Raw genomic sequence first — 72,089 nt, 5'->3', positions numbered from 1 at the left:
GCTGAAGACTGAAGCGCACGGAGGCAGCAGGTAGGAATCAGCCAAACAGTCACGATGAAACACAGGCGAGTTGAAGTAGATTGAAGACTGTAGTGCACGGAGGCAGCGGATAGGAATCAGCTAACAGTCACGATGATACACGGCAGAGTTGAAGTGGTTTGAAGACTGTAGTGCACGGAGGCAGCGGATAGGAATCAGCTAACAGTCACGATGATACACAGGAGGGTTGAAGTGGTTTGAAGACTGTAGTGCACGGAGGCAGCGGATAGGAATCAGCTAACAGTCACGATGATACACAGGAGGGTTGAAGTGGTTTGGAAACCACAGGAGTAGAAGTGGTCTGGAAACCACAGGAGTAGAAGTGGTCTGGAAACCACAGGAGTAGAAGTGGTCTGGAAACCACAGGAATCAGCAGCGCTGAATTCACGAGGAAACACAGGAACACCTTCAGAGGCTCATGGGGAATGAGACTCCAAGATCATGCAACGTGGTATTGACCACAGGTGCTTAATATAGGGAGTGTTGCCTGATCTGCCAATTAAGTTAAAGGAACAGGTACTGAAGGGTTTGAAAGGGGTGTGCATGCGCAGACCCTCAGGATGGAGGACGGCCACGGTTCCTAAATATACGGGAAGAAGCACTCACAGTCCGGTGAGTGACATACATTATTTGGTGCGATTCATACAAGTTCAGGGTTTTTAAATTATATTGTGGTGACCACTCCTCTACGCAGTCCAGGTACATTTTTTGGTGCGATTAAGACCAGTTAAGCGTTTTCTTATTATATTGTGGGGACCACTCCACTATGCAGTCCAGAAAGAGACCTCGTTGCAACGTTTTGGACTAAAAACAATATTGTGAGGTGTTCAGAATAGACTGTAAATTAGTGGAAATGATTGTTATTGAATGTTATTGAGGTTAATAGTAGCGTAGGAGTGAAAATAAGCCCAAAAACTTGATTTTTGAACTTTTTATGCTTTTTTCAAAAAAAATCTGAATCCAAAACCTTAAATCCGAACCAAAACCTTTCGGCAGGTGTTTTGCGAAACAAATCCGAACCCAAACCCTCAAGAAAATCCGAATCCAAAACACAAAACACGAGACACCAAAAGTCGCCGGTGCACATCCCTAGTTATGATCAACACAGTAGTATCCAGAATACTGATTTGTGGGTTTCATATAGATATTGTTTTTTGAGCGTTGGCTGTGGTGGATTTTCTGATAAATTGATACTAGTGTCATCATGTAATAAACCAGTGGATTGCCTAACTTTGGCTTGTGCAGAGACAATTGCCCGTCTAAATTCAACAGATTTTGTAGACTACACTTGAATGCTGGTCCCACACTTTAAAATGATAAAGTATTAAATTTTTTTCCAAACAAGAGATACTTACATTCCTCAACAGCCTCCTACTCCCCAGCCACCTCCTCAGACTCCTACTGTCCATACTCCTGGCCCTTGTCCCTGCCAGCACCTTCGTGGTGCTGCATGTGGGTCATACAGGCTGTTGTTAAAAAGGTCACACATTAGTTGTTTGCATAATGTTGCATGGTTTTCATTTACATCCAGTGTCAATATGTAAGTTATAGCCAAGTGTAACACTATGATCACTGAGTCTCTTAAAAATGCTTAGAAATGTGATAATTTTTCAGATGTCATTGTCATTGGCTGCAAATAACATTCACATATTTAATCACAATCGGGTAATGTCTGAATATTTGCAAGCTAAGCCTGACTTTAGATATGTCAGGCCTTCTATTTTGGCACATTCAGCATTAGTGAGATCATAGCAGCAAATAAAACGTTGTTATTTTTTGGGTTTTTGAGTCGAAGTGCTTGTGCAAAATAACTAACCTAAGCTAAAGACAGGTAAAAAATCATTTTGGATTTGGGAAGTAAAACTTGTCTAGACTTACACCTTAGTCTCTAATTTTCTAACATTTATTATGGATTCCCTTTCATTCTTACAATAACACATGTATGATTTGCTATAAGTTTGTGACAAAAGTAAGTTTGATTTTCATTTTGCTTTTGACCTTTAAAAATCATATTGCATTTGTGTATTATAGACTTGACATTAGAAATGGAACACATATGATAATTTGGAGTTACCTTAAAAATATGTGTCAATCACATAATGTCCGAAGTTGGCACCATCATCTGTCTTCCGAGGTCTGGGTTCTGACTCCCTCCTTCATCCCAACAACCTCGTCCTCCACCCCTGGAGCAATATTGCGAAACACCACACACAGAGATATGATGTCACATACTCTACTAGGCCATACATCAGTGCACCACCACACCTGTTGTCACATTACCAGAGAGGCTTTAACTGGATTCTGGTAGTTCAGCCGAGATTGGCGTTACTTCAGCTAGGGACGCGGAGTCTAACAAGTGAAAGGTGTTCACCAGTGATTCCCGCAAGGGAATATGGGCTTTGCGGCTTCCACTTGCAGGTCGCGGTCCCCTACGGAAGTTCCCAGCGAACCACAACAGAAGGAGCGTAGAATTAGGTAGGAATAGTCTTGTCACTCGCTGGTGGCGATTAGCCGGGATGTTCGCCAGCGTTACCACTTGGGAGTGGGAATTAGCAGGGATGTTCTGCAACGTAGTCACTTGGGAGCGGGTTTGCAGAAATACAATAGTGTCGCCACTTGGAAGTGCTTTATCGGAACTTGAGTAGTGTAGCCACTTAGAGGAGGTTTTCCCAGGAAGATGCAGCTTGGAGAATAGCAGAAAACACAAGAGCTGTTTCCAGAACTAAAGTCAGGGACTGACTGAAAGAACCAGCATTGACTTCTGATCAGTGAGGGTAGATATAGTGCAGTTCCAATTAGTCAGCCAATAGAGGATAGAAAAGAGTTAGACAGTTCTGCGCATGCGCAGAACCACTGGGCGCCGAATGGAAGAAGGAGACAGACAGCGCTGGATAGTGCAGCAGCGTGGACCCAGGTAAGTAGGGAAAAGAAAGGTCCTGAGGAGGAGACCTCGGTCAGCGGATACACACGCCGGCTCCCTGGGAGACAGCGGGAGTCCGGCGTATGACACCTGTCCAGGCATCTAAAATGTGCCTTTAAAAGGCCAAAGGCCCATTCAATGACCAATCTGGTGGCTGTATGGGCCGAGTTGTATGCACCATCACGCTCTATCTGTGGGCTCTACATCGGAGTGGGGAGCCAAGGGCATAAGGGATAAGCGTTATATTCTATGTAGGGTGAGAAGAAAGATAAAATAACCAAACATTAATACACCCTTGGACAAAGAAATTAACCTCCTCTAATGGTCACATTGTATGATGTAACTAGTATATGATACAAAAAACAAATTGGCTGTTAAGTCTTGAATATTTTCCACAATGAACAATACATTATTGTAAACAATACACATTTGCAGTGGTAGTCAGTTTCACGATACTGACTATCCCGACACAGAACAGATGGACATGAGGATTCCAAATGAAGACTACAGCGACCTGTGAAAAAACCTACTTACTGGAATGCAGAAAACTGCACATCACGACTCCCTGTCTTGCCGGCTTCAGAAAATGACGTCATTAGGAAATGCGACTTCGCTTAAAGCGGCGATGGACGGACCCGCCTGTTATTTATGTAATGTAAGTACTATTTTAGGGGTTAAGTTTAGGGTTAAGATTAGGGTTAACCCTAACTCCTAACATAGTACTTACTTTACATAAATGACAGGCGGATACATCCATCGCCGCTTAAAGCGAAGTCACGTTTCCTATTGATGTAATTTTCTTAAGCCGGCAAGACAGGGAGTCGTGATGTGAAGTCTTCTGCATTCCAGTAAGCAGGTTTTTTCACAGGTCGCTGTAGTCTTCATTCGGAATCCTCATGTCCATTTGTTCTGTGTCGGGGTATTCAGTACCGATAATAGGTACTACACCCCACGTTTGGCAAAACAAATTCCATAGGTGGCTGAAGGCTTGTTACAATGTGTTTTATACGTGATATTTGAGGGAGGTCATGGACAATATATAATTTACATGCATTGGATAGTTTTAAGCTAACCCCATCAATCAAAATTTAACAATTCAAAATATTAAATTATTAAATATTGTATTAAATTACATTGGGATAATACACACATTTCTGAACACCTTGACTTATGCATGTGGCCTTGGAGAGTTTACTAACTTTAAAGTGTGTATAAAATTAACAACTTTTTTTACATCATGTAACGTTATATGTGATTTATGTGTTTTGTAAAACATGGTACATTAACAGGAGTATTTGTAAACGTGGTCAAACAAACAAAAAAAAACCTTAAAAGCAATAGCTTGGTGACATACACTATATCACCCAATGTGGAAAAAAAACATCCAAAGACAGAGTTCACATCTAGAGTGCAGTGTCTTGGAAGTTAATGATTGTCCAAAAAATGGTTAGGAATAAATAAAGTTTACACGTAAATCTAATTACCAAGAAGCCACTCGTCTCCATGTGGCCTTGTACCCCTTTTCCTCTCTTGCAATCTGCGCCACATCCCTGATTGCCAAAACGCAAAGGAGTCATGGGTACTCTCACCCCATACAACAACCAGGTCTTGAATCTGGAGAGATCGGTCACATATAACATAAAAATCTATTGAGTGGAAATGCTTCCTGTTCAAATACAGAGAAGCATCCCCATTTGACTGGACCAAGGCCACATGTGTCCCATCTACTGCCCCTATGACGTGCGGAAAGTTGGCTATGGTGACAAACTGCCGCATAATGCGCACAAAGGACTCCTCATCAAGTGACAGATGTATAAACTGTGCAAGCCACAACAAGAATGCCCTTAGCACAACCTTCAGAACACAAATGAAGGTGGCCTGGGACATACCTGCCGCGAACCCCACTGTGGTCTGGAAGGACCCAGTGGTGCAGAACTACAGTACCGCCAACAGTTTGGTCAAAGGTGGTACTACTGTTGGGATGTTGCACATTGGCTCAAAGTTACTCTGCATGATGCGCAGGGTGTCCAAGATGACATGAGGAGTAAGCCGATAGCGACGGACAACCTCAGTATCTGACATCTCAAAGAGGCTGACACGTAGCCTGAAGACACGCTCCCTAGAACGGAGATGTTGGACCAGTTGCTGGTTTGGAGGATCAACCTCCTTGATAAACAGTTTCTCATGCAAATCCAGAATACGCTGTATGTGTGAAAAAAAGGAGGATTTAAGCACCAAAAATAAAAATTAGCTAATGCATTAAAAATTTTGAATTTGCAATGTATACTCCAAATATGCAAATCATACTTACAATAAAGTTCTCCATCAAATTGCTTCTTCGTTTTTTTAAGAACAGTCAGGAATAAGAGAAAAAAACAGAAAGCTTTAATAAATACTCAGACCCTAGGCAAAGTGAAAAGACACAACAGCTGCACCATATTCACTATAAAGATACAGAAAGAGAGACACAACAGACACATGAGTAGGTCGGACTGGATACTTACCACACAGGAAAATAAGAGCTTGTGCTGCACTAAACAACTGAAAGATTCCCACTCTGGGTAAAAAATAATATGAACTAAATCCTGGCAAACTGGTCGGGGGACCGTGTAAGAAATGGAGACAAGAAAAGAGAAAACAAAACAAAATATTTTTTTTATAAACACTCAGACCCTTGTCAAAGTGACAATACACACTGTAAGAAGCTTGCTAATCCAAAATTGTTTACAACACTTTACCCCCACCACCCAAAGAAGGACAAATAATTTCCGTTTTAAACTCATTGCATTGCAAACTAGAGATGTGTAGTGGGCCTTAAATATTCTTTATAAATCAATTGGTGGCAGTTTGTTAACGTTAGATAAACAATACCTCTACACAACACAAACAGATTATCCTCCGAATGTCCTCACAATGAAACATATTTGACCAATATAGCTACACTCCCAACAATAAACAAGTGCAGCTAACAGTGTTTTAAACTGATTTTTAATGAGAGAAAAGTTTGCAGTTGTACGTGCTGCCGAGGATCAGATGATGATAGATGCAGGTGCGTTAAGACAGCACTGTTTCCTTGTATGTGTAAAGAGTAAACAAGGCATAGTTTGGATACCGATAACTATGAATGAGGTTATAACAAGTGTCTGTGTTCATTTAAATTATTGCAATTTTCAATATTTAGGTGTTCCATATGTGATAAGTATCACTTCTCTCACTTGCAGACATGCTGTATTTTTTTTCTTGTCGGCCTAGTCTATATAATGTATGTAATTTTCAATCTGCACATTGCCTTAGTGGTTAGGCATTTCAGATGCCAACAGTAGGGTGATTAGTTTGAATCCTGAGTGATGTCTGTATGTCTGGACTTTGTATATCCCCATGTTTCTGTGGCTTTACTCCAATGTGTCAGTTAGAGAAGAGTACGCTAGTATATGTTTTGGTGCTGGTTTTGTTTATAGAGTATTGTATCGTGTATGTATATTTATGATTGGGAATTATTAGCCGTTCAATTCGCATCCACATTTATTTATAATACTAGAGTACAGATAGCACATTCTTCATGTCGGAGAACAAGAGAATGTGTGTGTGTAATTCTTTATTGTTTATCCTTAAACCTTCATGTTGCCAGTAGTGCCTGTGATATGTTGTATGTTTTTTTGGAGCACTATTAGCTAGCACCTATATCACTTTCAGGTATGGTGCTTGTCATTCAAGTCTATATAATGTATGTAATGCTCAATCTGCACATTGCATAAGTGGTTAGACAATCCACTTTTCAACAGTGTGGTCATGAGTTTGATTCCTGACCTATTTTGTGAAATATGCCTAAATTGCATGTTGAAATTTGTGTAGAGCTACAACAGAGACAAGCAGCTGTTCAAAATAAAGTGAATACAAATAAATAGAAAATATCCACACATAAAAGCAAAAAACACCTAGTACCAAAAAAATGTGCAGAAGGCCAAAAATGACAAACAAATTAGAGTCTAACTATTATTAGTATTATTATTATTATTATTATTATTATTATTATTATTATTATATGATACTTCAAAGTTTTACATTACAATTTTTTAAAACTGTGCACCATGAATTTAGGGGTAAAATAGTTAATTGTATAGTTATTAATAAAAATTAAAAAGGAAAAATGTTTGTTATGAAAGAAGTGTATGCAGGTGTTTGCTGTGTATATTTATTTGTGATTATGGATTTTTTAAGCAAACATTGTTTTTACAACAACAGTGTTGTGGCTTATTCGGCACTGCTGGTGTGTGCAATTGTTAATTTTTCTCAGTAACACTTTAGCTTGCCACTAGCACTTGTCTTGCAGGCAATGGTGTATTGTTGAGCTTTTCGTTCTAGTTTATATAATGCACATTTTGTTTTCATCTGCATGTTGCCTTAGTGATTAAACAATCCACCTTCCAGCAGTGGGGTCATGAGTTCAAATCCTGAGACAGTCTTATCTCTGTGGAGTTTAAATATCCTCTCCATGTTTGTGTGGGTTTGCTCCTATGTGTCCCTTATGGAAGAGAATCCATGGTTTATGTATTCATATTTTATTTACATAGTTTAAACAAATTAAACTGTAATGACTTTATTTATACTAGCTTATTATTAGCCTTATAAAAAAGCATAGGTATAGGCTAACTATTAGATATTATACACCAGGCACTTCACATTGCAATTTATTACAACTGTGCATCCACCATGGATGTGTTAAAAAAAATAGTACATTGTTTAATGTTTGACATTAATATAAAATAAAATATAAAAAAAAAATCTGAGTGAAGATGTTAAGATGTATGTTGTGCATATTTAGTTGTGAGTAGGGGTTGTTATGTGCGTATTGTCGCTAACCAATAACGATTGTCGAACCTCGATTTGTGTTTCCAAAGCACAAAGATTTATTCGCAATAAGTAGAATAATATGCTCAAGCTAAGTAATAGTAAATACAGCCGTTCCTTATCGCAGGCGCTCTGGATCCAGTGCAGTCATTCAATCCTGAAGTCTGGGGACAAGATGTCTGCATGCTGGATCACAAGCTGCTGCTTATATACACAATCAAATACAGTAATACAATGAAGATGGTATAGCTTGCATCTATTGGTCCAGGTCTCAGGAATGTCCAAGTGGTTGTCAATCATTGGCTGGTTCATCCTAAGGAATCCAAAGGAGGGGGTCATCTCTGCAGGGGGTAGGCTCTGCTCTTCCCGCCAAGATTCCTTAGTCTTAAGTAGTTCATAATTCCCTATCATTCATAACTTGTGTATGCACTCTGCGATTCCCTCGCAGAGTGAACCAAACAGTAGGATATGTAACAAGGTTCATTATGATACCACTCATGATGTTATTCCTTCAACCCGTTCCGTGTATTTCACTAATATGTATGTAACTCTGATATAACATATAAATACTACTATATTTCGACATAACTGACTATGTGTTGCAACTACCATTAATGTGTACTATTTTATAAGTATGCGTGTTTGTGCGAATGTATGGTAAAAGACCAATTACTGTTGCTGTCACGTGTAGTGGATGCGTACGCCCTTTCACGCCATAGCATGCCCTTGTACGTCGATGCGTACCGTACGCATCTTTTCAGACAAAGACAACCAAGTTTGCTAGACTTTAATTGAAATGACTTTATCCAATTTGCTGACTTCGACAGCTCCACCCTTTGATAGTGTAATAAACTATCACCCAATCACTGTTTTAAGTTCAGGATTATACAATACTTCTTCACAGACCATGATCTCGGTATCTGGTACCACCCTTTTAGTCTCTTTCTCAGTGTTACTCCTATGAGACCGTTTTCCACACTTCAACACAGTAGGAACACATTTGACAACTAAACCAATTGCTAAGATGACACCCAGTATAAGGAGTAGGAGCTTACCTACGCTAGCAACCATTTCCTGTACCCACTCCCCCAGACCGGAGAACCATTTCACAGGGTTCAACCACGAGAACCAACCCGCCACCTTTTCCCCGACCTCATATAACGAAGAATTGTGACTCTTTCGAAATTCCCATTTCAGCTGCAGAATTTCATCTTCCGGTCTATAACCTCTTTAGGGTCATCCGTATTATTAGTAATGTACGTGCAACATTTGACACCAAACTGGGTGGCCAGTGTCACACAGTACCCACCAGTAATAGAGGTGAGATAATTTAGTACCAGTCTATGTTGCACCAACTCCTTCTTGTACGCTTGTAGCTCCCTTCCAGTATACCTGAAAGTGTCATCATATATCTCGGTGATATTATCTATTAATTTGGCTAGGTCTTGGATATATTTAAAGTTTAATGTTCCCCGAGCGGTCCTGGTGAGATCTAGAGCAACCATAACTTGGAAACCAGCAGTTTCACTAATCAATTTTGTAGCTATGGGTTCCTCACCAGGAATCATATTTATCTTGCCACAGTGTTCATACTGTGTGTGTATGTATGGTGGTGATGTAGTCTTGTGAATATCAACCATTTCTTCATGAGTAATAGTCATGATTTCAGGAACCAGTTTAGCTAAGAAACACAAGCCCTTGGAACTCGGAGTCACCCAGGAATAAGCTTTCCTCCCACAAACAAAATACACATCATCAGGGAGAACATAAGGAACAGTATGCCCATGAATTATATCACACAGAGTTTTGATAAAACTACCCATGCCCAGTGTCTCCATTTGTTCTAGACACGTGTCGGCATTAATGACATTTTTACATTTATCTGTAGAGACTTTTCCAATGGATACCTTCTTATGTTTGGATATACGCCCTAATCTGTGACTTCCATCAACATTCCTGCCTAGTAGTGACCTTGTGAGTCTCCCTCTAAAATGAGTGTGGCGAGCCATTGTCTGATCTGATAGGTCAGCCTCCCAATTCTCCAGGCGCTTTGCATGAGATAGGTTTAGGCACAGCAAAGATCTGCCTATGGAGTATTGTCGAAGCGTCAGACTAGGGGACCTAGTATTATTGTACCTCCCGTCTATGGGCCTCCCACCCCTCAATTCGAGTACTTCAGATATGTTTAGAGGGAATGGCACTAGTCCTATATTATGCTGCCCTTGAGGCACGTGAGAGCACACCCAACACTCGGTTTGGTTTAGCACCTTACCCACCAGGGAGTGATAATCCTCCAAAGGATGCCCGCCTATATTCAGAGTACTGGGGGACTGGCATCGTTGGATGCATCTCTCTTCAACTAGGGAGTCGCAGAACTTGCAGATACAATACTCATCAGACAATAGCCCCTCACACTGCCTCCGAGTTCCTGAGCTAGCAGACCTTTTCATAACCCCTGGACCAAGTTTGATAATGGGCTGCTCTGAGTATCCTATTAACTTTTCTTCGGCCTCCATTTCATCCGTATCACTCCCAGAACTCTCCTCCGTCCTCCATCCTCCTTCACAAAAATAGAATGTCCTAGAAAGAGTAAAAACAAGGAAAATCCTGGAACAAAAGAAAAACAAAAACCGCCACTCCATCGCTGGAAAGATAGTTCTGAGGCAACGTCTCTGGTTCAGGTGTCTCGACTGCAGGCTTTAGGTCTCCCGGAACAGGCTCACAAGTGACAGCTCTATGTCGTCGGTCTCAGTTTTATCTTGCACTTTCTCCGGATTATGGACTCTCCTGCAGTGGGTGGAATGGACCCAAGTGTCTCTCTCTGCAACCTTCAGTGATGTCGTACTGGTCAGCAGCACTTGGTACGGGCCTTCCCAACGGTCTGTTAAACAACCTGAACGTAAGAAATTGCGGATCATAACATAGTCTCCAGGTTCAACATCATGACAGTTCGTCTCTGGCATACCAGGTGACAGCATTTTTAGTTTTTGTTGTTGTTGTTTTAGCTGTCTACTCATTCTTATAAGATATTGTACAGTCACTTCATTATTACACTTCAAGTCGTCTTGTGGACTCACGATCAAATGAGGTTGTCGTCCGAACAGTATCTCAAAGGGGGACAGATTAAGAGGAGGTCTAGGAGTGGTTTGAATGCTATGGAGGACCAACGGCAAAGCCTCAGGCCATGCCAACCCAGTTTCAGCCATTATCTTACCCAGCTTGTTCTTTATAGTACCGTTTACTCTCTCCACCTTACCACTGGCTTGTGGTCGGTAAGGGGTGTGAAGTCTGCTACTGATTCCCATGAGTTTACACATATTTTGGAAGATATCACCAGTAAAATGGGTACCCCTATCACTTTCAATGATTCTAGGGATTCCGAACCTACACACAAAGTCTTGTACAATTTTCTTTGCAGTGAACACAGCAGTATTAGTGGCTGCCGGATATGCTTCTACCCAACCGGAAAACACATCAATACACACTAACACATACTTTAAATTCCTGCACGGTGGTAATTGGATATAGTCAATTTGTATTACCTGGAAAGGTTCGTCTGTAGGAGGGATGTGGGATGGCTCAGTTGGAATAGTTTTCCCAACATTTTTCCTCAAACAAGTAAGACATGACATTGCTTTCTTACCAGCCTGAGAGGAAAATCCGGGAGCACACCAGTATGCTCTCACCAGTTTGCACATACCTTCTTTACCCAGGTGAGTCAGGCCGTGTGCTGCTTCAGCCAGGCTTGGATAGTATGTTCGGGGAGCTACAGGCTTACCTTGTCCATCCCTCCAGAGTCCTGAGGACTCTTGACCACATCCCTTCGCCTTCCAGACCGCCTTTTCCTGCAGGGAACACAAATCTTGCATTTCAATTAATTTCTGCATGTCTAATGTCTGAAAAACCATCATAGTCTCGGTCGATACAGTCATAGGTTGCCCTGCTGCCCATTTAGCAGCTTCGTCTGCCCTGTTGTTGCCCAATGACACTGGGTCTTCTTCAAAGGTATAGGCTTTGCACTTTATGACGGCTACTGTTCTGGGTAACTGTATCGCTGTCAGAAGTCCTTTTATGTGTTGTGAGTGTGCCACTGGTGTACCTGCTGCTGTCGTAAAGTTTCTAAGACGCCAAAGGGCCCCAAAATCGTGCACTACCCCGAAGGCGTACCTAGAGTCAGTATATATATTGGCTGATTTACCCTCTGCCAATTCACACGCTCTCATTAGTGCTACTAGTTCCGCCACCTGGGCTGAGTGAGGTGGGCCAAGAGGTTCAGCTTCTACCACATCCTGATCGTCTACAACAGCGTAACCAGTACATAGCTCTCCTGTCTCTGTCTGTCTATGGCAACTTCCGTCTGTATAAAACGTAAAATCTACATTTTCTAAGGGGGTGTCACGTATGTCGGGCCTTGCAGTAAAGGTCTGATTCAGATGTTCCATACAATCATGCGTGTCAGTATTCTTGCCTAACTCATCATCAACCAGGGTCTCCTCACCTCCCGCCCTTTGTGTCTCTAGAGACACATACGGAAGGTATGTAGCTGGATTTAAGGTGCTACATCGTTTGATGGTGATGTTTGAGGGTGCCATCAGGGCTAGTTCCCACTTTGTGAATCTAGCTGAAGAAACATGTCTGGTTTGGGCTGAATTTAACAGAGCTGATACAGCATGGGGTGTATAGATAGTTGAATTATGTCCTAATACTACGTCCTCGCTCTTACTCACCAGAAGAGCCGTTGCTGCTACACTTCTGAGACATGTTGGGAGTGATCTTGCCACATTGTCTAATTGTGCACTGTAGTATGCTACCGGTCTGCTAGCGTCACCATGTTTCTGTGCGAGGACATCTGCTGCACAACCATCAGCTTCTGTACAAAATAGCTCAAAAGGCTTTTCATAATCAGGTATTCCCAATGCAGGTGCTCTAGTCAGACTATCTTTAAGATTAAAGAACGCTTGCTCTGACTCTTCTGTGTGTGCAACACGTTCTGGTTTCGAGGAAGAGACTAGCTCCTCCAATGGTAATGCCAGAATAGAAAAACCTGGGATCCAGAATCTGCAGTATCCACACATCCCCAAGAAAGTACGAATCTGCTTCTGGCTCTGCGGCAGAGTCATGTGTTGTATGGCCTCAATTCTGTCGGTTGTCAGGTGTCTTAGCCCCTTAGTGAGGCAGTGTCCTAAGTATTTGACCTTAGTCTGACATGGCTGTAATTTATCCTTTGCCACCTTGTGCCCTGTTTGTGAAAGATGAAACAACAACAATTTAGTATCATGTAAACATGACATAAAAGAATCAGAGCACAACAACAAATCGTCCACATATTGAATTAGAACAGACCCATTGTGGGGTTGAAAGGATTGCAAACAGTCATGTAAGGCTTGGGAGAAAATACTGGGGCTGTCAATGAACCCCTGGGGTAGTCTGGTCCATGTATATTGCACTCCCCTGTAGGAGAATGCAAAAAGGTATTGGCAGTCAGGGTGAAGAGGGACTGAGAAGAAAGCAGAACATAGATCAATGACAGTAAAATGACTGGCAGACGGTGGAATCTGCATAAGGGTGACAGCTGGATTCGGCACTACGGGGAATTGGCTCTCAACAACTTTATTAATTCCCCTTAAGTCCTGGACTAATCTATAGCCCCTCCCCCCATTCTTCTTCACAGGGAAAATGGGACTATTTGCTCTACTGGCTGTACGAATTAAAATCCCTTGTTGTAACAGGATATACCCCTAGTTCCACCTCCGGTTTTAATGGATACTGTGGGATTTTTGGAGCTATCCTACCACTTTTTAGATTGACCATGACAGGGGCTACGTTTGCCATCAGTCCAGTGTCCTGTCCATCTCTGGTCCATAGGGAACCTGGTATTTCCAGCAACATCCCCTTTACTTGAGATGGACTTTGTTCTATAACAGGAGAGTGTAACATTAACCTTTGAGGGGTGTCCAATATATCCTGTACCTCATGTGCGACCTTCTCCGGTATATCTAAAAACACACCATCAGAAGTACAGTATATGACACATCCCATTTTACATAACAAGTCTCTCCCTAGCAAGTTAGTAGGAGCCGCTGCAGCCAAGAGAAACAAATGCTTAGTATGCAGAGGCCCGATAGTAACTTCAGCGGGTTTAGTTAGAGGATAATGTAACACTTTTCCCGTTACCCCCATAGCTGGAATGGTTTTACTGGTCACCTGTAGATTGAAAGGAGAGGTTATCACAGATCGGGCCGCCCCTGTATCTACGAGAAAAGTTTGTTTCCTACCAGCTATGTCAACTATCATTCTTGGTTCTTCACTCTGACTCTCAGTTAACCTCACTGGCTGTAGACTACAGGTATGACCTGACCCCTAGCGCTGACTATTGATTTCCCGCGCAGCATTTGCTGCTGTAATATGCGCGGGTAGATGTGAGTCTTCTAGTCTATGTGAATCCCTCCTTGGAGGATATCTATGTGACCCACCCTTCTGTGTATTGAGTCTTTACTTTTTACAATCTCTCATGTAATGTCCTTCCTCGTTACAGTTGAAACACCTGATCACTTTAGGTTTCTTGTTATATGGGTTGTATGCTGGTGGTCGTGTATGCACCCTTTCTAGAGCCTGTATACTTACCGTCATTAACCTATCACTTTTCTCCTCCCTTTTTCTAAAAAGGTTTTTGTCATGCTCCACAGCAGACTCCCTAAGAGAGTCTACCGTGACGCCTCTCCAATTAGGTAATGTGGTTTGTACTCTCGTCTTTAAACTTTCTCTAAGGCCATCCATCAGTACCCCTACAGCTACCTCTCTGTGATGTGGGTCCTCACTTATGTTGGATATCCCAGTAAACCGTGTTATCGCTGCTATAGCTCTAGTGAAGTAATCTGCTGCTGTTTCACTATCCTTTTGTTTAATGGTGAAAATCTTACTCCAATTTACTACTACTGGAAAATAGATGGCTAAGTGTTTGACAATTTGTTCTATATTATTTTGGTTAATCTCATCAGTCAAGGTGTCATCTTCCTCCAACAAACAATCTTCAATTAATTTTTGTATGTTAGTATTGGGAGGAAGACACGCCCTCAACACTACACGCAAATCCTTATTGGTTGGTTCGTGGGCATTTCCTAAGTCTTTTAACAAATTTCTGACACTTAGCCAACTCTTTTCTAGGATCTGGGAATTCAGTCATAATGGAACGTAATTCTGATCTAGTCCAGGGACAATGCATTGTAACATTTCTTAAAGGAACTACACCATCCTTATCCGGTTTCCCATTGGGAACTGATATTGTGCGGACCGGGAACGCACCCTCTGGTACACTGACTTCAGGGGACACTACAGGATTTGCTGGTTCTAGATTTAGAACGCTTTCACTCCAAGTGATCACGCTACTCTCACCTATCTCAGCCATTTTCTCGTACTTGCGCTGAGCCTCTAGTACACTAACAGCATGGGCAATGGCCGAAATCACAGTGGGTTCATCTTCACTTTCAGATACACTTGATTTAAACTGGCTTAAAACAGGATACAACTTAGCAATTTTTCTATTTTCAGTTTTAACAACGGCTGTACTTACCCCTCCCGCCACATAAGATGGCGGGGGCGCGCTTGCGCTGAGTTCGCCACGCTTCTCACCGGTTACATCCGCCTTGCGCGCGCTTTTCGCCACGCCTACTTCCGGTTTGCATTCGCTGCTCTGCCACGTGTTACCTTCCATTTGCCACAATTTTAAACAATCATTATGTCTATTTCTCTTTTTCGTTGACTTGATCAACCATACTTTATCTTTTACAGTATTTAGTACCTCTGCATTAAAACTTCCTATTGTTGGGAAAGGCCTATCACAAGCTTTGGTCATCTCGACCCACGTGTCACAATACACAGTTGCGTATGCACCATATTTCTTACACATGAGAAACCTCGCTGAACCAATAGGGCCTTCCTTAGGCAGTACACTGACCATCTCTAGCGTATGCTTAGCACCCATGTTGAACAATATACCAACTCTGTTGCTACAATCACAGCTAGAGATCTCTAATGCTCGGTGAACGTATTTCCTTTAGCCGCGTTCACTCGCTTTTCTCGCACCCGGCGAGGATCCCTAATACAGAAATATCACTGTGGGCCCCAAGGGCTATCAGCTCCTCGATACCCTGGCTCAACCACAAAATCTGCTGAGTTTATTATAACTGGGAGAACAAAGTCAATACAATCAACCAGCCTTTCCAATATAATTCCTCCTAGCAGCTTCACCAATTTGCACTAAAGATGCGGTTAGATCGCACTGCCTACCAATACTAATTATTAGCAAACCTTGCGATCTATTGGTAGCGCTTTGCGAAAACCCGGTTTTCGCATTCGGTATACCTGCCCTGTATACCGTCCTTCAGTTGGGCAATCCGCCTCGTCAGACAGCAACTGAGCACAATGAATAATGAACAGTGTATCTACGTTACAACATCACACACTATACACCTTTTCTGCGCAGAAAATCAAAAGTTCCCAACAACAGTAATAATATCTCAGAGGCTTTCACAAGTAATTATACTATACATGTACAATAACTATCAAAACGATTGTTTAACCACGTGGCAAGTCTACCGGAAGTTCGCGTACGCACAGCAGGAAATACACATACGCTATGCAATGCAATACAGTTAAAACGCACAATGACAGAAAAAAGAAACAGTTTTCTCTTTTGTCCCTAGGTTCTAGTTAGCGTGCCCTAGATAATGCAAAACGGATATTCGGTTTCGCAACACAGAGTCAAATTCAGGTTTTGAACACCATGCGTTCTTACCCGTTTATGACGCGTCTCCACCCTTTGTTGAGGAACCGAAATCCGTTGGTCTTGCGTATCATCGGCAACGAAACTTCCAAAGCTCACGAGCCCCCAAATTGTTATGTGCGTATTGTCGCTAACCAATAACGATTGTCGAACCTCGATTTGTGTTTCCAAAGCACAAAGATTTATTCGCAATAAGTAGAATAATATGCTCAAGCGAAGTAATAGTAAATACAGCCGTTCCTTATCGCAGGCGCTCTGGATCCAGTGCAGTCATTCAATCCTGAAGTCTGGGGACAAGATGTCTGCATGCTGGATCACAAGCTGCTGCTTATATACACAATCAAATACAGTAATACAATGAAGATGGTATAGCTTGCATCTATTGGTCCAGGTCTCAGGAATGTCCAAGGGGTTGTCAATCATTGGCTGGTTCATCCTAAGGAATCTAAAGGAGGGGGTCATCTCTGCAGGGGGTAGGCTCTGCTCTTCCCGCCAAGATTCCTTAGTCTTAAGTAGTTCATAATTCCCTATCATTCATAACTTGTGTATGCACTCTGCGATTCCCTCGCAGAGTGAACCAAACAGTAGGATATGTAACAAGGTTCATTATGATACCACTCATGATGTTATTCCTTCAACCCGTTCCGTGTATTTCACTAATATGTATGTAACTCTGATATAACATATAAATACTACTATATTTCGACAAAACTGACTATGTGTTGCAACTACCATTAATGTGTACTATTTTATAAGTATGCGTGTTTGTGCGAATGTATGGTAAAAGACCAATTACTGTTGCTGTCACGTGTAGTGGATGCGTACGCCCTTTCACGCCGTAGCATGCCCTTGTACGTCGATGCGTACCGTACGCATCTTTTCAGACAAAGACAACCAAGTTTGCTAGACTTTAATTGAAATGACTTTATCCAATTTGCTGACTTCGACAGGGTGTTTTAAACAAACAATGCTTTTTCAACAGTTTAGTGTTGTTATTCAGTGCTACTGCTATAGCTTTTTTGGACTTAACCCCCCCCCCCCCCCCCCCCACTCCCCAAGCTTCCTTAAGTGTTAAGCTTGAATTTAAGAAAAGCGCTAAGTACTTTTTCTATCTATCCGACAGATCTGGAGGTAAAAGCCTTCTCTTTGTAAGTCAATACCATCTCTGCCCGATCTCCGCCTTTCCCTGCCCTTTCCCAACATTTTTCTCTTAAGTGGTCGGAGAACTTCTTATATGAAGTTAAGAAGGATTTTCATCATAACTTAAGAAATTCTTCTTCTCTCCCCTTTTTGGGAATGAGCAGAGTGGACTGCAGAATATCCACAAAAAACGGCAAATAAGATCACTAATGAATCAGGCCCAATATCATTAGCCAAAACATTACATTTTTTTTTTACATAAAATGTATTTATTAGGATGATATAAATGGCTACTGGGGCTGTAAAATGAGTTATGGGCATAGGGTGGTTTCAAAGCTACTGGAACCCCACCCCCCCAAAGTGCATGCCTAACAGTATACCTAATATCTTCATACACGGAAAGCATGAGTTGGGTTTCTGAAGGAAAGAGGTTCCCTATGGGCTTATTTAAACATGCTCAGTGGTCAAAGACTGAATACCACATGTCCTTTTTCAGGGGAATCTGGGGGATCTAAGGGGGTTTCTGTGAGGTACATCAGTACTGGGTCAATGTTAACCCCTCATTTCGCCACAATACACACTCTTTTAAAGTCTGGTTTAATAACAATTGCTGTATTGTACTTCAAAGCTTTGAGGGTTTGTTGTTCTTTTGTAAGGTTGAATTTGAGTTACTGGTTGTTGTAGCCAAGTCAAACTCTACTTCTTTTCAAATAATGTCCTTTAATCAGACTTTGATAGCAATGTATTTGCTTTCTTAGGTCAATAAGTGCGTAGGTGGAATTAGATCTGACAGATGTGAGTTGTTTCCATTTCAAAAATAATTTTTCAAACTCAACTTCCTCACAAATGTATGAAGGCCAATTTGTGTGTCAAAATTATTGAGCATATTTGGGCTTATGTAGCGTTGATTTCAATAAAATCTACATGTTCTTATAAAAAAAAAAAAAAACAACATATGCATCTGTCTGTATGCAGATTATAATACATATTATACTTACGACTCCTTACACCTGGAGAGGGACAGGAAGGTATAGGCGAAGACCTGTAAGAGCTTGTTCATGGAAATGCAACTGAAATAGACTTACGGTTGCCAATCTTAGATACCCGGTATGTCTTCCGGGTACTGGGAGACTGGTGAAACAAAATAACATCAGCTCGTCTCTTCTGATTGCTGGACTGCAGACCACATCAGCTAATTCATTAGCATCACAGCTATATTATATCTATCTGGTCATATTTATTTTGAGGTTTTTATAACCATCACATTTTAGAGGAACCCTATTGCTCTTACACTGTGTTAAGGCACTGTGTTTTAAGGCATTTGTAATTAATTCCAATATTAATGTAAAGTGGGATTGCTGCATTTTGCCATAACTCATATTATACTGACATCATTATGAAATGTGTTTTTAATTTTTTCCCCAACTTTTTTTATCAGAGTGTTTTCTTTTAAGAAATGGACCATGACTTACCTGGATTGTATCAGGGAAGATATTTCTAAAAAAATTATTTCAAAGATGTTCATTATAGCAACATATTCTTAGCTTATATTCAACAGCTTAGATTGATTACTTAATTTAAATGTCTGTATCAGTTTACTTGCAATGGAAAAATAAAGAGTTTCTTCAACAATTACTCAGTTGGTCCAAAATGTGACAAATGTATCATATATACGCTGCAAGGATATCATACATATGCAGTATATTATGTTGTTAAACACTTGTTTAACAACATATTACACAATGATAACTGTTGAGAGAGTCTACAACATAAGTTCCCAGCATGTTTTTACATTTTTTTCTCAGAATAGGGTTAGGTAATTAATGCACATAACACCATTCCCCTTGTTTTTTGTGTTCATGTGTCATATATGCTCATTTACTCACATAGGTCATTTATCATGTTATCGACACATGAGTGGTGCTGTGGTGCCAGAAGTAGCAGCAGCAGCTACAGCCCAGGCACAGGGAGTTATTTACAGATCACTTATGAGCCTTATCCCGAGCACAGAAGCCAGTTTAGGCACACACCCCATGTCATCCTGGAATCTCTGAATATAGTAGAAAGCATCCTTGAGCCTCTATAGGTATCTGACAGCAATTCCACTGCTTAATAAATGGTTGGTTGTTACATTTCTGTGCATCTGAGTCAATTCCAGTCCACAGTAGCTGTTGCGGTAGAGATGTCACAGACTGCTTTTTGCCTTGCTGTGAAACAAATCATACAGGCATGCCTGAACTTCATCAGCAAATGTATTAAATTGCAATTGGATAAAGACTCCCTTTTGTGCTTAACAGAATAATTTTCAGAACGTTGCTCATTTTTTATTGGTCATATGTGCAGTGGCTACTACATACATAGCCCTTGTACCACCAGTACAAAATTTATCCATTTTTCGCAACCAGAAACATTACCATTCCATCAATGTACATGCTACATCACCATCAGCAGCAGCTATTTATACTAATTCATAAGTTCATGTTATCTGTATTATGGTATGTTAATTAAATATATATATTAAATAATTTTTTTTTCCATCTTATGACGATTGTGCTGCATTAGGAGTGGCAAAGAAAACACAAATATATATATATATATATATATATATATATATATATATATATATATATATATATATATATATATATATATATCATCAAATATTAATATCATCAATTCCTTTCTGTCAGTGGTGCTTAATGTCAGTGTTCCATAGACTTATGGTTTGCATACTGCATACATCTACAGTAAACATTTGGGATTTAGAAGGATGTAACCACACATGGTGGTTTGTCTCAAAACATGTTTATTTTAATAGCAGGAGACAGTACTCACCTCCTGTGACCATGGCTCCTCACAGAGCAAGTATTGGTATGCAATTTGGCACATGCCTCCACCATATCGGTCATAGAAAAACTTTTTGCTTGTTCAAAAGCCTTTTTCATTGTCTTAGTCACTCTGGAAGAGCCCTCATGCATGCGCTAAGACTTGTGTTCAAGAAAATTGCTCTGTTTGCTATATTTCGTAACATTGCCATTATGAATATAGAGCCAGTGGATGATGATGATATTTTTTCCTGATGAACCTTTTTAAATTGATCGTAATCCTCTGACTATATAATAATGGGTAGATGTCAGGTCTTTTGGTATCTGACAATACGTTAGTTGCAAGAACAACATAAAATTAGATAGAAAGATGTGTATACAATAAGGGAGTGAATACCTGTTTATATCATCCTTGAGTCCTCCCTCTCCTTCAAACCTCACATTTTGTCCTTCTCAAAATCCTGCTACTTCCACCTTCGGAATATATCCAAGTTACGCCCCTTTCTCACCATGGAAGTGATGAAAACCCTTGTTCACTCACTTGTAACCTCTCGCCTTGACTACTGTTACTTCCTTCTCTCTGGCCTACCTGATTCTCACCTTGACCCTCTTAAGTCTATCCTCAATTCTGCTGCCCGCTTCAATTTTCTCTCCCGCCACTCTATCTCTGCTGTTTCCCTCCAACAGTCACTACATTGGCTTCCCATGACCTACATAACTAAATTTAAATTGCTCACCCTCACCTTTAAAGCTCTTAATCAATCCTCCCCTCCCTACATCTCTAATGTCATCTCTACCTACACTCCTAGCCGCCCCCTCCACTCTTCCTGTGACCGCCGCAACACTACTTCACCGATTACCTCTTCCCACTCCGTCTCCAGGAATTTGCCCGGGCTGTTCCCCAGCTGTGGAACGATCTTCCACGTTCCATCAGGATAGCATGTACTCTCAAAGGCTTCAAGCGTGCCCTTAAGACTCATTTCTTTATTCAAGTCTATCAGTCCTCCTCCTAACTCCCTTGTCCCAGCTCTCTCCCCCAGTTGGTACAACCCTATTTGTGTCTTTCCCTTACCTTTAGGATGAAAGCTCTCAGGAGCAGGTCCCTCTTTCCTTGTGTGCTGCTTCTACTATTCCATAAACCTCTGTACCTCTTGGCCTGCTTTCCTAGCCCTGTTTTCTTAAGCTTCGGCCTCGTTCTCCTACTGATTTCTATCATCACTTTCACTTATTGTCCTAGAAATAATTTGATTTGCATTACCATGTTACCTGTGTGTATATATTTATATATCTTTGTTCTTCATATTTTGTTCTTTTTGTATCATGTTGTGTCATGGGTCACTGTTTTCTGTATATGTATGGCAATGTGGAGCCAATGTGGCACCTTATAAATTAAATATAATAATAATAATAATAATAATAATAATATACGAATATCTTCCTGCTGTGGTTTTAGACAATGGCATACTATATTGTAAGAGTAATTAATTAAAAAAATAATAGGCAATGTCCTTTTTTAGGGTCCTATTGCCCAAATATACTGTCTCACACTGGCACACAAGCCTTCAAGCTATCCACAGACTAGCAAGTCTCACACCAGCAAGCAAAGAGTTAACTGTTCACACCTCCATACTGTTACACAAATGTAAATGCAAGTACACACAGCTTGTTAATCAAATGTATCAACAAATCACACGCTGGCATTGAAAGGGTTAACTTGGTTGAGCTATATTTTTCATAACAGGCTAATGGATTCGTTAGAGTATCAAGGACGCAGCATATTAAATTATAGATTTAATAAACAAAAGTAGAGGGCATTCAGATATAAAGAAAAATAATGAATAAATAATTAATAGATATCACGAATATTAGTGAATTAGATATTACGGAATATTAGTGAGTCCCGTGTATCTGCCAATAACTGATGCTCGATCCAGGGCGCGGAGTCTAATGGTAGGTGGTATTCACCATTGCTCCCTAGGAGAGGACATGCACTTTGCAGCACCTATTACCGCAGGTTGCAGTTCCCAGAAAGAGTGGTGGCCGAACAGTAGGTAGAGCCTGATGTAGAGGGAGAACAATGGTAGGCAGAGATGATAGCTGAGCTGCTCCGGGAGAGATAAGCAATAATCAATGGAAACTCAAAACGTCATTCGTGAATAACAGCAATGTGGTACTTGATGATATGTAGTTGGTAGCTCAGAGCAATAGTAGATGAACAGCGGCAGTTTGATTGAAGATAATGATGAGATGGAACTTTAGCTGATCCGTTAGATGGCAACTCAGAGCAATAGCAGATGAATTACTGGTAAGGCGGCAGTTCAGTTATAAACAGTAATAATGAGGAACTTAGCTGATCCATAGATAGTAACTCAGAGCAATAGCAGGTGAATTACTGGTACAGCGGCAGTTCAGGTATAAACAGTAATGATGAGGAACTTAGCTGATCCATAGATGGTAACTCAGAGCAACAGCAGGTGAATTACTGGTACAGCGGCAGTTCAGTTATAAACAGTAATGATGAGGAACTTAGCTGATCCGTAGATGGTAACTCAGAGCAACAGCAAGTGAATTACTGGTACAGCGGCAGTTCAGTTATAAACAGTAAAGGTGAGGAACTTAGCTGATCCGTAGATGGTAACTCAGAGCAGCAGGTGTGAAGAGTTCCTTATGAGGCTGGAGTTCCAATAATGAAGTACTGAAGCCGAAGCGGCAGACCCGAACAGGAAACACAGACACGGCTGAGGTATACAGGTAGAGCGAATGTTCCAGCAGAGGCAACGGAAAGAAACTACAGCTGAACCCGGAGTAGAGATGCGAAGCAGCAGCAGGTAAGTCAAATGAGGGAAGCCCAATCCTGATGAGAGTGAGTAACTCGAAGAACAGGCATCAGATAGCAGGAACTGGGAGGTTTAAATAACGCTCCAAAGTGCCAGAGCCAATGGGAACAGGTAGGAGATCATAAGAGAGAGTGGTAACTGACACATGCGTAGAACGGAAGACCAGATGGAGACTGTGAAGCAAAACTGAGTTCAAGATACTGTAGTCACCGCTTAAGAGAAAGAGGTAACAAAGCCGGTACCCGTCCACGGGGCCGGTGAGTGACAATAGATTGACATACACAAGTAAAACAGTTTAAAATAAAAGGGGTTACATTCTGAATAGCACTTACTTGAGTTGCATAATCTGTGCCACGGGAAATTGGCTAGGAAGATGGACAACTTATCAATGTGAATTGATTTCCCCAGAAAATCTGACCATTTGCTATACCTGGTCTCAGCCTTTTAAAGACACTTCCACACCTCTTTCTACCCCAAGGGGATTGTGACCTGTGACATTTTTTTCAAGCACTATTTGCATGTTACCTGATTTACTAACCAATTCTACTATATGATCTTGTTTCTCTTGAAGATGGCTGTGGCAATATTCAATTTAAAGAGAAGGGAACTGAAAGAGCCAAAACAGAGGATCTGGCAGTACCCCTTACTATGGTTCAGGATACACACAGAGCAAGCGACCTCCCCCCCATATCTGCGAGGCAAATGGGTCACGTTCACTTCATTTAGCTGGTGGTGCTGCCAGGCAATTTGAAAATAAAGGTTAAGCCCAGTTGGCAAGATCTCTCACCAGTACATGCCAAATTGATTGATTTACTGTATATGTATTCAATATAATGTACCGTAAGTACTATTCTTAAATGTTGCCGTGTGAGCTCACTGGGCCCTGCTGTAATCTGCACCATGATACTGTCACTGGCTACAAACACCACAAAGATTATTAGCATCAGATTTCCCAGGAAGTGTCAGTCAGCTGGAAGCACAATTTCACAAAAAAAAAAAGGATTAAATGAGGAGGTATTTCCATAATCCTTGATATCTAGATGACCATGCATCTTTGTATGGACAAGAGGGACCCTATTGTCTTTCACTAAGTTCTAGCAGACATCCCAGAGCTGAACACCCCAGGGGGGACAAATGCATATATTAGCAATGAGGAGAGGCAGTGCCAGCACTGCCCACTACAAGCTACTGAGTCAGGAACTTGACTGGTCATAAAATGTGCCTCTCCCCGGATATGAGAGATTTAACTGGGACAGTTCTAAATAGGGTTTACAACTCTTCTTGGGCTGGTCAGAAATGGTAGCAAGAATCCAATGGACGTGGCATCTTGAGTCTGCTAACACTACCTCTGTGTGACTGCCAAAAGTGGGGTGACATTACCCACAGGGTTGTGGGTAATGGCATGGTGTGGTGAAACAATTGTGAATTGAAAGTATTATAAGCCTGTCAGTGCTGTGTGTGTTTCACAATAGAAGTGCAGTAACTTTTATCAAGATAATTGCTTATGCTATTTCGTACCCCATGAGAGATATCAGGTGTGACACGCTAGTACATAACGCTGTGGACTAATTAATTAGTCCTGATTGGATACTTGGGACTTAAATAACCCTGATGGTATAAGTGTCTGATGAAATTGTGTGAAGAAATGCGTTAGTCTATATTTGTGATCTGCTTCCACTCAGTGGCGCACGCAGGGGGGGTTTCTGAGTCTCTAGAACGCCCCCCCTGCGCTAAGTGGCCACTGTCCTATACAGCAGCCGCGGCGCTGTCAAAGAAGCGTCCGCGGCGGTGCTGTAGTGTATACAGCACCGCCGCGGACACTTCTTAGACAGTGGCGCGGTTGTTGTATAGGACAGTGCTGACGAAACGGAGCTGCTGCGCATGGTGTAGCTATCAGGGAAACACCTAAAACTGCCTAGCCGCTTACTACTTAGAGGACATGTCATTAGGGACTGAAGTTGATAGTTGGAGAATGTAAAAGCGAAAGGGACGAAGCTGCAGTTTTTAGTGTTGATGATGCACTGCAACCTGTCGTCTGTAGCTGGTTTGGCAGTGGATCCTCACATAGCTATTACAGCGGGACGTATATCTTGTAAAAAATTATTTTATTAGATTACTAAGTTTTTACATTTATTTGCATAGTTTTTTTTAATCAGATATTTAGATTTGTGAATTTAATGTTTTCCTAAGATATAATACATACATATTAAACGTATTATTGTCATAAAATATTACATATTAAAACTTGCTTCTTCATTAGAAAACATAAATACTAATATTATTACCACTACTACTACTAGAATTGTTATTTTTCTAACATGTATTTTTTAGATGGTCTAGGGATAGCTACCACTGCTCCTTTTGAAAATGAATGGGCAAGTATTATAAAGTCCATACTGACAGTACTTTTTCAGTTGCCCACAGTGCCATTTGCCTTTAAAAGTGATACAGCAAGGGGTCTTTTGGGTAGATTGTGATGTTCAATGAGAAAACTATGGACATTAAAACCCATTTGCAGGTGCTAGGCTCTATGATGCCTTAAATGGCATTTAGTAGATGGAATTGCCAGATACCTGGGGCACAGTGTGATGCATGGAGTGTTAATGTATTAGCCACCCCCCCCCACCCCACCCCGGTGATGACAGGTGATGTCACCAGGGGGAATGTCTATGTTAATGAGGCTAGTGCCTCTTCCAAAATGGCACTTGTGATGTGGGTGATCGCATCACCAGTTGAGATGCTCCCACCTTCGATGAGGCCATAGCTAGCGGTGCAAAAGCACCTACGCCAGTGGTTAAGGGGGGTCAGGTGGGAGTCAGAGTCTTTAAAGACTCTGGCTTCCCAACCTAATGAAAGACATTTTTGGCTTGCACCAGGGAAGGAGATGGGATGTCCTGGGACCTCGGCAAGTGAAGCGGAGAGTGTGCACATATATTAAAAACCACCCTACAGCGAAGAGCACCCCGTGTGATTTAATAGCCACAAGGGGGAAAAGAAACAGCCCCAACTGGTAAAAACCCTTGAGAGGGGTCATTATATTGGGCTGTTGACAGTGGAGAGTCAAAAGCCCACATTATGCAAGAGAGTCCCATAGAGAGGAATGCAAGACTGCTGAGGGGGACCCCTACCATTAAGAGTGAGGCAAGGAATGACATACCGTGACCCTGGATAGGGGTGTGTGCATGGCATCTGCGGCAAAGGAATATTTGTGTAACAACAGGGAGGGAAGAGAGCCCCTTATATAGTCTCGAGGAATGTCAGCACCCGGGGAGACAGTTCATGGCCAGATGCTGTGTGAGACTGATTTAGGTGCCCTAAGCAGGAGGGAGAGTGTCGTGTGTAGCAGTACGTTTGGACCCTGCATTCAGGGGAGTACTGCGAGTCAGCAAGTCAGTGTGTTACTACGATAAGGTCATTCAGAACTCCCTGACAACTGGGATGTGTGAGAACTATAAAATAATCTGAAAGTGTTCCCTTAACAGTCATTGCCAGCTACTGTGAGAGAGATGATGGGATGTCCCTAAATAGTGGGGAAGTACCTTGTACAGCAGAAGTAGGAGCCCTTTGGAAAGTACACCCATACCTTGAGGGGGGGTCGCTGTGTGGCGGAAGTGTGGCTAAAAGTTGGAAAAGAGAGTCCCTGAGGTATGGGGATGGTGTGCACTAGTGAGTTGCAAGAATCTCTGGACCATGTCTACTGACTGCAAGTATATATGATTAGCTCTGATGTATGCTGTGAAATACCTGTCCCAACATCATCAGGTGTGTGAATTGCCAGAGTTATTTATTGCTGCAAGTGTGAACTGAAAGAGTTAAAGAGTTGAAGTGGTCATACAACCTTAACCTGCAACTGTTATGCTCTTTTGTGCTGGAGGAGAGGAGGAGATAAATAAAGTTTCTTGTGTTTGAACTGAGATGGCCTTGGCGCCCAATATTCCATTTGCATTGCATCTGCACTAGAGTCTGCCAACATGTGATCTGGAGAATGTCCTTCTGATGAAAGTCTTATAAGACACAAATGTGTTGAGGAGAAAAATAACTTTTACTTCACATAGTCTACTATATCTGAATACAGGAGCTAGTAGCTCGGCAGTGCGACGAACTATTCTACTGCAAGGATGAGATTCTATTGAAGTAAAGGTGGAGAATCAGCTGAACAGATAAGAGATAATTCATTCTGTCATACAGAGGAAATTGCATGAAAGTGGACTCAGATCGAGTGTTCTACAGACTGGAACTTCATGTTGGGAAGCGCATCCTATTAAGAGACTGGTGTCATAGTGGTGAGGATTTCATTAATACCAGCAGTAATGGAAATTGTCAATTGGGTCTGCTCACTAATTATATCACCCATAATCTATACAACTATGCGTTCCATATAAAAGATGGACTTAACTCCTACAATTATCTAATCACAATTAATATCGGTTCTGGCTTATTATATGACTGGCTGAAGTAGCTGGCATTGCCTGTGTTTAAATCTTCCAAGTTATTAAGTTATCAATAAATTAGATGTAACTGTCAACATTTTAAAAATATTTAACAGCTTAGCAACTCTTCCAGCACACCCATGAGGTGGCTGTCAAGTGTCATTTTTGTTTTTATATTAAATTTTAATCAAATCCATCCAGTAGAAGGCCCAGCACAGGCTCCCTGGGTCAAAGCTCTGGCCTGCGGGAGGTCAAAACTGGCTTCAACCCCTTTGTATGTCTTCTGGGATTCAAGGTCAGCAGGCTGTGAAGTTTTCGTCCAAAACATCCATTGGAAGATTCAGAACATACTCCCTGGGTCAAAGCTCAGCCAGGAGTACACCAACGGGTGGTCCAACAGGGACCCTAACCCCACCTAAAAAAATGCCACTATCCAGCTGGTTCACCCCGTGTTGGTTTCATCCCAATCGGTGCAGGGGTGTCGAAGATCCTCAAAAAAAATATATATAGACTAATGTGAAGTGTATTCTAAACATTGCAACATTGAATGTTATTCTGTTAGAACTTACATTTATTTTTATCTTTAATGTCCACGATTACCAACTGGTAGTTTGTGATGCATGTATAATAAATCAATATAATACTATTTCCAAGATGGCAGACATTTTATTACTAAAGTGAGAGTGCAGCCAGTTTTTTTTTTTATTAGATCTGGAAAATGTGCTAAACTTCATTATCTTGGAACAGCTGCTGTTGAAATTAACTCTGGAGGTCCGCGAATGAGAGGTAGATCAGAAGCCTGAAACCCCAGAGCAGGTGGCTTGGCTAGGATATGATTATTTGTCAATAATGCACTCAAGGACCTGAGATGCCATCATATAGATTTACCATTAGAAGCAAATAGCTTTCAACCCCAGCACCCTTTAATGTCCCTCCATGATCTCGGAAGCAAGAGCTGCTCAATCAGTATAGGGACTACAGATGCTCGAGCCCACCAGAACCTTGCCGAGCCGAGGCGTCTCGGTACTTTTGCACGCCCTCGGAAATGAAAACGAGGCAAACTGTCTTTGTTGCATCGTCGGATCTTGCTATTTCTGGATTCTATAAGTGCCGCCCTCCACGGCGATCCAGCGCCATTTCACAGAGAAACAAAGAAGGGGTCGGACGGTTCTTGGCAGTCTCTAGTGTGGTTGGGCAGCGTCATATCTAAAACAGAAAGAGGAGGGGTGGCAGTTTTCTTAAAAGTCTCCAGTGACATTCTTCTGAGATATAGCTCACACAGAAACAGGAGAGGTCCATTGCTCCATTGCTAAATGTCATTGCTGAAATAGAAATAACACAGCTGTTAGTGTTCTTCAAAATCTGCAGTCACATTGTACTGTGCCATAGCTCATCCAGAAATAGGAGAGAAGGTGGCAATGCTTAGTGCTGAAACATAATTTCAAATATTAGGGGTGGCAGTGTTTTTAAAAGTCTCCAGTGACATTTTACTATGTTATAGCTCATACCGAAACAGGAGGGGTGGTGGTGTCCATGTCACTCTCCAGCCACATTGTTCTTGTCACTCTCTATTCTTCAGTAACATTGTTCTTGTCACTCTCCAGTCTTCAGAAGCATTGTTCTAGTCACTCTCCAGTTTCAGAGCCATTGGTCACAAAGAAACAGGAGTAGCAGTGTTCCTGTCACTCTCCAGTCATGTGCTAAAGCCTATGTTCCAGTGCACAGTGGTTTTAGGTCAGGGAAACAAAAATGTAAAAAAAAAAGCTTGTACATTTTTAAAGTGAAAAACACCTCTCTAATGAAGGAGAAAGTTTACTGTAGAAAAACATAAAATTGCCAACATGCCAATTTACCCAAAACGTTAAAAAGATTACCAGCATCAGCTAGCTCCCTTCTCTCAGCTAGATCCCAGCACCTGCAATTTACACTGCCATCATCCTCACACAATACTAATTCATTCCCGCTGGAATTCACCATTACAGAAGTCTCTGTACTTTGATGTAATTGCCAGTAATACACTTCCCCGTGGAATTTGTAGTTCAGTTTACGACAGAGCTGTCACGATTTTTGGGCAATTCTTTAGCCCAGACCAAATGTTGAAATGTTGTGCATCACCACTGGGTGTCTTGGGAAAGCTACGTTTTTGCTAGCAGCAATTGCCAAAGAAACTGAGGGAGGATGAGTCGTCGCGTCATGTGACACTTGACCTGTCAGCTTGCTGACCAGGAGCGCATTGCATCTCTTGAGACCTGGGTCAGCTAGAAAGAAAGAAAAGACATAGCTCTTAAACCTAGGATCATGCACAGTTGCCAAAATGTAGTGATCTGATTTCAAGATGTTGATAACTCTCGTTTGCTGGCAAGTACTTTATCTACATAGTTAGCGGAATTGCTTAGTTTCATCTCCTCTTCAATTTCTCTAGCTGCTTTTCCAAAAGTCTAATTAGCGAATCACTTGAATCAAGCTAACAGTGTCTGAACTCACTTCACAGGTGACTATTGAGAGTATTTACAGCACCTTGTACAAAATACAGAAAGTATTCTCAACTGCGCTGGACCAAAGTATATTTCCCCTCAAATTTGATTCTTCTCGCAGCTGCTGCAAACTCCTACATGCTGTTGTAGAATGCCGAAAATGACACAAATTATTTCGGGACACAGACAGCATCTACTGCATGTAAATGTCAATTTTTAAAAAGCTTGATTGTGTGAGCAAAAACAGGAAATGTGATGGAATTCTCCCCACTGTAATGCTCTCACAATATTGGAGGCGTTATGACAAATGACATATTCTCCGGAGATTCTAACGGGGATAAACAATGTCGCAATGACATTCCTTTGTTTTTCAAACAGGTTGTCAGCGGTATGCCTCTTAGTGTAGCCGGTGATACACAAATGTAGGATATCACTTTGTATTTGCAACAGGATGAGGGGGATATTTTGTGTAGCTGACAACGGCGCTAATCAGGATGTTAATGAGGATGATGATGAGGATGATGTTGTTTGTGTAAGTCCTGCACCAGTGGAAGCAGTTCTTGCACGTGATAAGAAGGTCATTGTCATGCCTGGGCCTAACACCAAAAAATCCACTTATGTGTGCAATTATTTTTACCAAATCCTGACAACAGTTGTCTAGCTATTTGTAACGTTTGCAAAGCACCACCCTCTTTTTAAAGCTTCCAATCTGTTATTAGAACTCAATTAGTATGACAGAGTGATCTCCAGCTTTGTCTTCGTCAACACTTTCACCTGTGCTAACAAGAGAATCACTGACCTGATGTCAGCTGGTCCTTTTGTGGCAGGGCTGAAATGCAGTGGAAATGTTTTTGGGATAAAGTTTCTTGTCATGTCAAAGAGGGACTTTGAAATTAATTGCAATTCATCTGATCACTCTTCATGACATTCTGGAGTATATGCAAATTGGCATCATAAAAACTGAGGCAGCAGACTCTGTGAAAAATAATATTTATGTCATTCTCAAAACTTTTGGCCATGACTGCAACATTCAACCCAGGCTGTAATACAAATAGCAGTATCAGTTCTTATCAGACATTTAAGGGAGTTCCCTTTTAACCAGTTTACACTGATCAATGTGTAAAGTTTTTTTTATCTCATTTGTACCCTATTCCTTGCACACATAGAACAAAAAAACATTAATATGTTTCACAATTGGACAAATGATTAAATATATTTTTTCCAGTGATATCTTGATGATTTCTTTCCATATTCATAGCATAGCTTGTGGCTATACAAACTATTAATCTTTCCTAACAGCCATTACTAAATTTTTGGATTTTTTTTAATTTAATCTTGAACCTGATTCTAAGAATATAATTTTTTATTTGTCACGACTTTCCCTGTGAATAACATCACACATCTGTCCCATTATATCTAATAAAAACATAGTTTTGTCACACTCTAAAACACATTAAAAAATATAAAAGAACAACTAGTAGTTCTAAAATACCCCTGGACTATACTCCTTGTTGTTCATTTCAACTCTGTTTTACCAATATTACAACAAATAATTTATAATTATAGTACTTTTGATTGTAACATATCACTACCCTTAATAATTTATGTATAGTTCATTTCAAATCATTTGTAACTTAAGCTACTATTCATTTTATCAAATTATTACATTTTGCACAAAATATTCAATCATAGAGATGTTATTATCTTGAGCCAAACCATAACTTTCACTTACGCAGCAGTTTCATTAACATTAATTATACTGTGCCTGCTTTTTTTTTGTCCGCACAATATAAAACTAATAATTATATAAATTAAATTTGGCATATACAAAGAATCAGCATATTTGTTCAGCTAATTTCAAATATGCCTGTTCTCCATGTACATTTTTCATAGATATTACATGGTGTGTAGTGTGTATCTGTGTGTAGACCATCTGTCCACTTACAATGTGCCTGATTCATTAGCGATCGGATCTGCCGTTTTTCGCGGATGTTATAAAAATCTTCTCTGCGCATGCCTAGAAATGGGAGATATGAAGGAAATTCCATAGCAAATGCTAAGATTTTCTTAAGTTTAGGTGAAATTCCATCGTAACTGCACTTAAGACGTTTTCTGACCACTTAAGATAAAAGGGTTGGGAATGGGAGGGGAATGGGCGTAGATCTTAAATAAGTTAAGAAGAGTAGGCGTTATTTGCACTGACTTAATAAGAGTAGGCGCTAACTTCGGATCTGTCGGATAGTTAAGTTGAGTTTAATCTTAACTCCTTGCTAAAACTTAAGGAAGCTCAGAGTCGTGTTTAAATCCAAACCAGCTACATCAGCAGCGATGAGTAACAACAATAAACTGTTCTAAAAGTATCGTTAGTTTAAAACAATCACAACTAAATATGCACAACAAACATCTTAATACACTTCACCAGGAAAACAATTTTTTTTTTACAAAATATAAAAAATATTTTATATGTAGCTCAAACATAAAACATTGTGTATGTTTTTTTAAAAGCAACCTCTTTTTAATTACAGCCACAATTTTAATAAATCGCAATGTAAAGTGGCTGATGTGTCAACAGTTCCTTGCTAGTGTCTGTAACAAAACAGCTAACAATGCGCTAGTAATAATATAAAAAGTAAGTTATGAAAATTTAACGATAATTTGTGCGCACTTAAACCAAGCTTACTCTTACATCAAGGACACTTTGGACATCAGCACAAATATGGGAAGGATATTATTGGTCCCACAGAGACAAGAGCATTGGCAAGGACTCGAACTCAGGTTTCCACTGTTGAAAGGGGAATTGTCTAACCGCTACGCCAATGTGCAAATGGTGAAAGCAATATGTTAATGAAATAGAATAGAAGGAGAAGCTGAGCAGCAACTTCTCTCATAACAAGCTTTTATCCTTTTATAATTTTTATTAATGTCAATAATTATACTTTGAAATATTATAGACATAAATCATTGGTACATGCACAGTTTAAATATTTGGACATGGATATTCAGTCATGTATACTACTACTACTACTAATAATAATAATTGGACTTTAAATTGATTGTCTTTTTGGGGGGACACTTAGGGTTTTTAGCTTTCATCTATGGATATTTCCTATGTATTTGCAATCAAGTCATTTTGAACAGTTTTACTTTAATAATTTTAATTAATGTAATAATCAATCAATTATATGATTATTATCAATTCTACAATGAAATACAGGAGCCCTCAATCCTTGGTACATGCACAGTTTAAATTCTTGGATATGGAAATTCCCAACACAACACAGGCATTACTGCCATCATGAATGTTTAAGGACAAACATTAAAGAATTATTGAGGTGTCACAAGGCTTCTTTTTGGCAAAATGTTGTACTTTAATATTAATCTCTAATCTTGGGGTACTAATTTGGTCATTTGCCCTACAATACCATCTCTACGCCAAGGACACTCAAATGTACAGTGCTTTGTCTCTGACCTATTTCTTTCAGCACTATCCGCTGAAAAGCCCTATCTTTCTGCATTTGCCTCATAGATGTAAATAACACTACTGTACCCTGTGTATTGACTAAAATTACATTTTTCTGTAAATTTGTAATGAGGATAGGAGGAGCAGATTCCTGAGTCAAATTAGGGCCCAAAAAACGTGTTACTTTGAACTAGAGATGCTCAGGTTCAGTTCCTCGGAAATCGTACACACCCAAACTTAGGGGATCTGAGTACAGAGCCGACATACCGAGCCTAGTCAGCTCGGTACTTTTGTGCTTTTTCGGATTCCAAAACAAGGCAAAACGTCATCGTGACGTCGTCGGATCTCGGAAATTGCAAGTTTTGGAATCTATAAATACCGCCCTCCACAGCGATCTAGCGCAATTTGAGAGAGGGACACAGAAGGGGTAGCATAGAGTGTAGAGCAAATGGGCAGGCAGAGTTAGAAAATTGAAAGAGGAAGGTGGTAGCAGTGTTAAACAAAGTAATCAGTGACATTCAGGAGAGCTCCATAGCTATAACGTTAAATCCCATTGCAGAAAAATACAAATAATAGTGCTTACAGGGTTGATGTAATTCTGCAGTCCAATTCTACTGTGTTATATAAGTAACACACAGAAAGGAGAGCTCCATTGGTAATTCTCATTGCAGAAATACAACTACTAGTCCTTCCAGGCTTTTCTTCTAAATTTGCACAAAAAGTGTATGGTGTTATATACACCCAAAGAGAAGAGCTCCATTGCTCCATTGCTAATTGTCATTGCTGAAATACTAACAACAAAGCATTGCAGGCTTTTCTTCTGACTTTTCTTTTCTGCCACTGCTGTGTGCCAATGTGTCCTAGATGTGATAGGAACTGCCGTGTGTTTGTGTCATTGCTCTGTCGCTTAGCATCCAGCCAGTTCGCTGCAGTATTTGTACAAAAGTGTATAAAAATAATAATGTGACCTGTGAGGTGGTCAAAATTGACTGCAAATGACTTAAAATTAGTGTTATTGAGGTTAATAATAATGTAGGATCAAAAAAAAGAGCAAAATTATGTGATTTTAGCATATTAAAGCAATTTTTTTTAAAAAAAATACAAAACCAAAGCACGAAAACCAAAACACACGAGGGTGGTTTTGCCAAAACCAAAACCAAAACACGAAGCTAATCCAGATCCAAAACCAAAACCATTTCACGTGGGTCAGTGAGCACATACTTAGACCCCAGGGGCATGATTTTATGATGCTACATTTACTTTCCTTAATGATTGAGGCCCAAACTCCAGACAAATACGCCATGTTTGGGATTCAAACTCATGTCCCCAATACTGGGAGGCAGAAGTGCTATCCACTAAGGTAACGTGGCAGATGTGTTATATATGCAGAGTTGAACGCCCTCTTTGTAAACAATGTCCACGCTCACAGTTGCCCTTAGATGATTTTCACATATTAGCAGGCCAAACACAAATACCTCCTGTATTATATGTCCCTAATCAGTCAGTAATTATCTGTTTGTTAGAATTATGATGGGCCCCCAAAAAATGACTATTTGACAATTACAGACTAAAACTGAGACAGTCCACATCTCCTATGCCTAAAGCAAACATTGTTACAGGCCATGTGAAAGTGGTGTGTGTCTGTCATGTTTATATCCCTTTTGTCCAGATTTTATATATCTGTGGTGCAAAAACAATGTTTCACAATGTCTGATTACATTATAATCAAACTACATCTATATAATTGGAAAGTAGGTTGATCTTTGAATAATACACTTATATGTTTTTTTTTATTCAAACAGACCGTAGACGTCGTGAACGACGCCAGGTGGAGGTGGAGGAGCCAGTGGAGGAGCCTCAGGCGGAGAAGGTGTAGGTGGAGCCAGTGGAGGAGCCTCAGGCAGAGGAGGTGGAGCCAGTGGAGGAGCCTCAGGCGGAGGAGGTGGAGGTGGTGGAGGCAGAGAAAGAGGAGGAAGAGGAGGAGGTGTTGGAGGCAGTGGAGGAAGCTGAGGTGGCGGCAGACGCGGATGCCTTGGTAGATGGTGAGCATTGACATAAAAGGAGTGATATAATTTGCTAACATTTAGACGTCCATTGTACTGTAAAAAAAACCCATGATTTCACACATGGTCAATTAAAGTAGACAGACTTAAAAATGTCCCAGGTTTTCATCATGGTGGCCATACAAAGTATTTATGGAAAACACACTCTCCACCTCCCCCTCTTTCATGGGCACAACAGAAATGAGTATATATAAATCTGCAACCAAGAAGCCTTAGGCCTCTTGCTCCTAACGTATTTTGCATACCATTAGACATTGCTGTTATCTGAACGTTATGTAACAGTACATATCTCTGCTAACTCATATGTGTTGTCAACATTCGGTACTCAAGTAATCCATTTTTTTTTTTTTTAATTTTCAGTTCCAGAATACACGTCAATCAGGTCGGGCCATCCGCCTTTTCCGAGTCAAATATTTTCCAGCATCAGGCGAAATAACGAAAAATTCTAAAATGTAAAAAAAAAATTGCCAAAGATTTAAAAATATTAGATAACCTGTATGGTTATATTTATATATTTTATGGTTATATATATATATATATATATATATATATATATATATATATATATATATATTTATGGTAATATAGTTTTCTGTTAATATATTAGTTCAAACACAATCATTGCCATGTGTGTCTTTATTAATATAGTACATTTGCACAACATGTGGGTATTAGGGCATTAATGAATGTAGATGTTAAAAAAAAAAAATGAAGATCTTGTTTTCTTCCTACAACATCATCATTTGTAACATTTATTTATATAGCATCACTAATTCTGCCTCACTGTACAGAGAAGGCCTTACTATCCCAACAGAGATTGTAATGTCAAAACCATAACACAAATAGGCTGGGGTCAATTTGTTAGCAGCAAATGAAGCTACCAGTATAACTTTGAATTTTGGAAGGAAAGCCACACTAACAAGGGGAGAACATTAACTCCACACACATAAGGCAGGAAACAAACTCATGACTGGAAGGCAAAGGTGCTACACACTAAGTCACCGTGCAGACCCATTGTTGGCTGCAGTGTTTTTCTTTACCAGATGGGGACATAACATACAAGCAGGAGATGAAAAAACATGGGGCCTGATTAATTAAGGATCTTAGGGACACTCATATGAAGACTTAGGGGCACACATTCACTGTTAGCTCAGCCAGGAAGAGAACCTTGGGCTTGAGTCATTAAGGATCTTAACTTAAGAAACTTCTTATTTCAGTTTCCTGGACAAAACCATGTTACAATGCAAGGGGTGCAAATTAGTATTCTAGTTTTGCACAATAAGTTAAATACTAACTGTTTTTTCAAGTAGCACACAAATATCAACTTTAAATTTCAGTGTACAAATAAGCAATCAAGTATTTGTGTGCAAAACCCTTCCTTTTTGAAAGTAAAACATTGTATTAAACTGAAAATGCACCATGCTCTAAGAAAGTGGCATTTAAGGGAGAGAAATATCTAAGATAGGAGGACAGATTTCTCATTGTGGTAGAGCATGTAGTAGATCATGTTTGATCGACAGAGTAAAAATCAAGCTAACAAGTGTTTGTGTGTTACATAAAAACAAACCATTACTTTATCTAAATAGTATCCTAATTGTACACCGTGCAATTTTGTATAAAAAAAATTCCTGTTTTGGCCAAAGCTCCTGTTGTGCTTGTTTCCTTAATGATTCACGAATGCAAGTTGCACACAGATGCTAAGGACATGTTTCTTATTTGAACTCATGATGCCAGTGTTGTGAGACCAAAGTGCTAACCACTAAGGTACCTGTACAGATGTTAACTGTCATTTATTTTTGAATAATAAGAAAGAGTGGCTGTGTTGTGCTGTTTTTTTTCTTGAAGTACTATTATCTAGCACTTATATCTGTAGCACACATGCTGTATTGTTGAGCTTCTGAGTCTTTTTTCAAAACGAACGTTCCCTTAGTGGTTAGTCAATCCATCTTCCAACAATGGAGTCATGAGTTCGATTCCTGACTCATGCCCATTCTCTGTGTGGAGGTTGTATGTACTCTACGATGTATCGATTATGGAAGAGTACGCTATGCATTTTGTAACGGTCGGGATACAAATTTAAAGCAATATTATTTTTTTAATTAATATGTATATTTATTTATGCTAGCATTTACATGCATTTGCATCTACATGTGCTCAGTTCTACTCAAACACAACAAACACACCCATTACACAATCTTTCATGTAGCAGAATAAGAAGGTGTGTGGATTTAGCTCATTAAAAACACTTCAAAATCATTTGTTCCAGGTTCACAAAACATGTAAGTGTGAAGACGAATAATGAGGTTACAACCGTCCTCCATAAATACACACCCGATTGTGTTTTAACATTTGTAAACAAACTCATCGCAACTCCCACATTTGGCATTACGTAGCAAATTCCTACGTAGCAAATTTATAGAAGCGGAAGTTAAGATACGGATCTTTAAGATGAGCTAATTGCTTAAGATCCGTTGCATCTTATATTCCGTTGCGTAAAGGACTGAAGGTGGGTGTTCTTTTCAACTTTCCGTTCCTTATTGAATTGCAAATTTACTAACTTCCCTGTTTCTTCTTAATATACTTATCACAACTCACAATGAGGAAAATAAGATCCGATCGCTAATGAATCAGGCCCATAGTCATTAATGGTAAATCATTGAAAAAATTGTTTTTCATTTTTCCCCATAAAATACATTAGGATGTTCTTAATGTCTGTACAAAGTGTACATAAAATGCATTTTTACAGTTGCTCCTGCAAACACATGTTCTAGCCTGCGTACACAGCTGTCATCACTAGTAATCGGCACCTGCAACAGCTACAGGTCTGGTGTAAGTGATTCAACAGTAAAACACGTACCTTTGAGATGACCAAAGCTTGAATCGGAAGCTGCTGAGTGCGCTTGAGCTTGCCACGCCCTTATTGTACATTGACTACTTGTATACGCCTAGTCCCCTCCCCGTTCCAACCATGCAATTGCAGACTGTAATAAGGATACTTTGCACTTGAAGATGAATTGGATGTTGCTGCATTCTCTGGTGTATGGTTAGTGTCTGTGCATGCGCAGAGTGATTTTACTCAACATATCAGCTTTTACGTGCCTTAGTGAATCAGGCTCATAATATTTAAGCCTGATTAGTACCAATATCTTTGTTGAGATATTACAATATGAATTGTGTCATGTGGTTGATGTATTTTGTGCCAGAAAATTGTAAAATTATTATATTCCTTCCAAAAGACCCCTCGGGGTACTTTATATACACTTTATATACACCAAAGCTGTATTAAGTGCAGTCTGCTTCCAAGGGGCACCAGGTTTCGGGTCTATATGTCAACACGTCCGGCCAGTATTTGAAGTAAGTGTCAGTCAGCTGGATTTTGATTTATATCCAAAAACAGTTACCAACAGGGCCACGGTTCCCAAAGTGTGCGCCGCGGCTCCCTGGGGTGCCGCGGCGCTGTCACAGGGGTGCCGTGGCCAGATAGCGAAAAAAAAGAAAAAGAAAAAAAAAATACTTACCAATCCGGAGGCGCCCGGGACCCAGCATCCTCCTCCCTCCTCGCTTCTCATTTAACGTCGGGCGTGACGTCATCACGCCCGGCAGTCAGAGATGGAGGGCACAAATGGAGTGAGATGGAGGGCACAGATGGAGTGAGATGGAGGGCACAGATGAAGTGAGATGGAGGGCACAGAGTGAGATGGAGGGCACAGAGTGAGATGAATGAAGATGGAGGGCACAGAGTGAGATAGATGAAGGGCACAGAGTGAGATGGATGGAGATGAAGTGCACAGAATGAGATGGATGGAGATGAAGTGCACAGAATGAGATGGATGGAGATGAAGGGCACAGAATGAGATGGATGGAGATGAAGGGCACAGAGTGAGATGGATGAGGGCACAGAGTGTGATGAATGGAGATGGAGGGCACAGAGTGAGAGGTGGAGATGAAGGAGGGCACAGAGTGAGAGGTGCGGATGAAGGGGGCACAGTGTGCGGATGAAGGGGGCACAGTGTGCGGATGAAGGGGGCACAGTGTGCGGATGAAGGGGGCACAGTGTGCGGATGAAGGGGGCACAGTGTGTTAGCTGTAAATTATTCTTTGACAAAAATATAATTGAAAAAAATATATAAAAATATTCTTTTCCCTTTGATTTATGTGTCTTATTTTGGCATACAACTAAATAAGTATTTCTGTCCTGACAAATACTTATTACGTTTTTTTGACCCAACTACTTAAAAAACGGGACTACTCGGTAATTATTTTGGAGGGGTGCCTTGAAAAAATTATGGAGACCCTAAGGGTGCCGTGAACGGCAAAAGTTTGGGAACCACTGCAACAGGGTAAACTAGAGAATGTATCACAGTAATCAGCAAATGCTCGTAATGGTTGGGATGCTATATCTGCAGATCAAGTATAGCCACAAACATAAAATCAACCTGAAGACAAGCAAAAGTGTTTTTCTTTTTACATAATGTAAAGCACTCACCCAGTGTTGTTAACGTAAACAATTTGGACCCTTTATCACCAATGTCTGTTGTTGGTTGTTAAGCACAACAGAGCTGGATGCAGTGTGAAGTTGGTTATGTACCGAGCCCACATTCCCTTCTGGGTTGCCCCTCTTCATTATAAGGCACCACTATATGAAAAATGTTATTTATGTGTATACAGTATACAAGTTATTTTTGTATATTATATGCATATACAAGAGTTGCTGATGCATAGATGTATGCCACATTATCATACTTATGCTATATGCAAGCTGAATAGATATTATCATAACCACAAAGGGAAAGAAAAGAGGTTGACCATGTATGACGGAACCTGGGATACCAAAATACCAAATATTGTAAAACCGTAATAACTTTTTTAATACTTCTCCTAATTTGTGGTTCAAATTGATTACTCTCTATTAATATAAGAAGGGATTACTGACACAAGGGAATTCCCAACTTTGTCTGTGCAGTTGATCATTTGTGACATTTCCCAGCTCCATTTTACTTATATAAGATGTGACAGTTCTGGGGGCGATTAAGAGATGAACACGAAAATCACCCATTTGAATATGCACAACTTACATGTCTACCTATGTATTTTGAGTTATACACATCTTAAGATACATGCAAACTTAAATTTAATGTGGAGATGCAACTATAAAAAATATGCGATGATTTTCCAAATCAACTCAAAAAATGTTTCCATATTGAGTAAGTGCAGAATTTACACTTGGGGTAGATTTATCAAACATTCTAAAAAGGAAAAGTGGAAGTATAGACCTTAGATATCAATCAGATTCTAGATGGCAATCATCTAGTACACTCTAGAACACTGATGGCCAACCTGATACAAGCTATAACAAACAAATATCACAATAAAGCAGTAAGGAGCTAAGGCTACAGGTTAAGACTGAGAGGGCCGCTTGTTGCCCATCACTACTCTAGAAAATGATAGCTAGGATCTGATTGGTTGCAATGGACAACACCTCCACTTTTTCTTTTGAGAAGATTTGGTAAATCTGCCCTTGGAGAAGGAAGATATCTCAAAGATATGTGTAACTCAAAGACTCAAGACACAGAAGAACGTCCCTGATCCACCTCTCGATGCTAAATGTTCCGCAAGTGTTAGATACGTGCACTTGAAAATACTGGCGCAAGTAATGTGTCTGCGCAGTATGTCAATTTTTACATGATATGTAAAATTATGATGCATAAATGCTCTTGCATTTAACTCTTATTCACCTCCTCTATTAGGAATATTCTGTCATAACAACATGAAATGTATGAAAATGTATTAATTATTAGCGACTGATTAACGCAAGCGTGATTGTACATATATATATATATACGTTGTATTCAGAGTTGAAGATGCATCCAGGTCTGAATGACACTTACGTCCTACTTGCATACATGTTCAAAGACCTTCTATTTTATGTATGTTTACGAATGCAGCTGCTATGAAGCATTATTTAAAAGTGAATAGCCTAGCTAGTACTGCAGGAACAACTTCCCGACATGCGTACAAAAAATAAATACATTTTAAACTGTTTGTCACAACAAGCGCGACAGATACTAATCTATGCCCACTACTAAAGTCATTTGCAAACCTCTAAGTACAAGCAGTTCGCTACTTTGGGTGTTTGTCATCATCATCATCATTGTGACAGGATGGAACTCCTATGCCACCCTGTCCGTTGTTGCTGGGGACTGGCTGGGCATGTCTTGCCACCATCCCCTTTCTGTCTCCCAAATTCGCCCTCTAACCGCACTAGGATGGGCTTGCTGCTGCCAACACTAGTCTACTTCAATGGCACTTAGGAATGCTTCCTTCTGGGTAACTCTCGCTGCTAAGGTACCCCCTTGCTGGGCACCTGGGCTAGTACACCTGATCTCTTGCCTTCAGATCAGGGTTGCTGTGAATGGTTCCCCCTGGCCTATCACACTGGCCAGAGCTGCAGGGTAGCGGGCAAAGCATTGGTACTGGGTTCCAACCTCAAAACAACCAGATAACATATTAGATTGGTCTAATTTGTAGGTAACAGAAATTGCTGCAGATAAGTAGGCATCGAAGCAGGATCTTGAAGAAGTGATGTTTTATTATCTCAATTGTCCTAATAAGGACAGTTACACACTAGTTTAAGGTACTAGTGATCTCAGAAGTTATAGATGGTATAATACATTACATGGTAAAACAGAGCTCACTTCATACAGTTTTGCAGCCCTAACTTGGCAGGAGGTAACAGCCCCTCTCTTTGCTGACATTCAATAATTACAATAAGGATGTAATATTCTCTAACCTTGGAGCTAACACACTTTAAACTTAAAAAAAAAAATACATCAATCTCTTGATTTCCTAAACATTGGTGTTAAGTATCCTATATTATTTGCATCCTGTCTTAGAGAGATAGCAAGTCTAATTACCCCTCCTGTGCTTTCAGACTAAACACACCTGTTGGTCACTTCACATGCAAATAATTAATTAACTTAATTAAGTATTTCCTCCAGCAAATGGCTACTGGCTCAGAAATCAGTACATTTCTAATACACAGCATCAAAAATCAGTACATTTGCAATGATATAAAGTGGGGTCTGCACCACTAATTGAAATAAATTTCTACAATAAACTATTCGTATGTGATCCAGCCGCAATCATCATCCACTACTTACACATGCCCCTGAACATCCTGCTTTTTCAGGCCAATCTGCGACTACATCCCAGTCTAAATCAGTATACAGTTACTCAAATGCGCCCTTACTGTACATTGCAGATAATAGAACATCCCTTTCCTCCCCGTCACACCTCTTCAGATGTAAAGAGTTGTAATGTCGCAGGTCTGAAGAGCTGCAGTTGCTTATATTCACTTTTAGAGCATACGCAGTGAGAAAGACTGCAATGATACGCTATGCAACCTGCCTCAATCTTTTTTCATAGGACGTCCTTGAAATGCCCTCCTTCATCTATCATCATCATCATCACCATTTATTTATATAGCGCCACTGATTCTGCAGCGCTGTTCAGAGAACTCACTCACATCAGTCCCTGCCCCATTGGAGCTTACAGTCTAAATTCCCTCACACACACACACACACTCACACAGACAAACAGACAAAGAGACTAGGGTCAATTTGATAGCAGCCAATTAACCTACCAGTATGTTTTTTGGAGTGTTTGAGGAAACTGGAGCACCTGGAGAAAACCCACGCGAACACTGGGAGAACAAACTCCACACAGATAAGTGGGAATTGAACTCATGACACCAGCACTCTGAGGCAGAAGTGCTAACCACTTAGCCACCGTGCTGCCCCCCAACACTGGCTCTGGACCTATGGTGCTCCTAAACCTGATGTTGCAGAATTTTGTGAAAACACAAACTTGAACAGGTCTGCACATGATCTTATCTAATAAGGCAAGAGAGAAACTGCATGTGTCATAAATGGTGACAATATGGTTTTTCTTAACATAGAAACAATGTGCACTTGTGATCATAACTAACACACAATTAATCCCATTCATACTTTTTATATATTTCTCCTTATCTTTTTTTTTTACTGCATCAATTAGATACAGTTCAGTGAAATATGATAATTTCAGTCGCCTGTTCCATCCACCATATCATAGAACATTTCTGTACACAAAACAAGGGCAAACATTGGAAGAAACCATTAAACAAGAAGTGGAGGTCTTATCATATTCTACATAAGGATCTCAAAGGACACATATCATTTCATTGTATTATAATCAATATTTACTTTCTGATAATACTTGGCACTTTGACATTCATCCGGCAACATAGTGATTACATCCATATAAATAACAGCAGAACAGCCTCTCTTAATGTACATTTGGGAAGAATCTTAAAAAGTGAGTAATACTTTCTAATATTTCTGTGTTTAATAATAAACTTTGTATAATCCATATTTTAATATCTTAATAAGACACAAACGTTTAAATAGTTTTTCTCCTAACAGAGTGTAACATTATTATCTATTTATGATTTTTTTTTAAATCTTTTTTTATCGCTGCATCATATTCAAAATGTAAAGGAGAAACTAGAGTAACTCAATATATTGTGACCTCTCATCAGTATTTATAATGATCTGTAGAATGATAGGAGAAAATGTTTAACTTTATTATGTGGTTATATTTTTTATCTTGAAAAATAACATTAATGTACAAAGCTTGGATTGTACTTATCAAATCAAGACCCCAGTATATTAATTTTCACAATTTTAGTCCATAAACTATCATCTCTTATGGGCATTTTTTTACAGCATAAGCGATTCATTTTCAGAGTAATTTATCATCATTGTCATGCTGCTACAGTGTCTGTGATAAGAGCTTCTCCCGGCAAAGACTCTATAACAATGAGGAAGCATTTGCTGTTTGCTGATTAGCTCAGGGAAAGACTTGGGGGTATATTTACTAAACTGCGGGTTTGAAAAAGCGGAGATGTTGCCTATAGCAACCAATCAGATTCTAGCTGTCATTTTGCAGATTATACTAAAAAAATAATAGCTATAATCTGATTGGTTGCTATAGGCAACATCTCCACTTTTTCAAACCCGCCATTTAGTAAATATGCCCCTTAGCCTCTAGGGCCCTGATTCATTAAGGATCTTAACTTAAGAAATACTGACTGTTTTTTCATGTAGCACACAAATATCAACTTTAAATTTCAGTGTACAAATAAGCTATCAAGTATTTGTGTGCTGCATGAAAAAACAGTCAGTATTTAACTTATGTGCAAAACAGAATACTAATTTGCACCCCTTGCATTTAGGGATGAGCGCGCTCGGATTTCTGAAATCCGAGCCCACCCGAACGTTGCGGATCCGAGTCGGATCCGAGACAGATCCGGGTATTGGCGCCAAATTCAAAAGTGAAACTGAGGCTCTGACTCATAATCCCGTTGTCGGATCTCGCGATACTCGGATCCTATAAATTCCCCGCTAGTCGCCGCCATCTTCACTCGGGCATTGATCAGGGTAGAGGGAGGGTGTGTTAGGTGGTCCTCTGTGCTGTTTAGTTCTGTGCTGTTTAGTTCTGTGCTGTTTAGTTCTGTGCTGTTTAGTTCTGTGCTGTTTAGTGCTGTGCTGTGCTGTGCTGTTTAGTGCTGTGCTGTGCTGTGCTGTGCTGTGCTGTGCTGTGCTGTGTTCTGCAGTATCAGTCCAGTGGTGCTGTGTGCTGTGCTCTGTCCTTCTGAGGTCAGTGGTGCTGCTGGGTCCTGTGCTGTGTCCTGTTCAGTCCAGTGGTGCTGTGTCCTGTGCTCTGTGCTTCTAAGGGCATAGTTATTTCCCCAATATTCCCCTGTGTTTAAAAAAATAAAAAAAAGTTTTTTTAAAAAATACCAAAAACTACTTTAATATTTTTTAATTACCACAAAATTTTCACAACCAATCCTGCAGTATAAGCCCATTGGTACTGCAATATTACCAAGTTCACACATTCAGCAGTAAAAGTCCAGTGGTACTGCAATATTACAAAGTTTACACATTCTGCAGTATCAGTCCAGTGGTGCTGTGTCCTGTGCTCTGTCCTGCTGAGTTCCGTAGTGCTGCTGGGTCCTGTGCCGTGTCCTGTTCAGTCCAGTGGTGCTGTGTCCTGTGCTCTGTGCTTCTAAGGGCATAGTTATTTCCCCATTATTCCCAAGTTTTTAAAAAATAAAAAAAAAGTAAAAAATAATAAAAAAAAATAAAAAAAAAAAATATATAATAATTATAACCAAATTTGCAAAACCAATCCAGCATTATAAGTCCATTGGTACTGCAATATTACCAAGTTCACACATTCTGCAGTATCTTGTGCTACATATAATGGAGAGCAAAAATTTGGAGGATAAAGTAGGGAAAGATCAAGACCCACTTTCTCCTAATGCTGAAGCTGCTGCCACTAGTCATGACATAGACGATGAAATGCCATCAACGTCGTCTGGCAAGCACGATGCCCAATCTCCTAGTACAGGGCATGTAAAATCCAAAAAGCCCAAGTTCTCAAAAAACAGCAAAAAAAGAAACTTAAAATCATCTGAGGAGAAACGTAAAGTTGGCAATATGCCAATTACGACAAGTAGTGGCAAGGAACGGCTTAGGCCCTGTCCCGTGTTCATGACTAGTGGTCCAACTTCACCCAAGGATCAAAGCCCTCCTCCCCCCCCCTACAAAAAATTTAAGAGAGTTATGCTGTCAGCAACAACAACAAAACAGCAAAGAACTCTGCCTTCTAAACAGATGACATCACAAATCCCCAAGGCGAGTCCAAGGGTGTTGTTGGTTGTGAACCCTGACCTTCCCATCACTGTACGGGAAGAGGTGACTCCATCCAGCATTTGCAGCACGCCCTCTGCATATGCTGGAAGGATCACCCACAGTCCAGTTACAGATTTGGCTAATGAAGGTGTGAATGTTGTGCACTGGGAGGAGGATATTGATGTAGCTGGCGCTGAGGAGGATGTTGATGATTATGATGCAGACAGATACCAAATTGCATTTCTCAATTTCTATTTATATTCTAGATTATATAACGGCTGAAAAGTTTTCTGTTTTACTCCTAGTGGAGAGGGGATCTGATGCAGACAGATACCAAACTGCCTTTGTCCATTTCTTTGTATATTTGAATTGCTAGTTCTACAGTCTATGCAGGCTGCTTTATTTATATTCAACTACAAGTGTAGGGCGGGGGGGGGGCATAGATAGCCACCAAAGTAACGTGGTCCATTTAATTTCACTTTCTAGCTCCACAGTCTGTGCAGCCTGCTTTTTTTTATCTTCAAAGTATTTATATTTACAAGCCTTGCAATCTAAATTAACTAGAGGTAGTGACGTGGTAGAACTCCAAAAGGCAGTTTGGAAGCCCCTGTACAAACTGGCTCTATTTTTTAACTGAGTTGTCCCCCCTCCAGTGTGTACTCGGAAAGAGTTTTTAGTGCAGCGGGGAACCTGGTCAGTGAGCGGCGAAGGAGGTTGCTTCCTCACAACGTTGAAAAAATGATGTTTATAAAAATGAATAATCAATTCCTCAATGAAGTACAGCACTGCCCTCCAGACAGTACAGAGGGACTGTGGTTGTGGAGTCCAGCGGGGACGAATTGATAATGTGTGAGGAGGAGGAAGTACACACTGTAGGGGGAGAGGAATCAGAGGTTGAGGATAAGGACGACATCTTTCCTCAGTAGAGCCTGTTTAGTTTGTACAGGGAGAGATGAATTGTTTTATTGGTGTGGGGGCCCAAACAAACCAATCATTTCAGCCACAGTTGTTTGGTAGGCCCTGTCGCTGAAATGATTGGTTTGTTAAAGTGTGCATGTCCTATTTCAACAACATAAGGGTGGGTGGGAGGGCCCAAGGACAATTCCATCTTGCAACTTTTTTTTTGGCATTATGTGACCATTCAACAGTCGTTTGCCATGTTCAAAAAGTAAAAGAAAATGCCAACAAATTCAATAAATTAAATCAAAAGTTAAATGCCCTGTCATTATTTAAAACAAGAGGTTTTGACGTGCTAGAATTAGTGTAGTGTTAAGATGTTATAAACACTACACTTGGAAATTGGAGGAGGTAATGTGGCCCCGGTATCAAATTGGGTACCGGGGCCACCCCACTATGCAGTCCAGATACTTGTTTGGTGGAATTCCGACACGTGGAGGGTTTTTAAATTATATTGTGGCCTCGGTACCAAATTGTGTACCGGGGCCACCACACTACGCAGTCAAGATACTTGTTTGGTGGAATTCAGACCAGTTGAGGGTTTTATTATTATATTGTGTGGACCACTCTATCTATACCACACTACAACTCTATACCACTCTATTTCCTACTTTAATTCTATTTAATTCTATTTCTTACTTTAATTCTATTACTAATTAATTACCATAAAGAGGAACAAAAAAAAACAATTTTACCAAAAGTATAATATGACTTAGACTTACAAACACTACACTTGAAAGATCGTGCCTTTAAATGAAAAAGTAAGTCTTCATTGCACGACTATGTGCAACAGGGACAGTTTTTTTCTTTACAAAGTCAACTAATAACACTTGGACCCTGTCTGTCTTTAACATACTTAATGGGATCTCAATGACGAATTGTCTGTAGCATGTTTGGAGGAGGTATTGTGGCCCCGGTATCAAGTTGGGTACCGGGGCCACCCCACTACGCAGTCCAGATACTTGTTTGGTGGAATTCTGACACGTGAAGGGTGTATTTATTTTATTGTGGCCCCGGTATCAAGTTGGGTACCGGGGCCACCCCACTACGCAGTCCAGATACTTGTTTGGTGGAATTCTGACACGTGGAGGGTTTTTTAATTATATTGTGGCCTCGGTACCAAATTGTGTACCGGGGCCACCACACTACGCAGTCAAGATAGATAGATGCGTATCATAGATAAAGTACATTCAGTGGTGTGGGGCAAATTGAAAAATATTCAAAATGCACTGACATTATCAAAAACAAGAGGTTGTCACACGCTAAAACTCCAACATGTATATGATGGAGAGGATGGAGGAGCAGCCGTATGTGTAGTGTAATGCAGACCTGTTGAAGGTTTTTTATATATTTTATTGTGGTGCCCAGTGCCCACTCCTCTACGCAGTCCAGGTACATTTATTGGTGCGATTCATAAAAGTTCAGGGTTTTTAATATATTGTGGTGACCCACTCCTCTACGCAGTCCAGGTACAATTATTGGTGCGAATCATAAAAGTTCAGGGTTTTTAATATATTGTGGTGACCCACTCCTCTACGCAGTCCAGGTACATTTATTGGTGCGATTCATAAAAGTTCAGGGTTTTTAATATATTGTGGTGACCCACTCCTCTACGCAGTCCAGGTACATTTATTGGTGCGAATCAAACAAGTTGATGGTTTTCTTATTATATATATTGTGGTGACCCACTCCTCTACGCAGTCCAGGTACATTTATTGGTGCGATTCATAAAAGTTCAGGGTTTTTAAGATATTGTGGTGACCCACTCCTCTACGCAGTCCAGGTACAATTATTGGTGCGAATCATAAAAGTTCAGGGTTTTTAATATATTGTGGTGACCCACTCCTCTACGCAGTCCAGGTACATTTATTGGTGCGATTCATAAAAGTTCAGGGTTTTTAATATATTGTGGTGACCCACTCCTCTACGCAGTCCAGGTACAATTATTGGTGCGAATCATAAAAGTTCAGGGTTTTTAAGATATTGTGGTGACCCACTCCTCTACGCAGTCCAGAAAGATACCTTTTTGCAACGTTTTGGACTAATAACTATATTGTGAGGTGTTCAGAATACACTGTAAATTAGTGGAAATGCTTGTTATTGAATGTTATTGAGGTTAATAATAGCCTAGGAGTGAAAATAAGCCCAAAAACTTGATTTTTAAACTTTTTATGTTTTTTTAAAAAAAAATCCGAATCCAATACCTTAAATCCGAACCGAGACCTTTCGTCAAGTGTTTTGCGAGACAAATCCGAACCTCAAAAATAACGAAAATCCGGATCCAAAACACAAAACACGAGACCTCAAAAGTCGCCGGTGCACATCCCTACTTGCATTGTAACATGGTTTTGTGCAGGAGACTGAAATAAGAAGTTTCTTAAGTTAAGATCCTTAATGACTCAGGCCCAAGGTTCTCTTCCTGGCTGAGCTAACTGTGAATGTGTGCCCCTAAGTCTGCACATGAGTGTCCCTAAGTCTGCAAATGTGAGGCCCTAAGTCCGCATATGCGCCAATAATGTCAGTGACTGGGAAGTGCATCCCTGTCTGGTATAGAGTATATAATTAAGAGAAGTAGCAAAACCTATATATTGTTAAAAAGACCAAATACACACAATATACACATACACTGTATCTATATTTGTAACATGTAAAACAGTGATCGCCAGATTATATGTTTCCTTTTTTAAAAATATATACAGCATATTTACATCAACAGTATCTGTCTATAAGGTCTGTGGTTATTATTTAAGACGTGGCAGCTCACAGGAACAAGTGCTCACATGTAAGTCTCCACCTCTATGCAATTTACATGTGTATTTGTGGACAGGTTCTGTTTGTCTGTTTGTGAGGTTCGCTGTAGTTATATGGCACTGATACTAATATGTGTGTAAAACAGACGTTTCCACATGATTTAATGCATAGTTGCCTACTCTCCCTGAATGTCCGGGAGACTCCCGAATATTTGGGAGCTCTCCCAGAGTCCCGGGAGAGAAGGGTACCATCCCGAATCCTGCCCGCTTCAGTGGTGAAATGGGAGGGGGCGAGGCTAATCATGTGATCCTGGGCCCGTCCCCTGATATAATAGTCCAAAATCGGTATTGTACAGCAATGCGTGGGGCCAGGATGATGCCATTAGCGTGGTCACGCCCCCAAGACATAGCTAACTTTGGACATATCCCGGAGGGGTGATCTCCAAAGTTGGCAAGTATGATTTAAGGACTACAAATGGTTGATTGGATGTTTCAGGGGTGTCAAAGCATCTGGAACCTAATGAGGCTTTCAGGGGCATTTTATGAAGCCAGTGGGCTTGTGTGCAAGAGTGGTGCTTCCCCCAGATGTGACTAGTGGAGGATGGTGTGGAACAATGACGATAGAGGTACACATTTGCCTCCACCATTCTCCCCTTGTCACTTGAGCACCAAGTTCTATCTCCCATATCTTCACAGGTACCTACCTGCTGTGGTTTCCAGTGAAGAAGGGCTCCAATCTTCACATCTGCTTCAAGCTCTACTGCTCCATGTAGATAGGAACGCTGTACAGAGAGCTGGTGACTCCTACTGACATCACCAACACTGCACAGAGCACTCACATCGAACAGAACTTGAGATGATGGTGTGTAGTGCAGTGCAGCATGTTGACCCTTCCTCCACTTGTAACCATAGCAGGGCAGAACTGCTGACAGGGATGGGTGATCAGCTGGTTGTGCAGCCTATCATCCTATGCATCCTGATCTTGCTTGGCAGAAAGGGAACTAAGCTAGTCATTAGAGAGGGCTGATTCCCGCTGCCAGCTGTAGGGCATTTAATTCAGTGGCTGAACCTTGAGGAAGGCCCAGCCAGCCAGCAGAAAGGTTCCTAATGCTAGCGTGAGATCACTACAGAACTGCGACCCAGATAAGCCTGGAACCACAAACCTGGGCAATGTTGACATTGTGGGCACATAAGTCAAGGGGTAGGCATGGGCCCATGTGTGGTGGACACTCTGCAACCATAGTGGATATGCCACTGACTTTTGTGTTTTTTAGAGTTATAGGGGAGCTTTTTCTTTCACTCAACTTTGTGTATAGCTTTTGCCATTTTTTCTTAAAAGTTTCCCAGGGATTAGTTGAGGTGATCGCTACGTGACTTTCTACGGGAAAATATGAGTGCCTCATGCAGTACAGGAGTGTACTATGGTGATGTTTAGATTTTGTCAGCAGCCACTTAACTGATGAGCATGTTTTGGTCTGTGAGAGGAAACTGGAGCACACTTGTGCAAGCTCCACACAGATAGGGCCCTGGCTGAAACTTCTAACATTCTTATAAATTACATAGGGTGCAGTACTCCATATATTCCATATATAATATACAACACACCCGTTATGAAGTTTGCCTTACCAAATATATGTTTTCACTATTAGTCCCACTACCCTATGCCAATGCTTGAAACCAGGCAAGTAACACAAATAAACCCATGCCAAATTCAATAATTTTGTGTATATACAAATGTGATAAACAAGAATCACACTATTCGACACTGCCATGCCATAATTATATTAAATTATGCTTATATTCTATTTAAGTTGAATGTGTGTTTTTCGTTTAGATTCAGAATTATTAACATTCATATTGCTTTACTATGCATTACATTTTCTATAATAAAAGAATATTACATTTTTTTTCTAAGATCTTTCTTCAAAAACAGATCTATTTTTATTATTGTTCTGAAATCCCCTGGCTCCGTAGGTTGCCCTCTAAACATGAAGGTCGTCCTGTGCCTTGCTTTCTTTCTGTGCTTGTACCTCGGATCAGAGGGAAAAGTCTACAACCGTTGCGAGTTGTACAGGATCTTCAAAGCAACAGGACTGGCAGGATATCGTGGACATAGTGCGGCCAACTGTATGTACTAAACTAAGATGTGTTATGTACAGTTCAATGTAACATGTGAAAAGGTGTATATTTAATGCAGTAGAAATATAACAACTACTACTATTACTTGTATGACAATTATTACTAATAGTACTAATACTACTACAAGCACTACTACTACTTCTACTATTATTGCTACAACTACTACTACTATTAATACTTCTATTACTATTATTACCACTAATATTACTACTAATACTATTACTACTAATACTACGACTGCTACTACTCTTACTACAAATACCACTACTACTATTACTACTAATACTACGACTGCTACTACTCTTACTACAAATACCACTACTACTAATACTATTACTACTACATCTACTACTATTATTACTGCTACTATTGCTAGTGTTATTACTATTATTACTACTAATACTACTACTACTTTTACTTATACTACTATTATTTCTAATACTTCTATTATTACTACTACTATTCAACTAGTCACTATATTTTTCAACCAGTCACTAACTACAAGAGTAATTCGAGAGGACTGGAAAAGAGCAAACATAGTCCCACTGCACAAAAGTAGAAGCGAGGAAGAGGCGAGCAACTCCAGACCAGTGAGCCTCACATCAGTAGTAGAGAAATTGATAGAAACACTCTTAAAAGAGTTGTAGAAAAGCTCAATCCAGTAATTTACAGAATCCCAGCATGGATTTACTGGGGGAGATCATGGCAAACAAATCTTTCCTTCCACAGAAGGATATAAATACATTAGAGACTGTACAAAGAAGGGCAACTAAAATAGTGCATGGCCTACATCACAAAACTTACCCGAAAGACTAAAACATCTTAATATGTATAGTTTGCATAGAAAATAGTGAAAAAGACAGCGGCGCTCGGTGTAAATTAAAACAACACGTGAACAAACGTGCTCATAAACATATAAAACCACATACAGTAGGCTGCTTCACTTTTTGTACATCAGATTGCAGATGTAAACCTATAGATAAAAATAGAAAAGAGAGAAGCGCCTAACATAGTGTATTATCATCAATAAATTAGTGTAGGAATAATTATTCCAAATTGGCCCCGTACCAGATTGCAGATGATAAATTGCACATCTTTATGATATTCCACTGGAATCCAGAACTTGCCTCTGATTGGACTTCACACTAGGGCTCAAATGGAAATAGCAACACAATAGTGTAGTACATTCATGACAAGTGCATAATTTTATAAAAATAGTAAAATTTAATAGACATGGCACATTCCAAAAAGACAAATATATTGCCCGTACATTGAATAAAATATAAGCAGGCTTATCTGTGACAGAGAGTTCCCAAATAGTCCAAGCATAAACTGAAAATAGGATAGAGACTCCTTCTCCACTGCTGGCTGGAACACACAGACAAGAACACTGCCTCCTTGACGCGTTTCGTCCGCTATAGACTTTATCAAAAGGGTAAGTATTGTTTGGGACATGGTTCCCCGTTTTTTATAGTCCCTGCTGCCAATCAGTGAAATCCGGAGTTTTCATTTCCCCCAAAGGACTGGCCGGATCCTTGTCCTCCATTAGCATCCGGTATACACATCACTTCCGCCCATTTGCGACATGTCACTTCCGGTTTAGTTCCAGATTTTGCATCATTTCCAGAATATGGACATTAGTATAAACAAAGTGCACAGCGCTATTTACGTCATGAACATACCAAAGTTGTATAGTTTGGAGCAGAGAAAGTAAAGAGGGGACAAGATAGAAAATGTCAAATATATCAAGGGTTTTAACAAAGTACAGGAGGGAAACATTCTTCAAAGGAAGTATTAGAACACGAGGACATGCACTGAAACTGAAGGGAAGTAGGTTCAGAGGAAATGTGAGGAAAGTTTGCTTTACAGAAAGGAAAGTGAATAAGTGGAATAGCCTCTCATCAGAGGTGGTAGAGGCTAACACAGTAGAGCAATATACATACAAAGAACTAAGGATGAAACAGGGGGTGAGGTTACCATATACTTTTACTAACCTACAAGGCCATCAACAAAGCTGCACCAACATACATCATCTCTCTTGTCTCAAAATATCTCCCAACTCGGCAACTCCGTTCTGCACAAGATCTGCGTCTCTCAACCACCCTCATTACATCCTCCCATTCCCGGTTACAGGACTTTTTTCGGGCTGCACCCACTTTATGGAATTCTCTCCCTCACACAATAAGACTCTCCTCTGGTCTACAAACTTTCAACCCACCTCTTCAGACAAGCTTATAATATTCCTCAACCATCCTCTTAACCTGACTACATTACCCTATTACCACCTGTTACACAATTACACACAAGACAACTACCCCCTGATCAACATTGTTGTGTGACGGGATCATTTAGCTTATGAATCACTTTTACCTTTGCAGTCTGGCTGGCCCAAAATGCAAAATGTAGACTTAACCTCATGTATCAAATTCCCATTGTTCCATAGATTGTAAGCTTGCGAGCAGGACCTTCTCACCTCTGTCTGTTTTACCCAGTTTGTTTATTAGTTTACTGTGTTTGTCCCCAATTGTAAAGCGCTACGGAATATGTTGGCGCTATATAAATAAATGATGGTGATGATGAAAGTTTAATACATGGGCATACTAGATGGGTTAAAGTGGTTCTTATCTGCTGTCAATTTCAATGTTTTTATGTTTTATTTTATCCCACAAAGCTTCAGGAAAGGAATTATTACAGTATACACATTATCTAAGCAGTAAGACAATGCTGGCATTAGTTTATCATAAGCTTAGGGCTGCCTTCTGGACAGGTTTTCCTAACACAATCCTGTTTTTTGCCTCTAGAAATCTGTAACTCTGAATTCTTATTTTTACAATACACATTCCTGATTCTAGAACAGAGCTGTCCTAGTACTGAACTTTTCACACCACTGGAATGCACTGAGCAAACTTTATCACATACTGAAACAGTATTGTAAAATTAGGATACCCTCTAAAACATTTGCCCCCTCTTCATTTCCTTCCAATACAGCTTAATGTGAATATGCAAAGTGGTTCCTTTTCATAGGTCCTTAAACAAGCCCTTCAGGAAAACAGCTGACATAGGTAATGCAAAGGGCTTTAGCTCTACTATACAGACTGTGCACTCCCCTTTAGTGTCTGGCCACACCCCTTCAGGGGCGCACACCCTATTTCATGGGTTCCTACCATTGAATTCCCCCAGTGGCCCCTATATGCTCCAGTCCGACACTTGTACTAGAAGAAGGTCCCACACAGATTTGCAAGAGTGATTAAGGAGAATATATAAAATCCACTTCAAAGGAGGAAATTGCATGAAATGCCTTAATGATGTAATTGTTTATTAGTGTATTGATTGACTAAATACTAATGAATTTTCACAAAAGTTGCCACTAGTAAGAGGTAGGCAGAAATTATAGTTGTAAGCCTGAGAATGCTCAAATATTCACTTTGTGATTACATCATGTTACAGGGATATGCCTTGCCTATTATGAAAGCCGCTACAACACTAAAGCTGTAAACAACAATGGACCAAGTCGAGACTATGGAATTTTTCAGATCAACAGCAAATGGTGGTGCAATGATGGGAAGACATCAGGAGCTAAAAATGCATGTGGGATAAGCTGCCAAAGTAAGTATTGTGAGGATAGCGGGTTAATGTTAAGATCATTTACTGCACCAGCTTGTTGGGTTCCGTGTAGTCACCAGTTTGGCACATCCGGTACCCCTAGTGCATACACAATGACATAGGCAAGCTGTAAGTAAAGCAAAAACATTATTTTACTGTAAAAATGCACACATTGAATTACCACTGTTTTAAAAACAAGTACCTGGAGGTTCACCGCACCAAGAGCCTAATGTATAATTATATCCTAAAGGAGTTTATAGTCATTGTACTCTCTGGACTGCTCAGCCACATTGTTCCCATCTCTACTAACAAGATAGGGACCAAGCTTGATGCCTCCTCACTAACAGCAGCCTCACAGTGTGACAAAGTCTGCGGAGGCTTGAAGTCCAAAGTCACCTGTACGATTAACAACCCATCCAACAGGAGCCCTAACTGCCAGTCAGTAGTGTCCAAATAGAAAACCCTATTAGTGGGTGATGCATCCTCTTATTTGTGGTCAGTTTCCATGGTGAAGTGGCTTCACCAGATTGGCACCACTTATCAGAGAGGCTGTTATCTAGTCTCCCTCACTCCTCAAGTAGTAGTGGGCGCCCTGTGGGGATTGGCTCTAGGGAGTCTAGCTGGTCTCGATGTTAGACAACAGGCACCCACTTAACCAGACACTGGAGCATAATCATTATCTTATCTGGACATTTCAAGCTATGTCCCATATTAACACTTTACAGTCCTTTAGGCAAATTAATGTTCCAGAGAAAGTCCTGCAATGTCATACAACAGTGGTGGGCACAAATATCCTGGGGGCTGCCAGATGGCTAGGTAACTCAAAGACTGTGGGTGAACTAGGAATTGTTAAGGAACATGTTATGACACCTAATGTTGCAAAAAAAGGAGGATGCAGAGTCCCCATAAAGCTAAAACAAATTTCTTCTTGCTTCTCTTGGCCAGGCTGCAAATATGCTCCTCTTAGCCCAGCTGTAAATAGGCTCCTCTTGTCTCAGCTGTCAGTATTTTTCTCCCAGCCACACTGTGAGATACAATTTCCCTGGTCAACCTGTAGATACGTCTCTCCCGAAGGAGCTAGAAATCCTGTCTCTGTCCCCTAATGGTCCAGGGCGCTCGGCCTAAGCTCTCTATCAATGTGATAGAGATCTGACCGCCAGTCTCCCTGCTCACCAGGCAAGGAGACCCATGAGCAATCCCAGATGGAGCAGAGGTTCTTGCAGCAAGATGTGAAGAGTAGTTACAGGTCAGTTGCAGGATCAGAGGCAGAAATCACGATGGAGCTAGTGAGAAACGACACTACACCATGCTCAGGAAATCCTTGAACACACTGAAGTCTTTCCTGTAGGCCTTTTTTAAGGGGTCCAAGTTTCCCACCCTGGAAATCTATCCGTGCAGGGTTATCCAGAGGTCAGCAGTGCTGGGAATGGCTGGGAGTTGTTAATGGGATGGAGATGAGCAGAGACCAGAATTCTCGCCAGGTGCAGTCCTTCACTGCTGAGCTGGTGCCTCACTGTCTGGTAAAGTCCAAGGAAGAACAATGGTGGTCTGAACGAGTTAATGAGATACCTAATCTTTGTTGAAGACCAACTACTTCTTTTAACCCTTTACAAGCATTTGTGATGAAGGAGCTGCTTATTTCTTGTGGATGTGATGAGAGGGAGAGGAAATAGTGTTGCAGCCATCTTATATCCCACCTGTTATGACACCTAATGTTGCAAAAAAACATGGTAACTTTCAAGAACTGTGCATGTTAACCATTAAAAACACATATCTACAACATTACATATACATATAACATCTACTGAGGAGAGGGGATGCCAAGTGGGCTTAACCTATATTTTTAGGTAGCCTTGCACCCTGTTCTTGCCATAATTATATGATATATTGGTTTATAAAATTGCTCTGGATGCCAACTCAATATTTTGTATGACACCAAAATGTTATATTATGTCATCAATTCGCTTTTATCTATCCAGAGCAAGATAGATAACTAAAACAATTGTCAGATTGGCTGTTGTGGTCATACTTGCCTACTCTCCTGGAATTTATGGTAAGCTCCCGAATTTTGGGGAGTCCTCCCGGACTCCTGGAAGAATATTATTATTACTTTTTATTTATAGGGCACCACTAGGTATCCGTAGCGCCGTACAGGGACAGACAGAAACACGATACAGGGTAAAACAGCACGGCACAGTTAACAAAAAGCACAATAACTCGGAAGATCAACGTATAGCTAGATGAGAGGTGAGGGCCCCCAGCGGGGTAGAGAGAGGGGTAGAAGGGCAGGAGAACCTCACGGAAGAGACAAGGAGCTGGAGAGCAGAGTTAAGGTGGTGGAGAACAGGAGGAGAGGAGGCCCTGCTTGAAGGAGCGTACAATCTAAGGGAAGGGTAGGACGGACAGAGATGCAATGGTAGAATAGAATGGTAATGGTAGGTAGAATAAACATCTTCTTGGATTGCTATGCGGGCAGAGCTTAATGACGTTATTGAGCCGTTAATGCCTGTCCCCCACTATGTAAGGCCATGAATTTCGGAATGTCATAGCAGGGGGCAAGGCCAAAATTACACAATATGTCGAGCTTCATCCCCACACGCCCACCTTTTCCCCCGGAGGCCAACTTGAAAAGGTTGGCAAGTATGGTTTGGTTATGGTTTAGTGCAAATGTTGTACCTAAATACAATGTAATTAAATAAGTCCTTTATCCAGATTTAAGGTTGTCCTATATTAGAAGAGAGATAGCTGCATCAGATGTTTTATGTAGCTTATACATATAAAGCAACTACAAATTGGTGGTGACTGAGAATTTGGGAGAGGGAGGAGGGGAAGTAGCGCAACAGGCCTCATGATTTTTATTGTTATTACCATTTATTTATATAGCGCCACTAATTCTGCAGCGCTGTACAGAGAACTCACTCACATCAGTCCCTGCCCCATTGGAGCTTAGTCTAAATTCCCTAACACTATTAATTTATATAACTAAATGATGATGATGATGATGATGATGAGAATGAAAGTTTTTGTTGCTACCTAAGTGAGAAAGGTCCTGATCCTGGGACTATTACGAAGGTGGAATCGGCAGGATTGATATTGGTAAAAAATGTGGAGGAGGGGAGGTGGAGGAGGAAGGAGAAGGAGGAGTCGAGGATGACACACAGGCAGCGGAAATGAGGGAGGGAGGAGAGGTTGGTATTGCCAACGAATAGGGAGAGGAGGGGACCATTGATGGGTGGGAAGTGAATCGTTTTCTATTTAGACATGGTAGGCCTAAGTTATTAAAGAACGTATCTGCTGATTTTGCATTCAGTATGCATGCCTTAAAGACACAGGACAGGTAAGTTTATGAAAGCACTGGGACATCCAAGAGGAGATGGCGGACAGACAACTGGAGACACGAGAGTGGAGTGAAGCAGACAGGTCATGGGAGGAGAGGTAAATTTAGATTTTTTTCAGTGTAGAGGTGGTATTGGAGGCCGAAAAATCTGATAAGGTCACCAAAGGAAGAAGTGTACATGGTGGAGAGCAGGGGCCCAAGAGTGGACTCTTGGGGAGACCAACATGTAGGGGAAGAGGAGAAATGGTGGAGCCAGGCGTAGAGATAGAGAATGAGTGGTTAATTTAGGAGGTGAACATGGGAGAACAGTGTTACGAAGGCCAATGAAATGGAGGGCTTGCAAGAAAAAAAGGTGATCAATGGTGTTGAAAGCCGAAGAAAGGACCAAAAAGAAAAGTCAGTAGAAATTACCCTTTGATTTGGCAGTAGTGAGATTGCTAGTAACCTTGGCGAGGGCAGATTCAGTGGAGTAGAGGGATTTTTTTGAGTATGGGTAGACAAGGGAATATCTGAAGGAGGAGGGGAAGGTAGTAGAGATGATAGGTTGAGGAGGCCATGCAGGAGCAGGTATTAGGAGACAGAGAGCAGAGGAGGTGAGATTGGATAGGGTAAGGCAAGAGTTATCAACAGTTCATGGTTATAGAATTACTATCTGTGGAAACAGGTGGGATAATTGCTGATCTGGCCAATAGATTAACTCACCTGTGCATGATTAAAGAAACAATGAAAACATGAGCTGTTGGACCATTGGAAGCTTTCAAGGACTGAGTTTGGGCACCACTGGGGTAAGGGGTCAGGCGGAGGGAGAAGAGGATGAGTGAAGGGTGCAAACTTTATCCCCAGAGACAAGGGATGTGGTTGAGGAGGGTGGGTATATAGAAATTACAAATAGACACTGTGTTGGGTGTTAGGACTCAAGCCCACTAGGTTACCATGGTTTCTACGGGGAGAAATGGAATATACAACAGTATCTTTATTGCAGAAATACAAAACATAACCATAAAGCATTAGCTATAATAATAATAATTAGAGATGGTCACTGACCCCCGTGTTTTGGTTTTGGATTCGGTTTTGGATCTGGATTACCGTCGTGTTTTGGTTTTGGTTTTGGTTTTGCAAAACCGCCATTGCGTGTTTTGGTTTTGGTTTTGGTTTTGTTTGGTTTTGTTTTGCTATTTTTTGGGAAAATCCATGTTTTTGGGCCTAAATTAACCCAATTTAGTGCTCCAACTGTTTTAGAGACAAGTAATCTAATTGTTGAGGTAATAAATCATCCAAAAAAACAGTTTAATTCTTCGTTGGTAGGCCTATTCTACACACAAAACAGATTGTCTTCCTCTCCATCTATGCATATTGGCAATGCAGCCATCGTCTTTGAATGTATATTACACCCTACACTTATAGTTAAATATGTAAAGAAATGGAAAAAGCCAGGTTGGTTTCTGTCTCTCAAGGCCCCCCTCCACTTGTATAAAATACCAAAAAATTCTGCCATTATAGACTGTACAATATTAATTGACATGGAGAAAGCCAGTTTGGTTTCTGTCTCTCTAGGCCCCCCTCCACTTGTATAAAATACTAAAAAAATCAGCCATTATAGACTGTACAATATTAATTGACATGGAGAAAGACAGTTTGGTTTCTGTCTCTCAAGGCCCCCCTCCACTTGTATAAAATACCAAAAAATTCTGCCATTATAGACTGTACAATATTAATTGACATGGAGAAAGCCAGTTTGGTTTCTGTCTCTCTAGGCCCCCCTCCACTTGTATAAAATACTAAAAAATTCAGCCATTATAGACTGTACAATATTAATTGACATGGAGAAAGACAGTTTGGGGTCACTCTGTCTCTCTAGGCCCCCCTCCACTTGTATAAAATACCAAAAAATTCAGCCATTATAGACTGTACAATATTAATTGACATGGAGAAAGCCAGTTTGGTTTCTGTCTCTCTAGGCCCCCCTCCACTTGTATAAAATACTAAAAAAATCAGCCATTATAGACTGTACAATATTAATTGACATGGAGAAAGACAGTTTGGTTTCTGTCTCTCAAGGCCCCCCTCCACTTGTATAAAATACCAAAAAATTCTGCCATTATAGACTGTACAATATTAATTGACATGGAGAAAGCCAGTTTGGTTTCTGTCTCTCTAGGCCCCCCTCCACTTGTATAAAATACTAAAAAATTCAGCCATTATAGACTGTACAATATTATGAAAAATGGACAAAGCCAGTTTAGGGTCACTCTGTCTATGACACCCTACCCTTAAGGATAAATTGCCCTAACAGCAGCCTTTCAAGATGGTATGTGATATGGAAATGCCACAAGTCCCTTTCCTCTTTGGGGGTAGATTGCACCCTACACTTACATAGAAAGTTTTAAAAAGATGTTATCGGCATCATCTTCAGCTTCATCCTCACCCTCATCAGTGTGTACGTCATCATCACAGACTATCAATTCATCGCCGCTTGAATCCGCCATTAGAGAACAGTCAGTGCTTGGATGTCTTGGATGGTGAAGGCCTTCCTCGTGGAAGATGTAGTTCATTTTTATAAACATCATTTTCTCCACATTTTTGGGAAGTAACCTTCTACGGCGATCACTGACTAAGTTCCCTGCTGTGCTGAACACTCGTTCAGAGTACACACTGGAGGGTGGGCAGCTTAGGTATTGCAAAGCAAGTTTGTACATGGGTTTCCAAATGGCCTGCTTTTCTTCCCAGTAAGGAAAGGGACTGTCTGACATTTCCATATCAACTACCTCTTGAAAGTAATCCTCCACCATCCTTTGCATGTTTATACTCATATTGGATGGAGTTATGGGCAAAGTGACACATTTTTTTGAAAAATCCTTCAAACCAGCCCAGATGTTAAATTGTTCTCGTCTGCCCCCTGTGTCTTCCCTGCTTCTTTTTTGGAAATTTAATTTTTTACGAGCAACAGCTTGAGAAAGTGAAGGAGGACACGTCGTCAAGCCGAGGCCCAGTTCAGCGGCCAACTTGCTGAGCAATAGCTCCTTGCAAAAGTTCACATCTCGCTCATTTACAAGTAAAGACTCAATGTAGCTTTTAAACCTTGGATCAAGCACAGTGGCCAAAACGTACTGATCCGAGTTCAAGATCTTAATAACTCGAGGATCATTGTGAAGCGAATTAAGTACTTGATCGACAAGGCCAACATACTTTGCTGAATTGCTTGCTTTCAGCTCCTCCTTCATTTTCTCAAGCTGCTTTTCCAATAGTCTAATTAAAGGAATGACTTGGCTCAAACTAGCAGAGTCTGCACTGACCTCACATGTCACAACTTCAAATGGTTTCAGCACCTTGCACAGCACTGAAAGGATTCCCCACTGTGCAAGAGTGAAATACATCCCCCCTCCTTTCCCAATGTCATGACTTGTGCAATATGCTTGGATGGCTTTGCGCTGTTCCTCCATCCTCTGAAGCATGTACAGGGTGGAATTCCACCGAGTTACCACCTCTTGCTTAAGTTGGTGGCAGGGCAAGTTAAACTGCTCTTGGAGCTGCTGTAATCTCCTACATGCTGTGGCTGAATGCCTGAAATGGCCTGAAATTTTACGGGCCACCGAAAGCATCTCCTGCACCTCACGGTTATTTCGTAGGAAGCTCTGCACCACCAAGTTGATGGTGTGAGCAAAACAGGGAATATGTTGGAAATCACCCAGCTGTAATGCTCGCACTATATTGTTGGCGTTATCTGAAATGACATACCCTGGGGAGAGTCCGAGTGGTATAAGCCATGCATCAATCACATCTCTCAGTTTGCGTAACAAATTGTCAGCCGTATGCCTGTTAGTGAAGCCGGTGATACAAAGAGTGGCCTGCCTGTGACAAATGTTACGTAGTGGTGTACATGCTGCTGCTGTTCCTGCTGGTGAAGGTGAATGACCAACCCAGTGGGCTGTCACAGTCATATAGTCTTTGGTTTGGCCACTTCCACTTGTCCACATATCTGTGGTTAAGTGAACAGTGGGCAGAATGGCATTTTTCAGCGCAATCTCTACATTTTTACACACTTTTTGGTATAGTTGTGGAATAGCTTTACGGGAGAAATGGTGTCGCGATGGAATTCTGTAACGCGGACACAAAACCTCAATTAACTGTGAAAAACCAGCTGCGTTTATTGTGGAGATTGGACGCAGATCTAACACTAACATTGCAGCCATGGCGTCTGTGATTCGCTTGGCGACTGGGTGACTGCTGTCATATTTGCTTCCCCTCGCAAATGATTGTTTCACAGTTAATTGCTGAAATGTAGGACTGCTCATTTTATTCACCTGCCTCTGGGATGACGATTCACCCCCAGCAGCAGCAACAGCAGCAGCAGGACTAACGCTTTCTTCAGAGGAATCAATAATAGTGCCGGAGTCATCCAGCCTTAAGTGGGATGCCGGGCTAACTCCGAGCGCTACTGAGGATATTGATGAGGATGGTGTGGTGGGTGTATTTTGTAGCCGTCGGTATGTCGGTGAGCGGAGGGTCTTAGCTGATGAGGGAGTGCTTGTATTCTTTTGGGAAGAACTTTCAGCTTTTCCCAACACTTTGCCATGAACTCTCGTTAAATGGCGTAACATAGACGAGGTTCCAAGATGGTTAAGGTCCCTCCCTCGACTGACTGTGGCTTCACATACACTACAAATGGCTATACAATTGTTGTCTGGATTTGGGTAGAAATAATTCCACACATAAGAAGTGGATTTTTTTGTTTTATGCCCAGGCATGACAATGGCCTTTTTCTTGTCACGTGCCAGAACTGCTGCCACTGGTGCAGGACTTACACAAACAACCTCATCCTCATCAACATCCTCATTAGCGCCCTCGTCGCCTACACAAATCTCCCCCTCATCCTCTTCTAATTCCAAAGTGGCATCCTCAATTTGGGTATCACCGGCTACACTCGGGCTATTAAGGCACACATCAGCAGAATGCTCACGATTAGACATCCCACTGTTGGATGGACTCTCCACAGGGATTGTTGTCATTTGTGAATCAGAGCAAATATTCTCCTGTAATGCCTCACTGGTATCTTGCAGCTCAGCTTTGACGCGTAACAGTAGTTGTGCACCAATTGTAGCCTGGGTAACTTTTTGGGATCTGCCACTAATAGCCAAAGGTGAAGGCCTCATTCTCTCTTTGCCACTGCGTGTGTAGAATGGCATGCTTGCAATTTTTTTTTTATCGTCACTTAACTTTTGCTCAGTTACACTTCTTTTTCGCTTCAATACAGTAAATTTTTTTTTGTTTTTTGCACTAATTTGAAAACACTCTGTTGTTTGACATCGCCTTGGCCAGATGACGTACTGGGAACACTAACATCAGGACTGGTGACAGAACCTGGTTGCTCATTTAGATCATATGTGGACTGCTTTGAATCCATTCTGAGCGCAAACCACTGGGGAGTGCTAAAAATTATTGAGTAGATTCTGCTGACAGTTATGACTTTTGACAGCCAGAAATATTAATGCACAATTAGGGAGGACACCCCAAAAACACTGAGGAGTGCTAAAAATTATTGAGTAGATACTGCTGACAGATATGACTTTTGACAGCCAGAAATATTAATGCACAATTAGGGAGGACACCCCAAAAACACTGAGGAGTGCTAAAAATTATTGAGTAGATACTGCTGACAGATATGACTTTTGACAGCCAGAAATATTAATGCACAATTAGGGAGGACACCCCAAAAACACTGAGGAGTGCTAAAAATTATTGAGTAGATACTGCTGACAGATATGACTTTTGACAGCCAGAAATATTAATGCACAATTAGGGAGGACACCCCAAAAACACTGAGGAGTGCTAAAAATTATTGAGTAGATACTGCTGACAGATATGACTTTTGACAGCCAGAAATATTAATGCACAATTAGGGAGGACACCCCAAAAACACTGAGGAGTGCTAAAAATTATTGAGTAGATACTGCAGACAGATATGACTTTTGACAGCCAGAAATATTAATGCACAATTAGGGAGGACACCCCAAAAACACTGAGGAGTGCTAAAAATTATTGAGTAGATACTGCTGACAGATATGACTTTTGACAGCCAGAAATATTAATGCACAATTAGGGAGGACACCCCAAAAACACTGAGGAGTGCTAAAAATTATTGAGTAGATACTGCTGACAGATATGACTTTTGACAGCCAGAAATATTAATGCACAATTAGGGAGGACACCCCAAAAACACTGAGGAGTGCTAAAAATTATTGAGTAGATACTGCTGACAGATATGACTTTTGACAGCCAGAAATATTAATGCACAATTAGGGAGGACACCCCAAAAACACTGAGGAGTGCTAAAAATTATTGAGTAGATACTGCTGACAGATATGACTTTTGACAGCCAGAAATATTAATGCACAATTAGGGAGGACACCCCAAAAACACTGAGGAGTGCTAAAAATTATTGAGTAGATACTGCTGACAGATATGACTTTTGACAGCCAGAAATATTAATGCACAATTAGGGAGGACACCCCAAAAACACTGAGGAGTGCTAAAAATTATTGAGTAGATACTGCTGACAGATATGACTTTTGACAGCCAGAAATATTAATGCACAATTAGGGAGGACACCCCAAAAACACTGAGGAGTGCTAAAAATTATTGAGTAGATACTGCTGACAGATATGACTTTTGACAGCCAGAAATATTAATGCACAATTAGGGAGGACACCCCAAAAACACTGAGGAGTGCTAAAAATTATTGAGTAGATACTGCTGACAGATATGACTTTTGACAGCCAGAAATATTAATGCACAATTAGGGAGGACACCCCAAAAACACTGAGGAGTGCTAAAAATTATTGAGTAGATACTGCTGACAGATATGACTTTTGACAGCCAGAAATATTAATGCACAATTAGGGAGGACACCCCAAAAACACTGAGGAGTGCTAAAAATTATTGAGTAGATACTGCAGACAGATATGACTTTTGACAGCCAGAAATATTAATGCACAATTAGGGAGGACACCCCAAAAACACTGAGGAGTGCTAAAAATTATTGAGTAGATACTGCTGACAGATATGACTTTTGACAGCCAGAAATATTAATGCACAATTAGGGAGGACACCCCAAAAACACTGAGGAGTGCTAAAAATTATTGAGTAGATACTGCTGACAGATATGACTTTTGACAGCCAGAAATATTAATGCACAATTAGGGAGGACACCCCAAAAACACTGAGGAGTGCTAAAAATTATTGAGTAGATACTGCTGACAGATATGACTTTTGACAGCCAGAAATATTAATGCACAATTAGGGAGGACACCCCAAAAACACTGAGGAGTGCTAAAAATTATTGAGTAGATACTGCTGACAGATATGACTTTTGACAGCCAGAAATATTAATGCACAATTAGGGAGGACACCCCAAAAACACTGAGGAGTGCTAAAAATTATTGAGTAGATACTGCTGACAGATATGACTTTTGACAGCCAGAAATATTAATGCACAATTAGGGAGGACACCCCAAAAACACTGAGGAGTGCTAAAAATTATTGAGTAGATACTGCTGACAGATATGACTTTTGACAGCCAGAAATATTAATGCACAATTAGGGAGGACACCCCAAAAACACTGAGGAGTGCTAAAAATTATTGAGTAGATACTGCTGACAGATATGACTTTTGACAGCCAGAAATATTAATGCACAATTAGGGAGGACACCCCAAAAACACTGAGGAGTGCTAAAAATTATTGAGTAGATACTGCTGACAGATATGACTTTTGACAGCCAGAAATATTAATGCACAATTAGGGAGGACACCCCAAAAACACTGAGGAGTGCTAAAAATTATTGAGTAGATACTGCTGACAGATATGACTTTTGACAGCCAGAAATATTAATGCACAATTAGGGAGGACACCCCAAAAACACTGAGGAGTGCTAAAAATTATTGAGTAGATACTGCTGACAGATATGACTTTTGACAGCCAGAAATATTAATGCACAATTAGGGAGGACACCCCAAAAACACTGAGGAGTGCTAAAAATTATTGAGTAGATACTGCTGACAGATATGACTTTTGACAGCCAGAAATATTTATGCACAATTATGGGGGACACCCCAAAAGCGCTGGGGAGTGCCAAATATGAAGAAAAAATAATAAACCTCTATCCTCCTCTCTGCACTAGCGATTTTGGTTAGAGCAATTGCAAGAACAATATTGTATTCTCTGTCCCTGCTCTAATTAGCCTATGACTACACCCTGCTCTCTCCCTCTGTCAAATGGCGATGGATTGCTGTGGAGGCGTGTATTTATAAAGTTGAAGTATCGCGAGAACCGAGTCCCGAGATCCGACGACGTCACAATGACGTTCGGCCTCGATTTGGATTCGGAATGGGCGGGAGAGTACCGAGCTGCTCAGCTCGGTACTCGGATACCCAAAGTTCGGGTGGGTTCGGTTCTCGGAGAACCGGACCCGCCCATCTCTAATAATAATACTACATAAGAAGAAAACAAAAACAAAAACACCCGGAATATCACAAAATCTATAGATGAAAAGAAACTACTTAACCAGAGTAGGTTTTACAGTTCCCAGACCAAGTTGTAGCTTTGCAAGTTGTCCTGATGATGATAATGATCCTAAGGTTATCCAACGGTGGTATACCAGCATTCTAAGAATTCCCTGGGTCCGGGCCAAGCTGTCGTTCCTATCCCTTGAACAGAGGATGCAGAGTCCCCATAAAGCTAAAACAAATTTCTTCTTGCTTCTCTTGGCCAGGCTGCGAATATGCTCCTCTTAGCCCAGCTGTAAATAGGCTCCTCTTGTCTCAGCTGTCAGTATTTTTCTCCCAGCCACACTGTGAGATACAATTTCCCTGGTCAACCTGTAGATACGTCTCTCCTGAAGGAGCTAGAAATCCTGTCTCTGTCCCCTAATGGTCCAGGGCGCTCGGCCTAAGCTCTCTATCAATGTGATAGAGATCTGACCGCCAGTCTCCCTGCTCACCAGGCAAGGAGACCCATGAGCAATCCCAGATGGAGCAGAGGTTCTTGCAGCAAGATGTGAAGAGTAGTTACAGGTCAGTTGCAGGATCAGAGGCAGAAATCAGGATGGAGCTAGTGAGAAACGACACTACACCATGCTCAGGAAATCCTTGAACACACTGAAGTCTTTCCTGTAGGCCTTTTTTAAGGGGTCCAAGTTTCCCACCCTGGAAATCTATCCGTGCAGGGTTATCCAGAGGTCAGCAGTGCTGGGAATGGCTGGGAGTTGTTAATGGGATGGAGATGAGCAGAGACCAGAATTCTCGCCAGGTGCAGTCCTTCACTGCTGAGCTGGTGCCTCACTGTCTGGTAAAGTCCAAGGAAGAACAATGGTGGTCTGAACGAGTTAATGAGATACCTTATCTTTGTTGAAGACCAACTACTTCTTTTAACCCTTTACAAGCATTTGTGATGAAGGAGCTGCTTATTTCTTGTGGATGTGATGAGAGGGAGAGGAAATAGCGTTGCAGCCATCTTATATCCCACCTGGTCCGTGTGCAGCCCACCTGGCTATATTTAAGAGCTTGAGATTGTAATCCATATGTCACCAGCCGGAGACTCAATATTAATAACAATAACAATAGGATCCACCAGTCCTTAGCAGCCAGATGCAGTCTTTTGGTCCACGAGACAGATGTAGGATGGTAGCTGTAACACCATCCCATCACAGACACTTTAATTAAACTGATCTACAATCTCTACATTTTGTTTTCTTGGTGTTCCTGTGACAGTAAGCTGGGACAGTACAGCTTACTTTCATGTACAGCATAACATGTATTATATTTCCCATGATTCATTCTACTCTAACATGTACTAAATATTCTGACCTCAACATATTATTTTGTTTTTTTTAGGTCTTCTGAATGATAACATCAATGATGATATTGAATGTGCTAAAAGAGTTGTAAGAGATCCCAATGGTATTTCAGCTTGGTAAGTTATGGCTGTTATTGTTTTCAATATTGATAAAACACACAGAGCTGTAAATAGCAATGGTGGAGTTGTGAATGGATTGGAAGAGGCAGGAATGTGTTCGCCTGGAGCAGCTGCTCCACCCGCTCCGCCCACAACAAGCATGTTTGCAGCCTCAGCTCTTAGGCCTGATACATCCAGATATTATCTACAGGCAGTCACAAGATGTTTCACAATTTTATGTATTTCTAACTGACAGGGTCGCCTGGAGGAACCATTGCAAGGGAAAGAATTTGAGTCGGTTTACTGCTGGATGCTAAACAAAAAGTGAAGGAAAGTGTCAGTGTTTTTCAATACAACTTACTGGTCTTTGATAATTGCATGGACGATTATGTCTGATCAACACATACTCAACCATTGTAATAAAAAATAAATTACAGCACAAAAATGTGTGGTTATTGCTCATGCAGAAAGTTGGACTTTTTAGTAGTAATAGAAGATTAGGACTATTTACAAGTGCTCTTGGATATATAGTATATAGAGGGAGCAAACTCAGACAATTGGTGCCATCGAGCACCAGTCTCACAGCAATATCCAATTATGTAAATATCATATTAATTTCAAAATTGTTACTTTAACCCATCCCGGTACTATTAAAATACAATGAAGCAAAATTTGGTCCATCTGTTTATAAAGTCTTGTACCAGGAAGAAATACGTTGAGTCATCTCTTGTTTCCAAATATGTCTTAATATGTGTGTGTATATGGGTTCATTTAAGCATTGATGAGAAGACAGGCTGTAGAGTGGTAATCATCAGAGAGTTATACCTTATTTTAAGGTGACACTAAGGGGTAACTGTATCAAAGTCTGTTTTTTCCATCTCGCGGGAGATCGGCGATTTTTCAGCTAAAATTTAAAGCGCAATGGTTTGTAAAGGCAAGCTTGCCTTTAAAAGCCATTGCCGCTTTAAACTTTAGCTAAAAAATCGCCGATCTCCCGCGAGATGGAAACACTGGACTTTGATACATTTACCCCTAAAATCTTTTACTCTACCGTGTGTTTTTTTAATTCATTTAATGGACTTTATTCATGGCTTACTACTCCCCAACTACCAGATCGTGACAAGTGCACAGGATGTTATATGGAACTGTAGACACTTCTAGAGACCTGATTCATTAAGGAGAGTAAGACAAACAAAGGAGAACATTTTCTGCTGGACGAACTATGTTTACAATGCGAGGGGTGCTAATTAGTTTATTATTTTGCACATAACTTGAATACTGGCTGTTTTTGCATGTATCACACAAATACTTGATAGCTTAATTTTTATACTGAAAGTTAATGTGGATCTAGGACATGTCCTACCCCAACTATCAATCTGTTCTCACATTTTAAATTTACCTCCCTCTTCAATGCAACATGGTTTTGTCAAGGTGCAAATTTACTCCTTTTTTTTGCTCTACTTTCCTTAATGAATCAGGCACCTAGTGTTTTCAGAACTCTATTAAAATATTTGTTTACAATACAGTAATAGCAAATTTAAACCCCTATGCAGAACCATACACGTGTCCAACTCTGCATTAGCAGCACATGCGGAAAGTGATTTCACGCAAGATATGCTATGCAATCTGGTGTACACTGCATCAGCCCCAAGGTGAGCAACAACAGTCTTAGATATAACATAAAACTCAGGTATTACCGGATCCCTTCTGGCCACTGTCCTTATAGCTAAATGATGGTTATGCTAAACGCTGTAGTCCACTGTCTCCCTGCTTTAGGCAGACACACACTAACCTTGCAACCTGCAACAAAACCTCAATCCTGTCTTCCTGTGAATTTGCTCACAATCTCATTCTGGCAGTTGACCAAGTGGGAACTATAATCCCCACACAGCATACCTCTCTACTGCTTACTAATGGATATGTTAACTTAGAGGGCAGAGATTGGGAACGATACCACATCAATCCTTTTTGAATTAGTATATAGCTGGAGAGAATTAGAACCACTTGCTCTAGCTAGTGACTACTGGGAAGAGAAATTCTAAAGGAATGAATAATAGATTATCTAAAGCATGTTCAGTAGCAGTTGAATAATCTACTAGACCTGGCTGAGAGACACCTTCAGAAAAGTCGGCCCAAAAGGAATGGGTTATTCTAATCAAAGTCACAATACTGGGGCACCCCCAAGGTATTTACTCCGGACAACTGTAGGAGAGTGTACCCAGAGTTACACCAGCACCAGATCAGCACTTACTAGGTTACCTTCAGTCTATCACCAGCCCTCAGTACTGTGAACATGGGAACATAGCTTAACACCCAGGCAAATATCCAGATAAATAAATAACAATAGCTTTTAGGGAGTTCACCACACAGAGAGTATACGATTACCCTACCCTAAAGGGGGTAAAGTCACAGTTCCTCTTGAGCAATGTCCCAGCCACTGCTACCATGTCCAGAAAGGTTAGCACTGAGATACATGAGGTACACCCTGAGGTGCAGGCAGATCTGGAGTGGCCCTATTTAAGGACCAAGAGACTGCAATGAAAGGAACTGTGTCAGATGAGAAGCATAGAATTTGGCCCATATGACATTAGCATATTGGCTCATTGTCAAACCAATGGCATGTGGCCTGGGATACCCTCATGATTTGGGAGTGGATGACATCGCAGTTTTCGGGGAAGGAGTCGGTCAGGAGTGGCTCTAAGCCACTCGAAAACTCTGATAACAGAACAGTTTGCAGATCTATGGCCATCTACTTGCCTAGAATTAAAGGAGGTGCGAGGGGCCATACTGTCTTGCTTC

General features: G+C 40.7%; 1 protein-coding gene across 1 annotated transcript; it reads left to right on the top strand.

Annotated features, from left to right (window-relative positions):
• The first annotated feature begins 44,062 nt into the window (after window positions 1-44,062).
• LOC142149794 (lysozyme C-1-like) lies at window positions 44,063-69,716 on the top strand. The gene is made up of 5 exons (XM_075205101.1): window positions 44,063-44,173; window positions 52,239-52,391; window positions 55,851-56,009; window positions 69,230-69,308; window positions 69,547-69,716. The coding sequence occupies exons 2-5, from the start codon at window positions 52,253-52,255 to the stop codon at window positions 69,605-69,607; spliced, it is 438 nt and encodes a 145-aa protein (XP_075061202.1). The 5' UTR covers window positions 44,063-44,173; window positions 52,239-52,252; the 3' UTR covers window positions 69,608-69,716.
• Window positions 69,717-72,089: the final 2,373 nt, after the last annotated feature.

Source organism: Mixophyes fleayi, chromosome 4, assembly GCF_038048845.1.
Source record: "Mixophyes fleayi isolate aMixFle1 chromosome 4, aMixFle1.hap1, whole genome shotgun sequence".
Taxonomy (NCBI): Eukaryota; Metazoa; Chordata; class Amphibia; order Anura; family Limnodynastidae; genus Mixophyes; species Mixophyes fleayi.
The sequence above is the reverse complement of the archived record's forward strand: the minus strand, read 5'-3'. Positions and strand labels throughout refer to the sequence as shown.

Excerpts from the sequence above, each read along its gene's own strand:
- LOC142149794 (XM_075205101.1), top strand. The coding sequence starts at position 52,253 with ATGAAGGTCGTCCTGTGCCTTGCTTTCTTTCTGTGCTTGTACCTCGGA. Across the intron at positions 56,010-69,229 it reads ATGTGGGATAAGCTGCCAAA|GTCTTCTGAATGATAACATC; the intron begins GTAAGTATTGTG and ends TGTTTTTTTTAG. Across the intron at positions 69,309-69,546 it reads CCCAATGGTATTTCAGCTTG|GGTCGCCTGGAGGAACCATT; the intron begins GTAAGTTATGGC and ends TCTAACTGACAG.